The sequence below is a fragment of the Mizuhopecten yessoensis genome, unplaced genomic scaffold, assembly GCF_002113885.1.
Source record: "Mizuhopecten yessoensis strain PY_sf001 unplaced genomic scaffold, ASM211388v2 scaffold11133, whole genome shotgun sequence".
Lineage (NCBI taxonomy): Eukaryota > Metazoa > Mollusca > Bivalvia > Pectinida > Pectinidae > Mizuhopecten > Mizuhopecten yessoensis.
In genome coordinates, this window is record NW_018408896.1 from 1,974,055 (window position 1) to 2,046,143 (window position 72,089).

Below are 72,089 nucleotides of genomic sequence, written 5' to 3' on the forward strand. Positions count from 1 at the left end.
TACGCGAATGTAGCCCTGGTCTCTATTGACATTTATTAGTAATATCTTTGGATTACAATGGGCTGCATGCTATCACTGCATTTTAGTTCATATCTGAACCCTTCTATTAGTCTTGATCCCTATGCCCTACCGATGCAAGCACCAAAACTTGGTTGAATTCTGCTAAGCTTTTGGAAGATGCAAAACCGATGGACAATGAATACACCACTACTTTGTATCAGGCGAGCTGAATAAAAAAAGGTGAAGGACAAAGCTGAATCGCCCACCATGACATTAACTAAGCTGTTTCTTACATGTAAATATTTTACATGTAAATGAAATGGCAGTTTTAAGAGACTTAAGGTTTTGGTTTATTTATAACATATGGAACTATCAGCAGACAAATATATATCATATTTCCTGTAATACTACATAAACAATCAAAACAAGTTTCATTTGATTTTTTTTTTTTAATATTTATTCAATATTTACACAGATAAAAGTATGATAAATTCTGGACACAAAGCTAACAGATTTGATACGAACACTCAAATCAACTCTAATAGGGACATTACAGAATGGTTAAGATGGAGATGAATGATAAACATTGAAAACTTTTTCTTTACACAATATACTTAAAAATATTTAATATTTTCATCTTATTAACAACAATTATACAAAAACACTTGACAACAAGCAGTAATTACATGAAATATTATTTCACATAAACGTAATGTGCACACATGTCCCTAATATCCTCTTAGATAAAGTTTTCTCTCCAACTGTTTACATGTCTAGGCTAGTTAAACAAGCAGGGGAAAATGTCACCAGCCAGATCAGGATTAGAACCCAGGACTTTTCAAAGGCCTGAGACGGATGTTTTAATGAGCTGTTTGGTCCTCCTTCACAGATTAAGTCCAGTCAGTTATAATACATTATGTAAGTAAATTCTATGTAAAGTAACCTGCTTGGAACTGACTAAATAATGCCTCACCAAAGTGATATGACATTTAAATAAAGCTGACATCAGAATTTAGGACAGCTCAAAGCAAAAAAAGTGTTGTTTTACAGATATCTATGTTAAATCCTCCCACATGAGGACAAATAATTTATAACTCTGTACCTTCTAAAAGAAGAGACACCTGTACATTAAACCTTCCTTCTAGATGGTGTATGATACTGAAGATCACATAAAAGTGTCAAACTGGAGGGACATCACACTTTAACTTGTGTTTTGGTGCAAGTTAGGTGCATCCTCCCCACCCAATCCCTCATCCATAGCTTTCTAGAAAACTTCCTAATACTTCTACTGGCCTAAATCACCATCTTTACAAAGATCACCCAATACAGCAGTAGCTATTAACGCATTTAATTGTGAATCAAGATTTATTTTCAGCAGACCTTCTCGGAGACCACTTCACATCCCTCCCAAATAATATTATAATACATTTCAGCATGTATTTGTACCAAATTAAGATGCTCGCATTAAAAAAGGGTTGCATTGTTGCAAGATTATTGGTCCTTCCCTATTGTGTTATCAGTTCTTTATAACTATATCATACTTGTCAGATGTGTTGTCCTTAACACACAAGATGTAGCCATGACGTTCATACGATGAATGACAACAATGAAAAAGGGAAAAACATCCTATAATTTACTCTCTCAAACTGCATCCTTCTCTCTCACTACGGGGTTAACTGTGTACGTCTCTCTCTCTCTGTGTATGTATCGCCCATTTGTGTATGAATCAACCCCCCCCCCTTCTCTCTCTCTCTGTATGCCCCCCTCTCTCTCTGCAATCCTACCAATACATACTATAAATGATTTTATGATTAATGAGATGGCAACCTTAATAATTGTCAATTAAAAAATGTACACCAAACATGATCTGAACTTCCCTTTTTAAAATAGCACATTACATATTCCTAGACTTTCATAAAGCTTTTTATCTTTTAACACCAGTAAGATGTTTAAACCAAACATTAACAATCTATAATATTGACTTTAAACATAAACATTGTCCATCACAATGTATCAATAGTATTTATCTTTTTAGAAAATATCCATGATCGAACACTATTGAACGAGTATCGCACATGTACCTCAGCATTCAATTTCTTAACAGCATAAATTAAACATTTGAACTTTTTTTGTGTGCATAATTGAATAAACTAGTCAAATTTCCTTGTACGACATTAGACTGTCATGGTTCCAAGATTTTGTTTGTGATGTTGCGTAATTATGTCAAGTGCTGCAATAAGTACGAGTTACATGGCATTTCTACCTTAAGATGTAGATGTTACTGCCGATGTCACCCTGAACAAACAGATGCCTCCCTGGGCCAGCTGAAACAGATGCCACTCTGGGCCAGCTGATGTCACCTGAACAAACAGATGCCACTCTGGGCCAGCTGATGTCACCTGAACAAACAGATGCCACTCTGGGCCAGCTGATGTCACCTGAACACAGATACCACATTTAACTCTAACAAACAAATGCTGCCTTTTGTAGAGAAGTTCCTGGTAGGTACCACACAGTTGTTATTGCTGAATGTGTTTCCAGACCAGGATGCCTGAAGGAGTTGCTTGTCCATCTAGACCTACACTCTCTCCTCATCCATGTGTGGTGTCATCTTCTACGAAGTCCTCGGCCTCCTCACGGCTCACACACTCAATATGACTCACCTGCAAAACAAAAACATACATATATATCAGAATAGGAAAGCGTTAGCTTGTCACAACTCAAACGCTTATTTAAATATCATGTGTTCCCTGAATAGTACATACACCTCAGCCTGCCATCAATGGTAACTGAATCTTAGGCCACAAGCATGTCCATCTATCAATCCATCTATTGTATAACATGAAATTTTGTGATAACTTTCAAACTTGTTTGGCATGCTGGTACATTTGCAGACAAGTTATTTCAGTATTTACTGTACTATGTTTCTACTGCGACCATGAAAACCACAAGTAAATTCACAGTGAAAGTTTGGTGTACCACTGATTGGTTAGTCCAAATATCTAGAAATTAACTCACTCAAAACAAACATTTAATTTTATTTTCTTAATTCATTTTTATGAGAAAAACAACCAAAATTAATAAACAATCATAATTTAAGGATCATTTTATCTCAATAAATGCTCATTTTCATCCTTTCACAACCTTTTTGTTAAATTTAAGGGCTTCTAGGCCATTTTCATCAATTTTAGGGCTTTACAACGCCTGTGTGAACTTTATAATAGACATTTTCTCAGTTTTGAAAGAATCTTTTCACGAGGAAGTGAAACAACTGTACTCAATATCAACTTCCTTTTACATTTGACATCTATTGTTGTTTGTAATTGATCTGACCAGAGGTGCACATCGTTAAAAGTAATTTCACTGACCTTGTTTCTGAACTTGACACCATAGAATTTGTCGGCATGCTGAAGGAGTTCTGGCCGGAACGTAGTGGTGATAAACTGAGCATCCCCAGCCAGTTCATGGATCATATCTGTCAGCAGAGTAACAGGGTCATAAGTTTATATATACAGCAAAACAAACAAATACATAAACCCACAAACCTCATTTGTATCTATGGCCAGGAATATTATCAGAATTACGACAAAACCCACCAATCTTTCTGCATTCATGTCTGTACGCAATTTCAACAAAATGCATTTATCCTTTTTTTCAAATTACTTTTCATTGCCTTCGTTATTTGCATAATCATTCTTTTATATTTTTTATCACTGTAACAATTTTTATATCAGTTGAACAAACCAACAGCTCTAAGGCTATCAAATGATCAAATCTGGAGTTACAGAGCAAAACATTCATGCAAGCAATACTTGAGGTTGAAAACCCTGATTAAGGCCCCTTCCACTATGTTGCTAGGAGATAAAAGCAGCTCTCAGTAATGTCTTGAATTGAACAAATCAATAGTAGAGGATTCAGTATTTTTTTCCCCATTGGTTCCATAAAATTTCAAAAAGAGGGGAACTCCATTTGATTAATTATGAAACAATGTAGGATCAACACTATGTACCTGCTACAGCTTTCCTGTGCTGTGCGTCTAATGCTTGATCGATCTCGTCAAATAGGTAGAAGGGGGCGGGGTCACATTTCTGAATGGCGAATATAAGTGTGAGTGCCACTAGTGACTTTTGTCCTCCAGACAGCTGTAACATGTCCTTCATCTCTGCCCTGTTTCCTGTGAACGATACCTACAACACAAAGTCCAGCACTCAGTTAACATACCATACTAAAGCTGCTGGTCCTTTTCTGGCCTTGGTCAGTTTAGGTACTTCAACACAACACCTATGTTCTATAATTCCCCAGATATCGGTACTTCAACACAACACCTATGTTCTATAATTCCCCAGATATCGGTACTTCAACGGGGGTACAGTCGTTTCGGTACACGGTAGTTTCGGTACTTTTTGTAAGTTGTTTCGGTACTTCCAACAATTTTTTCGGAACTTCGTTCTTCAGTTAATAAATATTTCTCATTTGTCATTCGTTTATTAGTTAATAAATATTATTTATTGTTGGTTGTTTATTTAACGTTTGCTTTTGTAGTTGTTTAAACAATCAAGTCATTGTTTTCGAACTTCAGACGTGATCCCGCAACATACGCGATGGTTGTTTATTTAACGTTTGCTTTTTTAATTGAGCAGCTGAGTAGATCGGAGTAGCTCTTTAGGAGAGAAACTCAACGTTGAGGGAATTCACCAACTTGTCATAAAAATGGCAGTTCCGCTATCAAATTTATCAAAAAACTCATGTCTTCGGATGATACATGTATTCAGTGTGACGGCGTTGTTCTGATCTGATACAAACACGTGTATTATAGCACAAGTTTGACTTAGAGTTACTTCCTTTGAAGGTATACAGCACGCAAAAAGTGGTGACGTTGACTAAAACTTGGTACCAAAGTGTGTTTTCCATAAGTACCGAAACAACTTTCAAAAGTACCGAAACGACTCTCAGAAGTACCGAAATGACCGGGTACCTAAACGACCAGGTACCTAAATGACCTGAATTCCTTCAACGCAACACCTATGTTCTATAATTCCCCAGATATCGGTACTTCAACGCAACACCTATGTTCTATAATTCCCGAGATATCGGTACTTCAACGCAACACCTATGTTCTCTAATTCCCCAGATATCGGTACTTCAACGCAACACCTATGTTCTATAATTCCCCGGTATCGGTACGTATGTTCTATAATTTCCCAGATATCGGTACTTCAACACAACACCTGTTCTATAATTCCCCAGATATCTGTACTTCAACAAAACACCTATGTTCTATAATTCCCAAGGTGTTGATATCTTTGTCAAACCTATCCTTTTATTCCTCGGGCTTGAGACATTTCCTATCTGTATTCGTAATTTCCTAATGCTTTGGATGCCTTAGCTCACTGTTACTCATAGTTCCCTTTTCTAGATGTTGTGGCTCAGCTGTGTTCATATTCTGTTTTCAGATTCTTCAGCTGTGACACTCGTAGCCTGTAATTGCCCAGGTTTTAGACACATTGACTACACATGTTTACCATTCCCACATTTATTTGATACATTTGCCCACCCTTGTTTGTAATTATCCTCGTATGTTACCTTGATGCCAACACCTGTAAACTGTTCTACCAATGGAACATCTGCTTGTGGGGAATCATCATCTTCACCCTGACAAAAAGTCCACAATCATGTAAAATTTGTTGTCAAGTCTTTGAAAACTTCCATTTATAAATCAATGTTCATACTGCAATTTTAAAGCAAGACTAGAATGGTTCCTATGTATTAGTAAAGATTCTCATACATTACTGGTACATTATTCATCTAGTTGTACAGATTTCATGTATGTCCTCTGTTGTTTTTTAATTCTCCAAACTGGACCTAAGCAACAAATTTGTCACAATACAAAACCTATTTAAGATTTGATTTTAAATCGATGGCGCAAGGAGTAAACCATGAATGCACCATTATTACCAAATGACTCTCTGTCAGCGAGAGTTACTGCCCTAACCATACATGTCTATATTACAGCTTACATGATTTAATATAGTAACTGCCTGTGAAAGTCACAGAAATTTGTCAAGCGACAAAACTCTGTAAAATGATAAATGACATATGATCAGTTGTATACATACATTCTGTTCATGGTCGCCTTTCTTCATCACCAGCACAGCATGTCCCTGAGGAGCAAGTTTCTTGAATATCTCACTGAAATACTTGGAAACCTGCAAAGTATCCAAAATACACGCTGAAACTTTCCCCATTGATGAGAATATATTTTGCAAGTTTGTTGTTGGTGAATTTTGTGATCCTTATCAAAAGTACCTAATTATTATATAACACGTCTTGAAGCATGTCACATTACAATCAAGTTAATGCTTCCCCCCCCCCCCCCCCCCCCATGTAAACTTACACTTCCTTCTTTATGATAGAAAATATTTCAGAACAACATCATTATCAAGTAAACTTATTAAGTAAGGAGTCATAACTTGACTTGTCATTTTCATTTCAAAATATATCAAAGTAACACATCAGTCTATGCAACTCTTTATTGTATACTAGAGCTTACACTGTCAGGATATTTTACCTACCTGTTTGAATGTCAACTGAATGGCTTCATACTTCCTGTGGTCCAATGCATTCATCAGATCTAAGATGGACTGAAAACAAAATTATCAGCTTTAACTTTAAAAATGAAGAAAGTGCTAGACATATTTTAAAACATTTTAAACTAAACACATATGAAGTTTGATGTTTGGATAACAATTAGAATTGCAGCTGTGACATTTTTTTTTACACAAAAACAAGGTAGGAAAGAAAACTTATTGAGGGTATTTAATAAAGTTATTATTCAATATTTATTTGTACTGACAAAATATTTTGCCAAGTTCATGGTCATATGCAAATGTTGTTATTCAATGGAGGTTCTGGTATCAAAAGAGGAGGGAATGTCAGCATTGCTTACCTCATGGCCTCTGTCTAGTTCATCTTTCCTTTTTATCAGCTTCTCTTTCTGGTCGGAGAAGTTTACAAACTGGTCCAGGGCTTTCTTGTTGACATGACTATATTTCTTCAGTTCATGATTACACTGTTCTAGTTTTTTAAATAACTGAAAAACAAATATTCATCATTAGAATAGTAATCAATTTTCTGAGAGAAAATCAGATACTAACCTGTAAAATTTAAAATTATTCATCTTATTAAAAAATCTTCCAAACTAATATTACACAATACAGTGGAGTCAATAGAGATTAGTTTGGAAGTTTAACTTTAAATGAGCAATTCATTTGCACACACACACACTTAAATATATATGCATCATTTTATGCATGTTTAAGAAGGCTTTTTATATGAACCACATTTTTATATTTGAGACCAAGTAGTAAAATCATTGTACCCTGTTCATACCTGTTTTAAACTTAAATTCTGGTACTTTTCAAAAGCATCACTAGGTAATGATCCAAGTTCTCGAATTTTCCGCATGCATTCATCTTTCTGTGGACAAAAAAAAGGAAATAAATATATTGGAGAACATTTCAAACTGATTCAAAGGAAACAAAGCAACCTAAATATGTAGATATATGCCGATAAATGACTAAAAGGCTGAGGTCATATTTATATTTAGATATACTTCTTTTCAGCAGTATCTCCCTAGGCACGACCTTAATACGACCTTCAGTATCTCCCTAGGCACCTGTCTTTTACGACCTTCAGCATCTCCTAGGCACCCGTCTTAATATGACCTTCAGTATCTCCCTAGGCACCCGTCTTAATACGACCTTCAGCATCCCCCTAGGCACCTGTCTTAATACGACCTTCAGTATCTCCCTAGGCACCCATCTTAATACGACCTTCAGTATCTCCCTTGGCACCTGTCTTAATAAGACCTTCAGCATCTCCCTAGGCAGCCGTCTTAATACGACCTTCTGTATCCCCCTAGGCACCCGTCTTAATATGACCTTCAGTATCTCCCTAGGCACCCGTCTTAATACGACCTTCAGCATCTCCCTAGGCACCTGTCTTAATACGACCTTCAGCATCTCCCTAGGCACCCATCTTAATACGACCTTCATTATCTCCCTAGGCACCAGTCTTAATAAGACCTTCAGTATCGCCCTAGGCACCCGTCTTAATATGACCTTCAGTATCTCCCTAGGCATCCGTCTTAATACGACCTTCAGTATCTCCCTAGGCACCCATCTGAATACGACCTTCAGTATCTCCCTAGGCACCCGTCTGAATACGACCTTCAGTATCTCCCTAGGCACCTGTCTTAATACGACCTTCAGTATCTCCCTAAGCACCCGTCTTAATATGACCTTAGCTGTTGTGCAGATGTTAAACCACACACAATAATGTTTTACTAAAAAAGCCGTTACCAAACAAGCTTCAGATACTGAGCCACAGTACAAGCCTATTGTCTGTGATTTGCTATCCCCGATAACATGGGAACAAACACACATTGTACAGTACCTATTATTGTAGTCTTTACCTATATATCTTTATCATAAAATACATACAAGCTTTCCATCTATCAACATTTACTGTACAATACCTATACCGACTCATTGTAGCATACCTATACTAGGGATGAAACGGCACACGGTTTAGTACGCATTGTTAGTGTTCATTACTGTTGTATAAAGTATATTTAAAGGAGTACTAGAGGCACATCAAGCAATTAAATATTTATATTTATATCAGCAACTGTTGCTGTAAAATTCTTTTGTTCTGAAACCAAAGTACAGTGTGCCAAACCGGGAGAAAATTACCACAGTAATACACTGCAGTAGAGAGTTTCACTCCTCTATACCCACTTTTACAGCAGTATGTCAATGTTCTGTGTTTATAGTTGTCCGTTGTGATATATCCAAACTTACCTTTTTCAATAACAAAGATTGCTTGTTCGTCATCTTTTCCAGCTCTTTTGCATCATCACTGATTTTGTCATTATTATCTTTTTCCTGCCCCTGGTAAAACAAGGTTAACAATATGTCATACATATTATATCAATTAACAACCCAGAGTTAAAGGTAGCAAAATGGATCTGGTCGGTTCATTACCTCATAAATCTGTGCTCAGAACATCACTGTCCACGGCAGTTTGCTCAAGAATCAATGTCACTATCTTTTTCAGATTTTACAGGAAGAATTATTTGTATAAAAATATGAAAACATGGCAAACATTAAAAGAGTGCCTTGCATGCATAATTTATATTTTATATTTTGTCATGCATGATGTACAAAACAAAAGCACCTTGAACTTAACCTAAACCATGCTTTTTGAATCATATGAATGGAAAGTTCTTTTTCCTCAATGACCTCATCATGAAGGAATAGTAATTTAACACCAAACAAGTCTTATGAATTATGAACAGTAGGAAATGCATTAAGCCTTTATTTCTTTAAATACCTAACATATGGTTGACTCTAATATTTCAAATAAATTATGCTTAACTAACCTTCCAATATTCCAAATTGTTCTGTAAATTCTTTTGCTCTTTATTCATCTTATCTAGTTGGTCATCCAGTTCTGAAACAAATCAATTAAATAAATACTAGAATACAGACATGGTTTTTCCAAACCCCCAATCTAACAAACTGTTCAAAATGGTGGTTTGGTGGTGCAGGGATAGCTTTAGCTCCTTTCACTAAGATGGCCATTGGTCGACTCCCCAATCACACATGAAAGGTAAAAGATATCTGCCAGACTAACTTGGTTTCCCCCTTTTAATTTCCTACTGAAATGAACAAAATATACCCAATTGTGTTATTTCACTATATAAACTATAATAAACTTAACCCCCTCCCGAAGGGAAAAACGGATGGCCCGGGAGTAATGAAATTTACAATTTCAATAAAGCCCCTGATGATCTTTCCATCTATGCAGAGAAATTGACTGTAGTACCTCAGAGTCTGGAGAAGAAGATTTTTGAAATATTGGTTAACTTTCCCTGTGGGGCCTCGCCCTGGCCCCTTGGGTTGGAGTAGGTCTTCCAATTTTACAATTTTGTAGCCTCATCTACCAAGGATGATTCTGACAAAGTTTGAAAAAAATCCATCCACTGGTTCTTGAGAAGAAGTTGAGAATGTAAAAAGTTTATGCAAGACGACGGACGGAAAACGATCAGAATAGGTCACTTGAGCAGAGCTCAGGTGACCTAAAAAGACATAACTTTTTCTTTTGAATTTTTAAAAAGTTTCTATTTCATAGATGGTTTAATTTCCATATTCAAAACATTAAGTAGTACTAGTACCAATCTTACCAAACAAACGTAAAATCATCATTAATTTAATTAATCAAAAAATACATTTCGCTGCATTATGACTTAACAATATACAGATGTCATCAAATCAAGTTCTGTACATTTTGTAACGAACATTTTCTATACAAAGAACAGTACCTTTGGATTGCTTTTTGAGATACACAATCCTATCATCAGCAGTGGCAAGGTCTGAATTGAAGGTTTCAAGTCTGGCCCGCCGTTCTTCTTCCGATACTTCCTGTAACTCGTGGATTATCCGGTCTCGTTTTTTCATTAGATTGTTGTGGAGGAGATTCTCTAGTTTGTTCTTCTCACCTTCTAGCTGTTGATGGTAATGAAAAATAATAACGTGAATTGTACAAGCTGTTTCTCCAGTATATTATAGCCCTGCCCATCATAAAATAAAAAGAAAATTTACTTTACCCTATATTCAAGGGATATTTTAGATATAAATATATGAAGGGGCAAAGGAAATTAAGATTTATAATATATGAATGTGGGGAACTAACGTAGTTGTATAGAAGACCAAAGGAGGGAGGGATTGTGGTTCGGAAGAGGGAGGGGGTACTAGGGCTGAAACTATACGCCTACCTCACGATACAATATGTGTTGCAGTACAGCATTCACGGTTCGGTACGTTTCGATATGATACAACACTTTTAAATGAAGAAAAAGAAATAACAATTGTAAAATACAAACACAATCTTATAAAAGATGCTTTTTTTTTTACACTAATGGACAATATTTTACAAAAATAATCAAGATAATATCTTCTTCCCGAATGGAGTGAACTTGCAGTAGAGTGTTAAAAGTGCTTAATTTTTTTTACAATTTAAAAAAATAAAATCTTATAAAACATTTAGAATCATAGCTCTAGATCATCCATGTTCTACTTGTCACCCTGTATGTGTAACTAGGTTCCAACATGTAAAGCATGTTTTGAAACCCGGCATTCTCAACTACCTAAAACGGACTCATATAGACAGCAATGAATCCGCCCTTTGCTGTTTTGATTGAAAACATCAGGAAGACGCATCTGACTGTTACTTAATAGTTATAATTTCCGGGGTTTGTTGTTCCTGATAACTTTTTCTGTGATGCCAGTGATGACAATATCGATGCCTTCATCTCGAAAAAAAAGGTCAAGCTTCCTCTTTAGAAGGGTAGCCATATTTGGTGTGTTGCCTGTTTTTGCCTAAGCGAAATCCGAAGTATCCCCAGACAGGGGACCGGAATGATGCCGGACATTTCAACGTAACGGAGTCCTCAGAGTTCCTCTCCATGTTTGTTAGGACAACAGTTATTGGACAATGCAACCACCTGTTGACGACAACTACCAATCAGAACCAGCGTTATATTAGGGAGCGTTGTATAAAAGCTGTGCTGGCAGAACCGTACCAACTGTGTACTGTGGGACCACTCAAAATTTTGTCTGTGGCCTTATACAACCTAAGACAATCCTCTGTGAGTTCTCTGTTTAAGAATATTGAAAGAACTTGTGGTACCTAAAGAATGCAAAAATAACTGATCTGATAATAAAGAAAAAGTACTGAACAGTGTATAAAGCAGCTATTGAACAGATTTGAAATATCTCTATTCAATCTTCCAATGCTGCATAATTTACCATACGTGTACACGTCATAGAAGCATGCCTTATAACAATTACATGGCATTTGACCCAGAAACAAAGCTATTTTGAGTGTCCACTGTATATTTGTTAAGCAATAAAACAGTGTACTGTAAGTATAGTATTATTCCATAGAAAATTTTGTACTGGTCCATCAGGCAAGTAGACATTTTAACTTGCCCGCAGACCAAATTGACTTGCCACAGGCCATCGGACCAGGAATTCTACCTGCCCCGACAAAACCTCAAATTTGAAATGAAGTGGTGGCCTTACAACTCAATTCAGTCCTAGACATTCCTTACCCGTATACGCTCTGTAAGGGCCTCTTTGTTCTGCTGGGTTAGCTGTTTGATCTGATCATTGAGGTAGTCCACCTCGCGCTGGTCCTCCACACTCAGCTGAGACAGAAGATCTGAGCCTAGCTCTTCATTGAGGGAGGCTGCTGAGCCCTGCATTGCCTCCAAACTCGTCTGTAAACTGGCTACACTCTTTTCCTGTGGACCAAAGGCACATCTTTGTTTGTTAACCTTACACGGTACACAGCAGTCTTTACAATATTGACTCTAACCTTACACATTATAGAATTCTTAACCCCTTCTCAGCTACTTCATATCTTAATCAAGTAAGTAATAAATTTGACGTCTCGCACTGACCTGACTTTCAATAACCAATCTTATTACATGGAACACTGATTATCAACTACACAAGAAGCAATCATTTGTTGCATAACTTTGGATTTTTTCGATATCCCAACAGCAAATTGAATCCATTTTCACAAATTTTCCAATTTGACCACCTTATATAATGAGCGTCCTTCCTAATAACAAATCATATACCAACCTTGGGGGACCTGGATCTCTCAATGGATTGCAATTCTTCTGTCATTAACCTTAGATCTGCTCTCATCTTGTCAAATGTGTCTCTGCAAGTTGAAAGTACAGTATGTATCTTGCTATCAAAAACTCACAATTTGAACAGCTGAATAGATTTGGAAGACATTAAGAGCATATATCACTATCTAAGGACTGTATCGCTATTTGTGATGTTAGTCCCGTCTTATTGTCGCACTATCACTGTCTTCTCTAACTGATCATTATGGTAGTTGATTCAGAAAGCATAGTTCAACTTTGGAGTGAACTCTGTGCTTCTTCTTTAAATGTTAAATCTGCTATAAGGCCCATTTTTCAAGACACGATGTTTAAGTCTTAATATTTTTAGTTGGCATACAGTTAAAAGGAAACAACGATGGTCTGCATACTTGTTTTTGCTGTTTTTTGTTTCCGTTTTCTGCATCTCACTAACAAGGTTGTTGATCTTCGCTTCCAGGACCTCCAGTTTGGACTTGTGAGATGCATATTCCTTTTCCTGTGTATCAAGTTTCTGTTGTAATTCAAGCTTGCTCTTCTGCAGATCAAGTCTAGATCGCCTTGTGTCATAGAAACCACCAGTTAGAGCACCTCTTCGACTCACCTGGTCACCTTGGGAAACAAAAGACATTGTTGAAAGTATAACAGAATATAGGGATAACCAAACAGAAATTTGATAACTCTTGTTATTCCTTAGAAAATTATCAGATGCAGACAACCAAACAGAATTATCTCTTAAGTCTTGATTTTTAATAATGCACCTGAACGAAGCTTTTGAAATGATTAACCTAACATCACTGCCAATTCTTTCTTCATTACTCAACAAAATAGCATGTACATATTTCATATCTAAAAATTTAACCTGGAAGATAAAATACATAAAGCATAAACAATGCATTTTGCAGTGGTTTGATTTTAATATATTTTGAATTAAGGAAAGTTTCTGGATATTTTCTAACCAAGAGAAATTCTGCAAGACATGAATGCCCCGGCTCATTAACCTTTGTATAAAGTTTCATCAAAATTTGACTTTCATCATACAATTTGATTGAAATCTGTTAAGGAAATGAAGTTTGCTAGAGTGATGTCAAACAGTTGGTTGTCAAGATTCTATAATTAGTATCAGTGACCTTAGTCTTGACCTTAGAACCCTGAATTATGACATCTTTTTTAGCTTTCTTATACTTGACCTTGGTATTATGCTAGATATTATGCTAGAGTGATGACAGTAAATTGGGGTGGGACAGAGGGACATGGTTAACACTGTACATCCCTCCTTAAAATGATGGGAGCAAACAAAATAAAGAAAACCACTTTTAATTCCAGTAGCTATAACTTACCATCCAGAGTTATACAATCCAGATTCTGTGTGCGAGCTATCTGGGTTGCAGTCTCAATGTTCCGACAAATCAGGGTTTTACCAAAGACATGTTTTATTGCACGAGCAAATTGCTGATCATAATTGAGCTTGCTGATCATTGGGATGGCATCCTGTGTGGAAAAATGTTTTCATGAACAAGTCGTCTGTGTTATTAAATGTACATTCTTATGTTGACAGGTTTATGACCTCAGTAAGAAATTCTAACATCATGATCAGAGCTGCTAATGTTTAAGTTTACCAGTGATAGACAATACACTAACTAGTCATGATTTTATGTGCTGATTTGATGTTGTCCTCAAATGCTTAAAGGGTAATTCACATGAGGAGACATTTTTTCAAAAATATAAGCAAAGTTTACCACAGAAATCCACTACCATTTTCAAAACACAAATCACTATCTTATATAAACTAACGACCAACAGTAATTTCATGTAGATATCCAAGCTTCATTAAATAAAGAGGTAAACTGAAGTACCTACTGGGATGGGAGAAAGACTGAATATAACTTGTTTGGAAGCATATTCAAGACATTGCCTATAATCCCTTTAACGTTTAGTTACACACATCAGTACTCACACTTATGTTGGGGTAGGGGGTGTCACGGGCATCCAGTCTGTTGAGTGGCATAAAGGTTACCTCTCCTGGTAGCCGGAGCCGGTTCATCTCGGCCAAAATCTTTGTGCCAGTTCTGTCCGTGTCAACTATGTGATGAAATAATCTGAAGAGATAAAATCAGCAGAAATAAGTATGTAACCATTAAATGGTAGAACTTTCATGCATGACTGATTTTATATAAAGTCAACAAAGTACAGGGTATTTTTACTAACAGTGACAGGGACGGGTGGCTATCTGCGACTTCAGGATAAAGATAATATGGTGTTATTCACATAGGCTCACTGCCAAATACCACCTATTGCCAAAAAGAAAAGGGAAAAACAATGTGTTTCTGACAGTACATCTCCTCCCCCATTCATGACCTTGACCTTAAACTTATTAAACCCCTATTGCATATCCACATATATATAACAATGTATAACAGTGTTTTTGTTACCTAAATTTTACAACAGCCTGTTCCTTAATGAATTGGGGAAAATATAGCATAATTTGTATTTGAATTAGGAAAATAGTCCTAGGTTTTTGGTCCTTTTGGGAAAATATCCACCAAGGGAAACAGCCTGTATTTGGCAGTAAAACTGTGCAAAAAAATGACTATAAGTGTACCAATATGGGAAAAATCAGAAATTCTGGATTCTGTTGACAATCTCCAGAAATGAATATGTGGATGGACAGACAGAAGGGTACTGTGATTACTATAGAGCAAAGCATCTCTGTTGGGCACCCTGGTTATTTCTACTAGAACTGTGCCAACAATCACCATGTACTATCAACAATGTACTATCTATCACTTCTACTAGAACTGTGCCAACAATCACCATGTACTATCAACCATGTACTATCTATCACTTTTGGCAATATTTTTTGTATAATACAACTTAGATGCAAGGACCTTTTTTGTAAAAGTGTAAATGAAGTCCAAGGCAGGAAATTTGAAATGTTCAAGGGTTTTTATATAAAATGTTTTTCAAAATGGCTATAGATGTAATATAGTCTCCAACATTCTTAATATCATAATTGTTTTTAGTATTTGTTTTGTGCTACTTCAGTCAGTTTACCTGCTGCCCGCCGTGACCTCCACACACGTGAAGAAAGCTTTTTCACAGTCCAGGTTCTCGATCATTATACCCAGGTAGCCATCACACACCTCAGGAAATTTCCGCTGGTCTCGGAAAGATTGTATCACTTTTTGGACACTATCTATTCCATTCAAAATTGCCTGGTAAAATTATCAAAAGAATTGTGTTTCAAGGTTTATTTAATATCCTGCATCTGTTCCAGGATATTTTTAGATATCTCAAAGTGACGTGGACCATTTTATATAATAAAAATTTTACTCTTCTTTAATTATCAAGTACATTTTTTTTAAAATCCAGTCAGTATTTCTTTGCTTTGAACAATCAGTTTTAAAAATAATTGGCCAGGAATCCTAGGCAAAGGTATCAAAAGAGTTAGCTGATAATCTGTATATAGCATCAAGATACTAAACATTTAATTTTCACATCTTACAAATAGTTTGAATATGTAATTATTTACTAGAACAGTAAATCCTTCCAGACTTTGTATAATAATTAATTTTACAGTATACATGTGACACTATACATTCTGCACTCAAGATTAGAAATATTCTAAAATCATGCTTCAAGTCATTTTAAACATTTTTTTTGGCCTCCTGTGTTTTTGCAACAAGCAAAAATGTATTAAATTCATTTACTTGGTCAATATACTCTGAAACGACCAGGTGATTTTATAAGAGCAATTGAAATATCAAACTAGCACTTCCAAAGGTCATATTAAACAAATGCTTTAAGTGGTTCTCACTTTGCCCGTCATTGAACGTAGAGCCTGTTCTTTTTTACTGAGCTCCTCACGGATACCGACCAACTCCTGCTGCATGATGTTTTCCTGTCTCCACATAGCACTGGAGGAAAAGAAACAGTAAGTAACGAGCATAATGTTAACTCCTGATACACCTAGCGACATTTTCTTCTGATACTAAGACTCCAGGGCTCTAATAATATGGCAGGTGGACACTTAGATGTAAGAGCAAACAATTCAAATATCAAAATTTACTTGAAGCAAAAGTACAATTTCCATGTAAAATTCCTCATAATCAAAAGGTGAAATTCTGTAAAATCCCAACAACAATGTTCTGTAATAAACTGCGACAGACTTTGTCATGCATTACCATGGTATTTCATGTCCTTAAATGATCTTAGCTGTTGACAGGACGTTTAGCCATGTACAGCCAACAACCGTGGTATATCTTTCATGATTAGAATACCTACTTTCTATCATTGTGGATGGTTTCCTTCTCTTTCTTCATGTCTGATGAACTTCTCTGGTTCTGGTCTATGATATCCTTGTTCTGGTCAGTCTTGCTACCTATGTCCTGAAATTAATTATCAATGCATTTTCCATGGGTTTTAACTTTCACAATTCAGTTTTTAAAATTCAAATGTCCTTAAATGACCATAGATGTTCATAGGATATAAACACACACATACCAAACCAATCCTTTTAATCACACAATTTTTAACAAAAAGAAAACTGATCCAATGCAATATTCCTTATTGATATTTTTGGATCATCTATTTTTTTTTATGACGATACAGTGTAACCCACTTATTATGATATCGGTTATTATGATATATCGCTTATTATGATATTTTCCCATACACCGATTTTTTCCTTCTTTAACTAAGCAAATTATGATATGGTCAAAGGTGGGACCCCGCTCTGCTTATTATGATATTTTTTTCTGCCGTGAATGGATTTTATAAGGTAAAACACTCAGGTAAGTTGTCAGTGTGAAACACCTGGACTATTAAGCAATAGGTCCGGCTAACTGTACATTGCCAGAGGTGATCACCTGTCCACTCCAGGTAAATTTTTCACACCTCTCTTCACCCAAGTCAGCGGAAAACAATAGATCGACCATCGCTTGCTGGTGATACATTTAAATCTTAACAAAACATGTGGTGCAGTTAATTACTATCGAAAATACACAGTAGGACTGTGTGTCAAATCAAAATGATTAGGCCTACCAACATTTTCCAACAATCTGATAAGAAAACGAGCATGCCTTTCACAAACATTCACGGTTACCTAGTGTTGTTCCGATTAATCGATTTAGTCGACGTCTGGTTGTTTGTTTCTGAAAATTGATTAATCGATCCTTGTTTTCAATGAACGATTACAGTTTGACTAATTTAAGTATTAACAAAAAATGAACTCGTATAGTTAGTGTTATTACCACCGACAGCGAGTTGTTCGTTCTTTGGCAAAACAATTTGACCCAATGTCCCACACAACGACGACGCTGATCATGATTGGCTAGCTGGTCCACCTGACAACCAATCAGAACTTGCGTTTCAATAGAAATGCTGCATGGCTCAGTCAATGCGTGACAATATGGCAAACCGTGACATTCCGGAGATTCAACTCTATGATCATCCGGGGGCTGCTGATTTAAACGTTTGGAAGGTATTGTTCCTCCTTTAGCTGGATAAAACGCTTTGTCGAAAGTGTGGGCTATCTTACAAATAAATGTTAAGTTTGACGGGGTGTCATCAGGTGAATGCCAATCCATCACAGCATTTCTGAATACGAGATGCAGCTGTCACAGCATATGGACATTGCAAACATCATCAATTTCATTTCCAAATCCATGTTTTTCAATAATTATAAGGTTCTGTCAACAAACATATTGTTTTTGTATGAATGTTGTGCATTTAATTAGCGAAATTCTCTAATGTCGGGTTTCACTCACTTTTGGTTCAGACAACATAACAAGAATTCCACGAAAGTGGATGTATCGCCTGTACAGGAAGCTGGGAGATTGTGCTTAGCACTGCATGTAGTTAGAGTTTGAAAGGCCCAAGGAAACTCAAGTTATCGAACGAAAACAGATTTTCTATTTATAGTAAAAGTGACCTTGACCTTTGACCTTCGGACCTGAAAAGCAATTCCAAGCAAGCACTTTTGGTAAGGAAGCACTGCATGAAGTTTGAGTTTGGTCGGCCCAAGGAAACTCAAGTTATCGCACAATATTTTTTTTCTATTTATAGTAACAGTGACCTTGACCTTTGACCTTCGGACCTGAAAAGCAATCCCAAGCAAGCACTGCATGAAGTTTGAGTTTGATCGGCCCAAGGAAACTCAAGTTATCGCACGAAAACCTCTGTGCGGACGCCGACGCCGACACCGACAAATCAATACCTATGTGTCGCCAGCTTTTCGCAGGCAGGTGATACAAAAATGATCAAAATTAGCTTGATTGGTTATTATGATTATCGGCTATTATGATATTTTTCTCTGGCAAATAGAATATCCTAATAAGCGGGTTCCACTGTATTACCATTTCACTGGAATAAGTAATTGTTTTCGCATTAAGGCTCAAAAATGCAAATACTTGTTATAAACAGGTTTTTGTTTTTTGAAATCTTTAACTAAATTTAGTTATTTCATAAGTATTATTTTCATCATGTAGTATGAATCATTGAAGATTTAGAGACTCCCTATTAATATACTAACTTTTAGATATCATACCTGTTTATTGACTTAGAAATGATCTACATACCTGTATGTTGACTTTTAAATGTTCAGCTCTTTTTGTATCATTAGTCAAATCTTCTCGCAATCTTCGAATCTGAAATTTGAGTAAATAAAACATTTTAACAAAATTAATAAATATTACACAAGATTTGTCAATGTGACCAACATTTCAACATTGATTTTTTTTATTATACTTTTTTGAAAAATATGACCAATGTTTTAGCAAACTTTTTGTTCAAAGATGATTCAGCAGCCATAGTATGATGGTTTTACATTACTCCAACAATGTTAGAGGTTTTACACGGCGAAAAACTTTTGACAGGCGCCGCGTAACCTCTAAAATTTCATGTCAAAGACATAAATAATGAGTTTTTCCTCATTCGAAGCAAAGCAGACAGCATTTGCCATGATTTTTCCGGTTAATACAAAAATGGATTACATGTAATGTTTCACAAGCGGAATACAAACAAACTCCGTATCATTTCGTTACGTTTGAAATCCCCCCGGATATTTTGTATTAATCTAGAAGCCATGTTTTAAATGTAGGTCAGAGATGTGCTACAATGACATGGACATGTATTTTGAGTGTTCTATTCCGTAATATACTATATATTTGTGTCTGTGACATATATATGAGATCTGTATTATATAACCCGTGAGTTTTTCAAGCCGATTTTGTTCCGCCCGGATTTCGGGCGGAAACTGCATCAAAGAATTAGTGCTTCGGAAATGAGAGGTCGCAGTCGGCAAAATCATATCCGATTGAAAAAAGGCCGACCAGCGGCCTCTCATGTTATGGGAGTAGGTTTTACATCTGTTTTTAGGAATTGAAACAAACAATATTAGGATTAAACTGCCAGTAATTTTTTATATGCTATTTCCAACTTTTATAATTCCTCTCCATGTCAAATTGACTTGTATGGCTTCTGAAGTTTTACTGAACTCAAGTTAATCACTCTAATCAGCCATCTTGCTGCCTAGAATGTATGTGAATTAAATATTTCCATTGATTGTATCCACCTGTTCCTCCTTGTCTTTAATTGCTCTGTTCAGTGACTTGAGCTCCTTCTTTATCCAATTGTCTCGTTCATCCCTCGACGTGAATTGGTTTCCTCGCCCCTGCTTAGCATAAAGTTCTTTCCGCCTCTGTTCAGCCAAAGATAGCCTGTGAAATTAAGAAGCAATTTAAATTTAAAACAAACCTTATATCTTGCTGCTGTTTTTTTTTTCTAAGCACAGCAATTCACTCAAAAGTATATGCCGATTTGCAATGAGTGTGAACCGTGTATGAAGATATCTTGTGGACGATTACTAGTGTGACTTTTAATTAGAGATGCAAAAAGTACTCATTATTGATTAATAACAATTTAATCACTGTCATCATATGACCCTGGCCGTTTGCAAGGACTTTAAAATCCCCAAACAAACAAAAGAACCATCATGAAACAAGTAAATTTCCACCAGAATTCACTCCTACAGTGGAAAAGTTAAGCAATAACATGATAAGATGAGACAGGAATGTGTCAGACTCACTGCTGAGTGCAGTTCTCTTCCCGACTCTGCTGAGCCTCATACTGGGGGGTTATGGCTTCCAAGGAAGCCTGTGTTTTAGCAATTCTTTCATTCACTTTCTTCTGCTCCTCTTCTGTTTTTTTCTGTCCAAAGAAAGTTCAAATGTATTTTTCCGTTTTCTCTAAAGCAATTTTTCCTGATTTCAAATTTACCAACATAATTGATCAAGATACATTTTTATCAAATTTACTGTTGAAAAAGGAATAAAGACTTAACCCTCTATAAATTTATTCAATTTTAGAATTTGTAATGGAAAGTTCAGATCCAGAAAATGTATAGATGGATATTGGAAAAGTAACATGTCCATTTGTTATTATTTTTGTACCATGCTTTGTATGACAAGCAAAATTTGAGAAATAAAGTTGTCATAAAAATATAGAGCAACAATTAAACAAGGCGATTGATATAAATGTGTGATTTAATGAGGCGAAAAACCATTTGTTTTTTTAGTAACATCTCATAACTTACCCTGGCTTTTTTGTCACCTTCTAGATCATCTAGGATATCCTTAATATTCAGCTCAAACTTTGCTTTCCTCTTGGTCAGATCTTGATTTTCTGATGCAATTTGTTCTTTTTCATCTAAAATGGTCTGCATCCTTGTCTTCAGTTCTCGAAGATCTTTATTGATAGCCTGTATAACGGGCATCATTATCAGAACAGAAAATACTCAATACCACTTTGAACTCAAATGTTTTTTTGTGTTTTATTTTGTCAGGAAATTCATATTTATGTATAAATAAGTAGACTTTGCCGAAAACAAGCTGGTTGATGATGTCTGTAGGCCTTCCATTCAGTTTTAGTATGTAATTTGCTAAGCAACGACACTATGATATTTCAATTTGGTACTTTTTATCTTACCCACCAATTATACAAAATTGAGTCCCCTTGACCCAAGGATGTTCCAGACTAAATATGGATAAAATCCCTTAATCCTGATGGTCGGAAAAGGATTTTAAGAGTTTTACCTCTATTTTTCCTATTGTGCCCCACCCTTCTGCCCCCTGGGAGACCACACCCACTGCTTATACAAAATAGAGTTCCCTTGGCCCAAGGATGCTCCAGACTAAATTAGGATAAAATCCTTTAATTCCTATGGTAGAAGAAGGATTTTAAAGGTTTTACCTCTATTTCCCCTATTGGGCCCCACCTCTCTGCCTCCAGGGGGGTCAGACACACCGTTTATACAAAATTTGTTCCCCTTCACCCCCCAAGAGTGCTTCATACCAAATTTTGAAAAAAATCCTGTCATTCCTACTGAAGAAGGATTTTCAAGAATTTGCTGTTTCCCTTATTTGGCCCCTCCCTTCTGCCCCCAGGGGGGCCACACTCGCTGTTTAAACGGAATTTAGTCGCTTTTGCCTAAGGATGCTCCAGACTAAATTAGGATAATATCCCTTAATCCCTATGGTAGAAGAAGGGTTATAAAGGTTTTACCTATGTTTCTCATATTTGGCCCCGCCCCTCAGGCCCCTGGGAGGCCAGACCCACGATTTATAAAAAAATTGGTGCTTCAGACCAAATATGGAACAAATCCTTATATTCCTACAGAAAAAGAAGGATTTTAAAGAATTTGCTATGTTTCCCCTATTTGGCCCCACCCCTGAGGCCCCTGGGGGGCCAGACCCACGGTTTATACAAAATTGGTTCCCCTTCACCCAAGGATGCTTCAGACCAAATTTGGAACAAATACTTATATTCCTACAGAAGAATAAGGATTTTAAAGAATTTGCTATATTTCCCCTATTGGGCCCGCCCCTCAGCCCCACACCCATCATTTATACAAAATTTGTTCCCCTTCCCACAAGGATGCTTCTGACCAAGTTTGGTCAAATTTGCTCAGTCGTTCATGACTAGTAGCGTTTTAAAGGAAAAGTTGATGGACGGACGCTGCGGTATGGCATAAAAAACTGCTGCAAAAGTTGCCTAGCATACAGTACAGCTAATTAAAATAATCTACTTCAAACTTCTCAGCTTGTCTACATTAATGACTAAGGTTTCTAAAAATACATTCTTGTCTGAACTATAGTGCAAGGTGGTATTAAATTACCACAACACAAATTTAAATAATGATGCATTCATTGCCACTTTTTTTGTTATTCAAGAAATAGTTAAATATTCTTCTTGCCTATCCTGGATTTTTTAACACTTCAAAAAACATTTTTTATCCACATCCTTACCTTCACTTTGTCGTTGGCATTTTGCTGGGAGTCACGTAATTTTTGTGTCTGTACACCACTTGTTTCTCGTTTATCTTGAAGCTAGAATAATAAATTTCCTATATAATTTCACCTTATTAAATAAAAGTGTTGGCTGTCCTTCATTAGGAGTACTTATTATTCCTGTATAATTGCACATCAAAGAACCTCACATTCTCAACCGTAAACAACATGTGATTGATACATACCATTAGTAAATGACCTTGACCTTTGACTTACCACTCCTAAAATTTCAAGGGTTCTTATCTTCTCCAGTTCAACCCATAAAGCTATTTATTTTCCAATTCATTTTAAATCTCGAATATGGATCGAGGAGTTCATGCACGAGAAGCTTCATAAATATCCCTAAAGCTGTTTCTGTGGTACATCAGTATTAATCGTTATATGCAAATTCGAAGATGGCTATCTGGTGGATATTTTGCTTTTCTGAACCATCTCATTTATATTCATATAAACTAGTCTTATTCAAATTAATTTCTACCCAAGAATATCTGTACCAGAAATGATTAAAGTGGACTAATTAACCGAAAGGAGACCACAGACAAAAATTGAAAAAATGATGGAGGGATGAAAAAGTGGATCACAGTCCGAAGACTCAATTTAACCATTCCTTCACTGGTTGGTACTTAATGAAGTTGTTTGTCAAAACAATCAAACAATTTTCCTCATTGACAAAATAGAAAGATCTAGAATATTTTTACATGTCTATGAACAAATTCTTACATCATCCAGCTTTTTTCTTGTATCCCTCAACTCATGGTCATGTATGGTGTATTCCAGGGACCTGCAAAACCATACAATTCGTTCAAACATTGTGAAATACTAAAAACCTGTCTGCATATATATATATATATAATGTATCAAGCTTCGTTTCAGTAGCTCAATGACGTTTAGAAAATCAACTTCAGACAAAAACACCAAAGTACTCATAATTCCAGAAATATTTTTTTAAAGTTTGATTTAAAAACTTCACTACATATATAAAGATATATATAAATACTTTAACACTGAAGCAATATGACAATGCAAAAGTAATCCAAGAGGAAACTGAAATTTGTCCTGGTAAAAGTCATCCACTATCAGTAACGTTCTCACAGAAACAGTGAAAAGCTTCAGCTATAGGAGCTACAAGGTTGGAAAAAAAGACTGATTACTCAGATATCAGTAGGAAAATTAACAGGAAAGCAAAGAAAACAATTGCATATTGAAAGAACCATCCACATAGAAGCTAATGTTTGTGGATCTGTTATCACAGATGTTATTAAACTTAACATGAACCTGGTCTCAGTTGTTAAAATAAACCTCAAATTTGAAAAAGAATGCACAAACTCTATGTCAAAGAAATCTTAGAAATTCTAAAAATCTCAAAGAGTTGTGACTTATTTCACAGAAAAAAACCTAATCCTTCTAAAACCATAACACTGATTGCATCAACCCCCCATGATAAATAAATGATTGGGTTTGGGCTGTGTTGTCACCTCCTCATTTTGTCCCATTTTTGGTATTCTTTCAGTTCTTCCTTCTCTTCCTCAAGGGTTGCCAATCTTTCCTCAATATACTTCAGCAGATCGTTAATTTTCTCTCTCTTTCCCTCTGTATAAAAACGGAACTTCATAAAATATTTCATTTTCATGTTTTCAGCGTACAAATATCCATCATATGATGAATTTCATACATGGCACAATTATTATGTATGAATGAAACAAAAATTTGTTATGATTTACGAGACTGTACAGGTAGCAGAATACAGTAGAAATGGCCCGACTCTGATAAACAAGGCACATGTCGAGGAAATGTAAACACAGCGGATTTACCCTGCACAACACATGTATACATGTATATATATTTGTAAACTGCATTACATTTACAATACATATAAAGCACTGAGAAGTGTATAAACCTCTTTTTTCTATGTATGTCACTTGTGTGAAAACCATGGTTACCACATCAAAAATTACCAAAAAATGCCAAAAAATGCTATTTTTAACCCAAAATTTGACCCCCGCAAGTAGTAATTTTTTTCCTAAGCTCTGTCTGAAATTAAAGATTACCTACCTGGTTGCAGAATTATCTGGGTCCCAGTAAAATTGTAAAACTTGATTTTTTGCAATTTTGCGTCGTGTGCTGTTGTCAAAATTTTACCTCCTGTAAAGCTAGCTTTTCATGTGTACGCACCCTTTCGTATCATGGCCAAAATTTTATTCTCGAACCAAAGAAATCTTCTTTCTTTTTTACAAATGTGAAGCTCACATAGCCCACTTCATCATGCTTATACCAATTTAAGTACAGTTTTATTTTTATAATTTTTTTACATATCATTATACAGGGGTAAGCCATTTAACAAAAATATCACCCATGGCCACAACCCTCTACTGTACACTGCTACCACAGTGCTTGATGAAAGAGCCATAGTAGGAAGTGTTTTTTCTACTTGAAAGGATTTATTATATATGAAATTGTATATGTTTGAATATGGTACTTACCTGATTCTCGAAGAATGACTTTACTCTCCTCTTTCCTTTCATCATAAACCTTAGTACCTGCCACTTCACGTAAAAGCTTTAATCGTTGAGAATCGGGAGCTGTTGCCATTTGGTTTATCTACAAAAGTTCAACAGATTTTGGTCACATACCCACATTTGGATCTACTCATTGAATTCTGACAAATAGAATACTCTGTATATGCATTTTCCTTAAATATCTGGCAAGAACAACATACATCCAAATTATATCATGACCATAAATTCATTTGTGAATTGCTTTCGGCCTTTGTTATAGCTGACGTCCTAGGATGAAAGTGTTTGTCTTGAATGAGTTGAATGTATTATTGTAATTATGCTGCTAAGGTAAAATATTGTACACTGTAGGCTACTGGCACTTTCCTCATGTTATTACCCCCATGTTAACTGGTAATAACATTTGACATATCCTCCGATACAGACTCCTGAGTTTCAAGCATTATCACTGACCAAGACAACATTAGAAGAGAAAAAATATCATGAATTTAATTTTCTGATTTGTATATATTTCAGCTATTGGTTTTGAAAAGAATTTAACCTGAAATCTACTATTGAAATAAGTCACATTTATCAATATCCTTAAATGAAAGGGGATAAAATATCTACAAAATGAAAGTTCTCTCCTTATACACACCTTTCCTTGTTTCACAATGTAGTAAGGATTACTACGGGAAAACCCAGCACTTTCTAGGAGATTCATAACATCACCTTTACTGAAATAAGAAATGTTCAGTACATTTAAAGCAGTAATTATATCATAAAATTTAAATGAAATTATATCATAAAATTTGAATGAAATTATATTGCACATTTTACCGAAATTTATGTACTTTGAAACAACTTTAAAAGAATCAATTCTATCAGTGATTTAACTTTAAAATCATTTTCAAATTCATTGATAATATTGATTATTAAAGTTTTTTTTTTTTAATTTTGAGAGCTATTATTTATCAGAACATAAAAAAGCATTCAATTTTTGTTGTAATTATTATCCACATGTTTATAGATGTTTTTATTATTTTTTCATATCATTCCAGACAAGTGTTTGGCCAGGAGTGCATCATGCGTCCACCTATAAAAACTGATATTGACTTTCGTTGAAGGACTGGGTGTTTCTAAAAATAGAATTATGACGTGTCTCCAAACAAGGCATCGTCCCATTTCCGAAGCTTGTTTTTTTTCTCTTCAAATTGCTTACATTACTGTTTTTTAAAATAATAAAACATTTGTAGTCTTTAACTTTGGACAATACCTGGATTTAATGACTTGAAAAAAGAAATATTGACCTCGGACTGCGTCCTCAGTCAATATATCTTTTCTCGAGTCGATAAATCCAGGTATCGACCTCAGCCAACGGCTATAATTGAATAATATTATAGAATGTAATCTCAGATCTTTTCAAAAGATGGAAAATTATATAAAATAGGGAAATCAATTGACAGTTATGTTTTTTTCAATCTAATTAAAATTATATCTTCACATCGCTCCCGTTTACTGATATGTCGCGTTGAAGATCTAACAACATTCCGTAGAGGGTCATGTTCAGGCGACCTTTGAATTAACCAATCAGATGAGAGCTTACGCATTTCTGTAAGTGATGATGTAATGATTTCGGAACACACTTGCTATGATAAAAGACCGAGAGGTGTCAAATGAGCATCGAAAATGGCGGCGCCCATGACACCACGCCGTGTCTATCTACAAGACAACGTTTGTACAATTTGTGGATTTTGCTTTGAAATAAGAGAGACTTCCTCTTCTGGTGATGTTGTCGTTTAAAAGTTTAACAACCTGAAACTAAAATTAACCAATGACAGGCTTCGCAATATTCAAACTATCACTGGACCAGACGAAAAAGTGGATTTTGGGCTACGAGGTGTCTGCATTAAATGCTACAGGTCCTGCTTTCTGATTGGTTTAAAGAAAGAGTTATGTCGCATTTTGATTGGCTTGTTATAAATACGATAATGCATTCATGTTGACCTCTGATGTGACCCTCTACAGGATGTTGTTAGATCTTCAACGCGACATATCAGTAAACGGGAGCAATGTGAAGATATAATTTTAATTAGATTGTGGTTTTAATGCTTAACTGCGGTACTTACGTGACCATCTTCTTGTCAAGAAAATACTGATCTTTCTTAGACCCGATGACACGTCGTAGTACAACTTCATCCTTTTCAATCTGTCAAGAAAATGTATTAAATGAATTATTTATTGATCAAAATGATACTTATTAAACTAAATGTTTGATATGTACATCATTCAAAATTGTACTTCCCACAAAAAATTATATGTGGAAATAAAATGAATTTGAAGTTCCTCAACCTGTCTATCATACACATGTACTGTATTGTAGTAAAGGGTACTACCCACTACATCAGTTATAAAAGTGTAGAAGAGGTTTTCTGACTTGGAGTGCTCTCCCTTTAATATAGAGGATGAAGCAACCAACGGAAGTTTTTCTGGCTTGGCGTAACTTACCCTGTCCAAGTTCATTGATTTTTCATGTGTTTTGAGCCTATAAATTGGACACTCATTTCATAATGTTGTGCATCTATACTTTAAGTATGGCACCTTTGGTAAAGTGTAGACTTTGCAATGTCAAGATCAAGAATTCAACCAGTGCAATTTTTTCTATATAGATCTATTTTCAAACATTTGAATTTAAAAAAACCATTCCGTAAATTCACCATGATATGTGGTTTATATGGAACAATACTTTTGAAAAAGACTTGAAACAATTATTTTACAATCGTGACAATGGAAACAATATAGTTTAACTTGTTGGTATGATTATCCTTTATCTTAAGTATAACCGAAACATAAGTATAAACAGAGATAACAGATTCTAGTCTCTAGCTGGTCGCTAACAATAGGCCAAGTGAAAATAATGTGCCATGACATATTAAGCTTACTCTGCCTTTTTTTCAGCTGAGCTTATAATTAGGCCTAGTTTTTCATAAGCCAGATACACTTACAGGTATTCGGTTGTCACTGTTGTCAAAAATTATTTCCACAAAAGCAGAGATGACCCGAGGACCAGTACCCTCATGCAGCAATGCCTGTCTCTGCTCAGGTCTCAGGTGACTAAACTCATCTGACAGTACAAACTGGATGGCTGAAATAGAGAAAATGTAGTTCTACTTTCTAACAGAATTAAAATTATGTCAACAGAATAATAAATATGATCAATCATTCATTAATACTGCATTCCTTAATTATGTTATTGTTTTTGCTCCTAAGAAATTGGTTAAGATAAAAAAATATCATGAATGGATAAAAGTACATTTATTGTGGTTAAAACTTACCATAAAAGAAGTTACTTTTCCCTGATCCATTTCTGCCAACTGTTACAAAAAAATCAAAATGCATTTTAAAAAGTTTAATAAATTAAAATTTTACCAGAAGCTTTAAGCACGATACAGATTCGGCATAATCTCATTTTTTTTTTTTTTTACCTGAAATGAATTGAATCATCATGTAACATGATAGCTCATTTAAAAGAAAAAATATCTACATATTATAAAATTAAAAGATAATCTTAAAATAATTGTAAAACATCTGAAAATTGTCATTTTATAAATGAATTACATAATGCATTTACATTTGCAGTTTTTCAGCATATCATGAAATGACGAATATTTACAAGTAAGTTAACAACTATATCATTCATGTTTACACAATGCCTGATAGTAAATGTTTTTGAACATAAAATCACAAAAAAATATTTACAAATGTTTCAAAAAACATATACAGTAAAATCCAAACATGTTTGGTTACATACCACATATTTATAAATATATGAGGATGGTTTTGTTGTGTGTAAAAATATAAATACCGATGACATTGTGCTTAGGACTGAAAGGTTCCACCACAGTCTGGTCCCTGTAACTTCTGAAACCTTGAATAATAACCTGAAAAATAAAATATTGTCTATCACAAAATCCAACCTGTGACCAACTGTATTCACAAATAAAAGAATAGATAGAAGATGTAGAATAATCATAGCAATGTGAACTTTCTTTTACATTTACACCTTTTTTCAATTTGTTTCATGTTGATTAACCATATCAATATGTATACTGGCCCAAATACCTGTAGTGTGGGAATCATTTGAGATTTTAGAAGTCAATAATTAGGTGTTAACAGGTTGGGCACAATGGCACAGATTGGGAATAATCCTGCATTTGGGTAACAGTTATCAATTTGAGTAACAATTTTATTAATGAGATGGGGAATTAAGTGAAATTAAAACATGAAGTTCTTTTAAACACCTGGAGCAAAAAAGGGCGTCACTCTTTCAACATGATCCAATAAAAAATACAATGAGGAACAATTGTGCACAAAAATGTTAATTCAGTTGTCTAAATCTTTGTGAAAATGACAAATTGTATCACCTCCATTGCTTATAGTGTGTTGTAGAGTAGCTATAAATAGCACACAGAAAAAATCATGCTCAACTGTCACATTTGCACCGGATATCCCATTGACTACACACTGAAGTCAATGGAGAGCAAAGTCAGTGATATGTTTTGTCATTTTTACAAAATGTTAGACATCAGAATTGAAACTTTTTGTGAACAAATGTATTTTATTGTGTTATATATTTGATTTAGGTGAAAGCATAACAGCCTTTTTTTATGCAAGTATTTATAAACTTTTTATCTTTTTATTTCACTTAATTCCCAATCTCAGTAATAAAATTGTAACTACAAATTGGTAACTGTTACCCAAATGCAGGATTATTACCCATATGCGCTGTTGTGCCCAACCTGTTCAAGTACATTATGAAATCTTCCAAGCTGTTGTTGCAGTCCCTTACGCCTGTCAAACTCAAATTTGTAATTTATAGACCAAAGCCACCATGATGCAAACTAAAAAAAACCAACTAATCACTGTATATAACCCCTTTTTGCACGCCTCTGTGATAGGACCCCCGAGAGCATCATCAATACATTGATGGAGCCCCTGCACCCTAAAGAAGAAACAGTACCGGCAAGAGTTTGTTGTCATATATGTACTGTAGGCCTGTAGGTCTTGCATTAGAACTGAAATATATCTTGAGGAATCTTATATGTAAATTATTTCCTAATGAGGATCATGCATGACAAACATATAATGATAAACATTTTTCAATCTACCAACATAATATTTTAAGCAAGCTTAAGTTAAGGAACCTAAATATCGACGTGATTGAGCTTACAATATATAGCTTTACACCTAAAAGGGTATTCGATTAAAATTTTAACAAATCTTATTGGACAAAATATTGAACAATTGGATGAGACAACAGGCTTAGCCTATACTGCAGTATAAGTCTTCTCCTATCCGCTATAATGCATGACAAACATATAATGATAAACATTTTTCAATCTACCAACATAATATTTTAAGCAAGCTTAAGTTAAGGAACCTAAATATCGACGTGATTGAGCTTACAATATATAGCTTTACACCTAAAAGGGTATTCGATTAAAATTTTAACAAATCTTATTGGACAAAATATTGAACAATTGGATGAGACAACAGGCTTAGCCTATACTGCAGTATAAGTCTTCTCCTATCCGCTATAGATGGACAAAGATGTAGGTTATTGAAAGGGTATTCAATCAAAGTCGTTCAACACAAGGTTTTTCATTTTGATCAAACGAAAACAGTCATAGGTAAATATATAGAGAAGGCATGCATGTTTTCTGGAATACTGTTTTTGTTTATGAGATCAGCGTCCCTATCTCATATTTCAGAAATAGTAAATCTAAACGCATATATGTCTGATGCGTTCATAGATTTACTACGATTCAATGGATCACTTCAAATCATACAAAATTGCACAAATGCATCAACATCTTTGTTCTTACCTGTTTGATATACATTATCAGTTTTTGGTTAATAAAGTATCATATCGACGCACTCTGCAAGAAAACAGAAAAGAAAGGACGAAGTTTTTGTTTACAAATTGCAAATGGCGGCAAATAGATTAGGTCGCTTATATAGCTATAAATCAAAAATAAACAAAAAGTGACGTTCATAAAAGTCTATTATCAATACATTAGCTATCACAACTTTTAATTTTATAAAATACAAATTATCACTTGACCAAATATATATGGAATATCTGAAATTAGAATAGTAATTTTATTTGTTGTAAGCGAGTCTCTATACAAATGGGCGGGAACACATTCAAGAGGCCTACCGACAGGGGCAAGATAGCATACATTTACGCATATATAATATATCTTGAATGCCAAGTAGGACAAATTAAATGGCAATCTATTTTTAAGTTAAGGTAATTAATCCACAAGCGATCTTCATATTGGAAAAAAAATCATATGTAGTCAGAGCCATTTAAAGCCAGTAGATCTAACATACGTCTCTGATTATGTAAAATTGTCTTATAATGGTCATTGTCCACTTCCTTTACAGTCTTCGGAAATATTTAGAAAATAGAGAAGGTGTCGAAGTCGGGTTTGTATAGCTTAGTTTTTATTTAAACATATTGTATTGCCTTTTTACATAGCAATGGAATTTGGCACAAGTTTTACAACTTATATCAAGTCCTTTCCCTGTACAATAATATTTTTTGCAACAAGACAGTAAATTTAAGAAAATATATATCAGACCACGTTGTTGTTCCTTCTCCATGCGAACAGACAAGATATACTATTCGCTGTTCACATTTTTTTCCCTGATCAATGTTCATCACTTCCCGTGTATAGCTTATGTATCAAATACTGTTTAATTTGCATCACATTGTATATATACATATATACATGTATCAGTGGTCAACGATGAGGTGGTCATGTACATTCTACGTACCATCGACTAACGCTAGCTGAAGGGCTTATTGTTTTCAAAATATTTTAGCTATATCCTGTTATATTTCTGATATTTTTTTTTTATGTAATGTAATTGTCTTATGTTTTTTTCTGTGTCTCGATAAAGGAGCGGATTGCTTCGTAAATCTGACAGCATCATATTGTCCACACTGTTTGAATTAGTAAGAATTAGTTCCTTGCCCCATGTATATACCTGTATGTATATCAAATTATATAAATGTTTTACTCATGTGTCAAATAAAGGTGTTTAAATATAGTGTGTATAACACACGAATCAAACGATTTTGAAAGGGAGGAGTGTAAAAGGAGTCAAGTTTCCAGGTTTTTTTAAAAGTGTAAGTTAGCATGCTGATATAATTAAGTCTATAATGGAATTTTAAGTTTTTGTCCACCTTTCTTGTGTATTTAGCATTCTTGCCCAATAGACACAGTCAAAGTAACTGAAAAGTAATTATAATATGATGAAAAAGCACTGCCCACCGTAAGCTAGCGAGGTGATTTTTTTTTTTCTTTTCCCTAAAAAAGTTTGGTCCCAATTCGCTTACAATCTTTTGATAAAACTTTGAAAAATACATATTAATTGATCAATACGTACCCCAGAAAGAAAGAGAAATGTAGAAGCTCTGTGCTTTGAAAATATCTTGAATATATTTTAATATCTTATCTCTGACCTTTTGTTATTTTAGTAGTGTCTGAAACCAAACATAAAGAATTAGTAATTCATATTTTTCTCCTCAAAATTATCTTAAATCAAGTTCCTGACCGTAAGATTGCTAAAAATCAAAATTAAAATGATAAAATTTGTCCGCCAGAGAAAGTGAAACTGAAAGTTTGTTCTCAAAATCTCAGGAAATGGTACAAAACGCAATCTTGATTCATAGGATCCACCCGGGCGCTGTTGACGACAAATACACCTGGAACAAAAATGTCTGCTCATGTGTCATATAGTGGGAGTTGTCCCCCTTTGGAATCTACCTTCATGTTTTATACTACAACTATTTAATTTCACTGCTGCTTGTGTTATTTAATTTGATGTACTTCAGTAATATACTTATTATATAATTGATATTTATTTTAGATTTGAGCTCCATTATTTAAAAGATCATTACTTTTTTACAATATCATAATTATAGCTCTTGTTTCTATTTATGACTTCATTGTCTCTTTTAATTCACACTATATTAGTGTATATCCTGTAAATTTTTACACTTTGCTACATTAGCATATATGTACATTACACTAGTATAGTGTCTTAACTTGTCTTTCGTAACACTTGTGTGACTTTCAAGTGTGATATCATATGCTCTACTGTATAATTTTAGCATATCTAATTTGAATTGTTGTCCTGTTTTTTTTAGTTATTCATAAGTACTGTGATCCTTGTTAAATTTTATATATGTTTTGTCGCAAGAATAGCACTACAGTGCTAATGTTATTATGTTACATGTATATGCGACGTTAAATAAAGCATCTTGAATCTTGAATCTTGAATCTTGAAAGTACTTTCAAAGGTCTATTTACATCGCGGGCACCATGGCGTCAGTCAGTAGCGTAGCTTACTTAGACTCGAGTCTATACAAATAATGTCAAGTGTTTATTTTTTAGTCAGTGTATACGTGTTTTCATTAAAATTAAAGATTTTACTATATCCATGATTTTTTCTATAGGTTTTGTACAAATTACGATTTTACAAAAAATATATACAACTTTAAAAAAAAATAATGGCAATGCCTCAACGATGAACAAGTTTATGGTCCGGAAAATTCGAATTTTTGAAAGTTCAAAAACCGAGTCAGAGGATCCTCCTCGCAGTGAAAATGTCTTATCTTCCGAGGCTACTCAAAGTAAGCGTCATTTTTTTTTTAAATTTTCATTCCCCGCTCTAACCAGATTTGTCATGCATATGATCTGATATCAACCGGAGGTAGGCTTGCAGATTATGACAAGATGACAATTCTCATTGTACGATGGGACGACAGCCATATACACTGAAAGTACTTAGTTTTAAAGTAATTGAAAAGATTATTTTAGTCCGTCTTTAACTCAGTGACTTAAAGGGGCATCACGGTGAAGTAACTTTATTTTTTGTCTTTTTTCAAATACTACATAAACATATCAAGTGAGACTCCTTATGGAAAATAACGATCGGATTTGGCTGAAATAGATTCATAAAAATGATTAAATCTAAGAAAATCATCGGTATTTCTACCTGTCTGACCAACGTTTTGTTCAGGGATTTCCCTCTACTAGCACATGCGCATAGCACACCATTTCTTTGTAAACAAAATGACTGGCCGTGTGAAGTAAGCGAAAGAAAAGTGTTGTACCGTGTCAGCTACGAAACGAAAAGTTGCCAAATGGTCAAAAGATAGCGCAAGGAGTACGTTACGGAATCATTATTGCAGGTGGGCAGTATTCAAAGGAGAAAATAACTGCCGTAGCAGTTAGTACGGTGCATGTATTCTTCCGGATAGCCGGTTAAGCTGAAATGGAATCGACAGAAATGCTAGCGCTGTTTATGTTATGAATAAATATCTAAAACTATTAAGCTCGCTAGTATCTTTGTCTGAGTTTGAACACAGATGAACTTAGTTTAATATGTTAATGGGCATGTATTGGAGAGAGTTTACTTTGTGTTTCTATAATTATACAGTGGTTTATGCGAAAGGAAGGGATAAGTGACTGGTTAGTTTGATTTTTCCATGAGGCCCTCCAAGGGATAACTGTTGTGATGTCCCTTGGTGTAGGGAAGGTGTTTAGCCGCGTACCATCTGTACCGGCCACATTCCGGTACTAAATTTAATATATATTTAAATATATCTACTTTATGTTTATGCCTATTATCATTGTTGACATTAAATTGCAAATGTATGACGGGAGAAGGCTGTGATAAATTGTGAAAATTATTGGCAACAAATTTATGTTTAAAGCTAAATAAATTTAAATTCTGAATATTGGCAAGTGTGCAATTAACTTCAATGATTAATAATTACTGTTCAATAAGTTTGAATACGGACTTAAAAATCATATAACTTGGTTTCATAGTGCGGTAAGACGTTGCAGTTGCCTGACGGCCTCTCTCTGGGTGCCCCTTTGGAAACCGTCTCATCTCGCTCGCACCACTTGTGTTTACTGCCTAGTCAGGTGACGTTATCGGCGCTATTTTTAGCAGGGCTTTCCCGAACAATTCAAGTGGTCAAACTGGACATTTGGAACGGACTATGAATATGGGGATAGCGAGGTAACATTAGTGGAAGAACATACAATACATACATTCATTAAAAAAAAAAACGCCTTTTCACGTGATGTCCGTTTAACTAGCAGCTACATATAATTGACCCTAAGGGCAAAACGAAATTATAGCCGCCTGCAACCCGAAAGGAAAACAAAACATCACGCTTCTGTATTGCAATCTTTCCGAATACCCATTAATGAAAAGGACACGGACCTGCTTCGTTTGTATTTGATTCAGAGATTAACAAGAATCCTTATAAATAACGTTTTATCGCGGGCTCATCTTGTTGCTCTGCCAAGTCATTACACAAACGTCTTATACAACTCTTGGTAGCATTTCAATTGTGTTACATTTCTACACCCGGTACGCGGAATAAATAGAATGTGGATTTTGAAAAATTCAAAGATCCGTTGATCTAACTTGAACATCGTCTTCTCAAAAACGTTTTCTCTATAAAAATACCTTTTGACTTTCCTACCCTTTGCACTATCATTTCTCATACGAAACAGAAGGAACACCTTCGTTCTCGTATTATGAGAGCTTTCTTTATAAAACAGAGTAGCGAACTGCGATATAAATGTGTGATTGTAAATTGTTTTGAAGCGTTTTTTTGTGAAAAAACAACAAAGGCTAAAATAAATATAAAGAGGATGAAATTGTGAGAACGACCGAGTTCCTATTTGACAGTATTCTTTGTTGAGTTAGGTGACAAGATTTTCTATCAGTGAGCGGACACCGAGATATATAAAAAATATACTGTCTTTAAATAACAAGAAATGTATTGATCACATCGATCTTATGTTCCCTTCCGAGCTTGAAATTAAGGAACCTACAGGCTCTCCAACCTCAACCGCTCTCCTTGATCATTACTCATCGAAATGGACCTCATACATCTACGCTGTACGATAAGCAGACCGATTTTGATTATCTGACCATGTACCTGCTTCCCCATGTTGCAGTTGATTCGATCGGTATTCAAAAGCTTGATTCAAATAGCATGGGATTTTACCTAGATTGAAATGCCGCGTGTCATCGATGACGCAGAGGACGCTTATCCTTCCTGAACACCTGGTCTTATTCTCCTTGTATTATTTTGCCCTAGATTTATTGATTTTGAATTCACACTGTGATTCTGTTGGTACATCGTAATTATCTCTTTTTTAAGAACCAACCTCATAACAATAAAACATTAAATTTACTTTATAGATTTTTAGGATAACAGTTCGTGTTTGTTCTACTTTTAAATTATTTTAAAATATTGTCAGTGGAAACAAGTTGCTATGATCCTCACATTTAGATCCTAACCACTCAATCATAATTAGATATTGGTATATAATTTCGCATTATTTGTACATTTCATTTTCATATTTTATTTCATAGCAATGGGCAACAAGAATTCCATCAAGATGTTTTGTTGGCTGACATAAGAAATGATGGAATACTCGGAATCGACTTTCTGAACGCCCATCAATGTGACATCAGCATGAGTAAAAAGTGAATCAATATGAATGGGGAAAAGATCCACTGTTTCATTAAAGATGAAACAAACAGAGCATCATGTTGTAGAATAGCTGTGGCAGAAAGTGTTACGATTCCTCCTGAAACAGAAGTGATAGAGCCGGGTAAAGTTGTAGATTTGATCAGTGATACCGTAGAGCTGTGTGAACCGTATCAACCTTTTGTTAAGAAAAGCGGACTTTTGGTAGCAAGTTCTATGCTTGATGTTAATAGAGGTAAACTTCATATACGTGTTGCTTACCTAAGTAAGGTGCCTTAAACTATCTTTAAACATACAGTGGCCGCTACTTATGAATCGGTTAATATACCCGAAGTGATAAAGGTGGGAAAAGTCCGAACTAGTAAACCAAATAACCAACACGCAGAAATACTCTCTCACATAAAAGATATGTTTGAGGAAACAACTCGTAATCTTTCGGCAAAACAGAGACTTAAACTAAAAGAACTGTTACTGTAGCACACAACACTGTTCCCTCAGTCGCCTGACGATATTGGTTGCACTTATTTGGTAGAGCATACGCTCGACACAGGGCAAGCTTAACCAATCCGACAGCAGCCTTATCGCATTCCACTAACAAAACGTCTTTGTGTAGAGTCTGAGATTAAAGACATGGCAAATAATGGAATTATAGAACCATCGTATAGCCCATGGAGTAGTCCCATCATTATGGTGAACAAACTGGACGGCTGCGTAAGGTTCTGTTGCGATTTCCGGAAGCTCAATGAGTGTACTATAAAAGACAATCAACCCCTTCCAAGAATAGATGTTACCTTAGATGCACTATCAGGTTCAGCTTGGTTTAGCCGCTAAATCTGAAGTCTGGATTCTGGCATGTAGGAGTTGCAGAAAAAGACTGCAGAAAACGGCCTTTTCTATACAAGGCAGTGGACTTTGGCAATTTACAGTTATGGTATTCGGCCTTTGTAACGCGCCCGCAACGTTTGAGAGACTGATGGAAAGAGTTCTATCTGGTCTGACTTGGAACATTTGTTTAGTTTACCTAGATGATATAATTGTGTTTTCAAAGACATTTGACGAACACATAGAACGTCTTGACCAATTACTCATTGGATAAAACAGGCAAATCTAAAGTTATCCCAAAAGAAGTGTTCATTTCTCAAAGAAACTGTGTCATTTCTTGGACATACTGTAAGTGGAGAAGGTGTTTCCGCAAACCCTAGTAAAATTGAAGTTGTCAACAATTGGCCCACACCAATAAACGTCAACGGAAGTTAGAGGATTCCTTGACCTGTGTTCTTATTACTGAAAATGTGTACAAGGGTTTTCAACCACAGCAAAACCCTTGCACAAACTGACCGAGAAAGGTGAAAAATTCGCTTGGTCAAACGAATGTGAAGGAGCCTTCAGAAAGCTACAACATTCACTTACCAGCGCACCAATTCTGTCATACCCAACTACAGAAGACATGTTTATACTTGACACTGATGCAAATAATGTTGGAATGGGTTCGGTACCTTCACAAGTGCAAGACGGACAGGGGAAGGAAATATACCATAGTAAGTGTTTCTAAAAAGCAGAACGAAGGTATTGTGTTACCAGGCGAGAACTGTTAGCTGTTGTTGGTTCAATAAAGAACTTTCACCACTATTTGTATGGACGTCACTTTTTAGTTCGAAGTGATCACGAAGCCCTAAGACGGCTCATGAACTTCAAAAAGCCAGAAGCACAAATGGTGCGATGGCCTGAAACTCCAGCTACATATGACTATGAAATCCAGCACCGAGCGGGCAGAGTCCATTCAAATGCTGATGCAATGTCTAGGAGACCATGCGTCTCTGATAGTTGTTCTTACTGCGCATGAGCAGAAATACGATACCTTGATGGAATAGCAAATAAAGACCAGCATAGTTCCAAGGACGCAAGTGTCACTATGACCCCTACGGTGGTCGATACTTGCAGGAACGCCGGCCAAGTGGTTTTCATTTTTATGAAGTTCTTGAGGAGGCAACTAATCAACGGACTTTAGTTAAAGATTCTATCAGTGAAGGTGACTACACTTTTGATGCCCTCAGGGACGATGGAACCAGTTACGTAAAGTCCTTGCTTGTGAGATTGATTCAATCGAGAATGATACCATTGATAAATATTGTGAGAGTCTTACAAAAGACAGTTTAGAGAAAGAGAGCGAAACTGTTTTATCGGTCGTGGTCCAGAAGAAACAAGTGGTATAGGCCTACGGACGGGCTCTGCTGTCCGCACTTGCAGAGTCTTGAGTAGCAATAGCCAGAAAGAAAATGCGAGGACACTAGAGATAGCGGGGATAGATAGAAGTTATATAAAGACACAAACAGTAGACCCCAACATTGGACTTTAAAGAGTTTGGAAGGTGGAAAATAATTCTAGTGTATGGTCTCGAGTAACTAGTCACTCTGTAGAACATAAATATTACTGGAATCGCCTAGATTCCTTAATATTGGTGGACGATATATTGTATAGAAAGTGGGAAAGTGACAACAGCCATACATGTAAGAAATCAATAAGCACATATTATTGATAACAAAGTAGTGGAGCGATTTATATCGGGGTTCAGTGTTCCTATGGTAGCAGTGTACAGTAGCGTACGATGGCCATGAATAACCCCTGTAATATAACAAGTATCAAAAAAAAAAAAAAAAATCAGCACTAAAATTGGCATATACATGATGAAGTGGACTATTTGGGCTTCATAATTTTGTAGTCTATTTTTGTACTCAGCACATGTGTAAATATTGTGAATAATCCACCGGTATGACCTATGCTAAAACGTGAGTATTTCTGTTACCGAGTAGGCGGTATTTAATTTCAGACGGGTTTTAAGAAAACAATTACTACTTGCGGGGGTCAAATTTTGGGTTAATTATTTTTGTGTGTGCATATTTTGGTGCTTTTTGATGTGGTAACCATGGTTTTTACAAGTCCCAAATCTGGGTAAAACAGTTTTTGAAAAATATTTCAGTCTTCTCAACAAAATGAAATCAAAATGTAGTTTATAAATATGTATATATATGTAGCTGTGTTGTGCAGGTTGAATTCACTATCCATGTTTATCTGAGACATGCCCTTTACTTTTAGGATCAAGCCATTTCTACTGTACACATAGAACTTTATTTTTTCTGAAAAAATCCTTTCTATGCTTGATTGAGCTTCACTTTCATTCATTATTGCTTAAAACTACATAAAAAACTTTTAAAAAGTTATATATATAGGTCACCTGTGGGATGTATAGGGGGGGGGGGGGGGGGGAAACCCCCCCTTTTCAAAGGCACTTCACAATACATCACATATGTGTCAATTGTGTAATTGGTAAAGTTGATACCAAACAACAAATAATTAACAGGCTATCTCCTGATGCATTCAGACTAGATTTCAGTCTGTTTCACTCACATTGGAAATGGGTAAAATATCTGTTTTCATTCTAATTACACTAATTTATATGGGGTTTTTCATACTTGATACAGCATACAGATTAAATTAGCGAAGTCAATAATGTCAATACATTTTATTACCATAATTACAGCTGAAGAAAATAATTCTTTTTCAAGTGAAATATGTTAAACGAACAATTTCTGCTGTCACTGTCAATTCTAAGCGAGGAAAGTAAACAACGGTTGCTATGGTGTCATTTGTCTGATGTTTCAGAATATCTGACATTTTTGTGCTGTTCATCGGTTACGGGACGTGTGTCTGTTGCTAGTTTGTTGTTGTGATGGGTTTCCTGGTATTCATTTTGATATCAGTGAGCCTTGATGATGTCATAGATGCCCATTGATGACGTCATATTTATGATGATGACACTACAGTAACTATGACGTCATCACACAAGACAGAATCATCATAGTATCACTGTACTGTTTTGTTTTTCACATGCACATGATCTTAAAGCATCATATTTCACCCAAAATGAAACTTTATTCTTGAAAACTACCAACCTACTTAAGTTTTCATTTTTCAGATAACCTCCCTTTCTTGGTAGTTTGAGAGTAGAATTGGTAAAAAATCACCTGTCAGGAGAATTTATATTACTCGGTCACTATTAAAGTGAGAAAGGAAACGGATACATCGTTTTGATCATTGTGTCATTTTCCAGACATTTAAAAGGTTTTAATTAAATTTTGGGTAAAGTGATAAATAAGGTAGCAGTGTACAGTAGCGTACGATGTGAAATTTTTATACAATGAATAACCCCTGTAATTTAGCATGTATCAAAATAAAATAAAAAAATCAGTACTAAAATTGGCATATACATGATAAAGTGGACTATGTGGGCTTCATAATTGCACAAAAGAGTAAACACGATCTCAAAGCGTACCAAAACTCCTATTCTGCGAGAGACCTGGTATAGCTTTATTCACCCCAGTGTAAACTACAAAATAGCCTCAAGCTTTCCCTCACATGGGTCGGTCCCTTCGTCGTGAAAAAGAAAAACAATGAGGAGATATATCAAATTCAGTTGAACTCGAAGTCGAAACCTAAGGTAGTATAACATCGTAGTTGGAAACCGTATCATGGAAGTCACACAGCCTGTGCAAAATAAGGAAATAGAAATTAGGCAATGCATATATGTGAAACAACCCAATATTTGAAGCTTTACTAAAAAATGCTTTGTTTTACCTTACAGTACACTTGTGACATCTGTCTGAACGTTAAGTTCAGTAGGATGTGCAGGGCAGTCCGCCATGTGCATGAGAAGCATTCCAACTTCTCCTACCAGTGTTTGAAATGCCTATCCCTCTTTAGTAGAAGAAAACTATCAGTCCAAGTGGGGAAAGAGCTGAGGCTGTCGAACAAGCGTTCCGCCTTTGGAAGGCAACTGAACAGGGCAAGTTGATTCAAGCAATGGAACAACCAATCCAAAAGAAAACAAAAATGTTGGAAAAGTGACGGCAAATGAGGCAATAATAGAGGAATTCCGTGTTCCGGAGACGGTGATGCTCCCACTCAAGGAGTGGCATATGATCTGAGTGATATCTCAGACATTGAACTGGAGGACATACCAAATATTGAACTGGATACCAACTCTCCTCCTATGAAGACTGTGACAAGAGTAAGTCTGTTTGCTCCAGTTCCTCATCATCCATTTCCACTTCGAGCGAGGATTCAGTGGAAGATATCTCTTTAGCAACTCCGGCTAGACGTATAGTCGGATGTCGGGGAAAGGACAATAAAAGCAAGAGAGCCTACGACGGTACAGGAAACGATGGACCAGGCTACGACGGTACAGGAAACGATGGGCCAGGCTACGAAGGTACATAAAACGATGGACCAGGCTTCGACGGAAGAGGAAACACTTTAACTGGAAGCATTAGACCATATACAGGAGGACCAGTCTTAAAAGGAAACATCCACGCCTTATGCAGGTAAAAACGGGAACAGAGGATAGTGCTTAACATTGGAGGTCGGTTGTTTGAAACTTGTAGGAAGACCCTTCTGCTTGATTTAAACTCCCTATTCTCGGATGTGGACTTTATGCCTTATGAGAAGCAAGTGAACTTTATTAACAGGGATGCCTCTCACTTTAAATTTGTTCTTAATAATCTTAAGAAATCGGGTCTTATGCGACCTGAAGACACTTCCTTCTGACTCACGCTTTTTGTATGAACTGTATTATGAAGCCAGATTCTACAAGCTGGAAGGGCTTCAGAAAGCCATCACAATGAAACTCAGTCAGCCAAACATCATTGGGCCAGGATTTCCGAAGGACAACCAACTGTGTTAACTTTCGGGAAGCTGTGTTTTTGCGGGACGCTAGTTCATCAACTAGATACATATGAGATATGTGTAAAAATGTTACGCGAATTTTATAATTATTTCGTGTGGTACGCGAGTGAATCCAAGGGTTTCGTACTTCCAGGGACTACAGAAGAAACTTTATATTATCATGTAACATCAAATTGTGGTTATTTACTGAAGTATTGAGGAGGGGTTTAGAATAAGATGCCATTTAACAAATATTTGCTAAATATTGTCCGAGGATAAGTAGACAGTGGATCAATTCGAAATCTAAATATGTTCCTTCCTTCATTTTAAAAACCACACTTAACAACCATTTGGACACAAATTCTAGCAAGAACGGGCAATGTAATAACCCTACCTATTATAATCTTTGATTCATTACACTTTAAGAAGTACACATTATTGACGGTTTACAAATGTAGAAAGTTAAGACAATCTTGTAAGTTTATTTGTAACGAATATCATCGCTATATGAATGAAGAACTTTTGTTTGAATATTGTATCAGTTTAGGAAGAATTTATGATGTGGTTGAAATTAATATACTATATGTTGATTGGGTATTGGCATATAACGACAAGTTAACAATCGCGATCTTGAAATATTACAGTGATCAGTCTCATACTCAAGGTCTATTCTCGCTTCGGTTTCTATAATAATTGTACACGAATATCAAGACTATATTTCCCAAAAAGAAGATTATTTTCTGTCATTAATGGGCCATACCTTTTATCCTGATGCGTTTCCAATTGATCATAATCGAATATTGTAAACTGTTAGACGGCTGTCATCTGCTTTATACAACGCCATATTTGTTTTGATTCGGAACTCAAATCTGGTGAGCTTAAATAAAAAATTCGTGACCAGTTTCATAAATTTCATATGAGGTGAAAACGAGTGTAAGATCCTTTTTATCACTTAATCAAGATTTGTGGCATTTATTCGTGTAAAACGGTAATTTTGACTCCAGTACGTATGTTTGTGATGCCATGTACTTGCCCTAGGCGTGACGTCACAATTGAAACAATTGAAGCTTATAACCAATCACAGTGCTGATAGGTCATATAACGTGGGTTAATATTCACTGGATAACACAGTACATTATGTGATAAAACTTGCTATGGTTTGTTATTGTTGTGAAATAAGTAATGATTGATTAAATATAAAGTGTTACTCCTTGAAGCCTAATGCGTTTTACTGTAAAATGTAAAATCCGATAATTGTCCGTGATAGAATAGTTCTAGTGCAACTCTTGTACTGTTGTATACTTTATTAATGTATTACTTGTACTGTTAAATGTTTATATTTATCTGGCATAGAATAGATTCAGGCAGCTCATGTCAGAATGATTTATGTCTTCTATGTTACTATCTAGAATTATACCATGATCTTATCAGAAGGTTTTTCGTAGACACAGTTCTAGAGCAAATGTATAATGTTAATATATAGATAATATAATCTAGTTAATTCTCATATCCGTAATTCATAGAAATAGATAGCTATGGTAGAGTGCTGGGTACCCATAGTGTTTAATACTTGTTGTTTGTTAATTTTCTTATCTGTCCATCGATGAAGCTGTAGCGGTTCGTCTAGTGTCATGTTCGTTCAATAGTTTAGAATGTTAATTTGCATGTCCGACGTAGAAAAAAGCTCCAGAACTAATGATATCATGTTGTGAAACATTAAGGCGTCTGTGTCAATACGTGTGATAGACTATGCTAGCGGTTTTTCTAGTTCCCGAGATCTTTTGCTGTTATCACAATGATATATTTTAAATAGTGGCACGGTTATAATATACACACGGTTATGATATACACACTTTAATCAGTATTTAATTCGAATTTAACCAGTACTCCTCTAACTTTTGAAAGTTATGAAATTAAGGTGATTTATTCACCAGTAATTTCAACAGTAGTTTAACAAATTGGACTTCCAACGTTTGGCATCTAGCATCACCGATGCGTCCTAGAAGGACAGGCTGTATCAATTGATTTAGGTGCGATCGCATGTGTGGTCTTACGCTCATATTTGCATTGAGCTATTGCTATTTTATTTACTACTTTTCTACAGTACCATATCTTTCTGTCGTAGAACAAATAAAAGGTTACATTCTTTAATACACTTACATAACAATTTTTTCCATATCATAAAGATATCCTCTATATTATAAAAATATCTTTTCTATTAAAGAAGAAATCTGATATGTAATAATGGTATTTAAACCTGAGGAAATATGTGATGTGTTATGTTAGATACCAGTATCTCGTGAAGGATAAAAATATATTTTATTGAAGAGATATTTTAAACAATTTTCTTTATAAGAGATTTTCAATATCATATCTGTATATGTTAAAGAATATCTTATATATTGTATGAGATACATAATTTCTTTACAGGATATTATATTGTTATCTATGTCACATTATAAAAGAACTTGAATCACTGATTCCACTCTAAACTGGACAATGGTCATTTACTGCCTTTGTCATCATTTGTGATTCTGGACAGATATTTGAAACAATCACATCATCTCAGTATATTTAACCTGGATTTACAGGTATGATAAGCATAGAAAAGGCGCTTTACAGCATAATTTAATGTCACAATTTGAAAGCTAGATTTGACCGACATCTTTTCCGAATAAAAAAATGACATTCAAAATTATTTTGTTCTTGTTCCTTCAGTGTAACATATTTATTGTAAAAAAAGGACAAAAAAACAACAACCTTATAAATTTGTTTTTTTTCTTTCATAATAGTGTATAAAGTACATCTTAAATTGAATAACAATTTAATATCAGATACGATATATGGGTGGATTTAAGTGTGCCAAGTAAAAGGATGAAATGTGATATGAATGAAGGTGAAAATTGTGTTTTTAAACAACCTTTATCAAAAATAATTATGCTGAATGTAAACAGTCTTTGGCTTTGTCTAGAAAATAGGTAGTTTTTCCTTCGTAGATACTCAAATAGCCGAATTGGACACCGTATGGTTAAGAGTGAAACTTACGTGGACTCGATTTTGACGTGAAAATAACTAGAATGTGCTGAACATTTACGCCAGACATGTTCCAGATAAAAAAAAAAACCTGCGTTCATACATAATACTTGGCATTAATTTGGCAAATCAAGTCGTCACATAAGCAGGAATCTACCGAAAACGGTTTTGTGTGACGAAATTTATGTGGAATTTTTTCTTGGTTCACTTCACGTTCTGTGTAAACCTTAATAATCGTAATTCAATCGCGCATCTTTTACCGTTTCCGGTGTGAGCTTATCTGGTAGGTTGAAAGAAAGTATTAGTTGCCAAAACCCATTCTAAAATGTCCCCATACCTTATTATTTCTGCGAAAAAAATAATAAAATAATTTGGCAATGCTTTGAGTTTGAAAAGCTCACGCAAACTAAAGCATCTTGGAATCACACAAAATCCCGATTTTCTGTTAAGGCGATGAATCGAGGGATGAATCCGCCACCAGAGACGTAAAATATATGTCTCTGCCGCCACAAATAATTTCGATACGGTGTACGATCGTTCAGGAGAGGAAAATCCACATGTATTCATACTTCATACAAGTTACAAATACATTTTGTTTCTTATCCTAAAGAAAGTTAAAAAAATCCCATTCAATGCTTAAATAAACTGTAATTTGTGTGTCAATGTCCGTCTTTTAAGGATCCCCGACCCTCCACCTAAAAATGTCATGAGGCATTTTTTTTTATTTTTTTTCTACGGCATCGCTATTGCATTACCAAATAATTTCTGAACAATAACCCATACCTTGCGGTAGTCTCTTCAGATTCTTTTGGATATGAAATTTCGATTTAAAAAAACAACAATATTTCAGTGGAACAAAATGAAACAAAATACATTTTATTTGATGCAACAATGGTTTATTAGAAATATAACACATACAAAATAATAATGTCATTATTGATGAACAAAATACAAAAAAACAAGTAATTTTCTTACAATAATACTAAAACAAACTAAAATGCCCGTTACATGAATCAATAAAATTCCAAGTGCCAATGAGTAGTATAGACTGAACCTTTTGAATCCGTTATGCAAGGATGACGTAATAGATTGGATGATGTAAGCTTAATGTCACATGTAATGACGATGTATTGCTAGGTTTCATAACGATTGGGTGATGCAACCTTAGGGTTACGTATACTCTGGAAGTTCCTACTTCAGGTGACTTACTAGATCCTTAGGGGATTACGTAGTTTAACCATGCGTGTATTATACACTCAAACGGGACAATGTGTGTATATCATAAACAAAACTAGTTTGGAATATGTATCCTTAAGGTATGTAACTTTACCCTATGATGCGATTTCAAACCGACTTCATGTTTTGGATCCCTAAGGGTCACGTACAATCAGGAATGACCGATATATGTTATACCCAATTGAGTTAACATGTTAGCGTATAGGCTATAAATACCGAATCTTATCGCACATTGAATTACAACGCTTACAACAGCAGCACTTTAGATATACATCGTCTTTTTCAAACAATTCGACAAAATGTCACCAAAGTTTAACTAACAACCGCACACCGCGAGATGCTCGGATGATAAGATGATGCCGGATGAAACAAATTTTAAAGAAATGGACGAATGAGTTGAGACAGAAAAAACCGCGGAAGGCGCGCAACAGAACGAAGAAGAGGGAGGAGAGGAAATGTTAATACACATACAAAGCGACCCCGAGGAAGAAATATATAACATTTCTATCTCCAAATCCTAGTTGCCTATCCCTTTGATATAAATCATGATAAAAACTGTCTAAAGTTGATCACTATCTTGTATTAATGTGTCAAGATGCGTTTCTGTGAGACATGTTATATCATTTTCAGAAACTTATTGTCTATTATATCTAATCTTTTTCTTATTGATCTCACATTAAGATGAGAAATTTGAAGATTTTGCAGAGGACCAGGATTAAGTTCAATATCATTACACAACAGTAGAAGAATTTTAAATACTAAATTATAAGACACATTTTTTTCTCAATAAAGGTTAGATTATAAATAAAGAGTATATTAGGAAAAGGGTTTGGATGTATTATGTAAAATTTGACTTCCCTGTATGCAATATTGTGTCGTTCTGTTTATGAGGAATGGGGAATTAGATCTGATACTTATACTGATAATTTTCTTACTGATTACTCGGTTGTGTTTCTTAGCCATGTCTGTTTTCACAATTGTAAACGAGTTTTGTAAAAGCTTGATTTGATACATCACTTCGTGTGGCATGGTACCTTTGTTTTAATGTTTATATCAGATATGAATTGTATTTAAAAATCCACAGAAAAATAGTATGTCGGTCTTTTTTGATTTTTTCTGAATAATCTGATAGTTACACCGTTTCTGAAGGGTTGTGTTTTGGATCTTTTAAGAGTCAGAAGTATACAATCTGAAGAAATTACCAAATCTTAAACTCAGAGGTGTACTGTATGATGGAATTTGTCTGTCACTGTGAATTCGCCATATCGTAGGAAGCCGAAAAATGCTACGGTGCATACTGTTTCTAACAGTAAGTGGTCTCATCCACGCGTTCTCAGGTGGGCACATATCCTCTCTAGAATTTTAAATGTTATTGGATGTCGCGGTTTGGTTTTCCTCACTTGTAGTCGCTTTACTCCATTTAGGATGGCATGAAGGCAGGGCATCTCCTGTGAATTTGGGTAGTGGATGTTGTTCTGAATGCACATGAATCAAATTCCACACAGGTAGAGTTTAATTGTGGTATATGCGATTTGACTATTAAAGCAGTATGCCACAAACTGAATCAGTGGTCCCTCAGACACAGGTAAGCTGGGTAAGTACACTATAGCTAAAAGGCCAACATATAACAGAAATTGTATATACTTATTAACACCTGATTCATATGTCCTCCTAGTAGTGGGGTCTATGGAAGCGGACCACAACTCCTGAATCACTGGTTCGAATTCCACATTACGGAAGTTGGTAGGGGTACCTTGCACGGGAAATGGGCTACGTAGGGTGCCAGTCGTCGGAATCGGGCTATCTGCAATCGAGACAGAGAATCAGCAATAGTGTTAAGATGACCCGGGACATGTTTAGACAACACAGTAAAGGTAAATGTACAGGCACACAAGGTTAGTCGTCGGACTAACGGCATGATGTGAGGAGACTTGGACCTTCCTTTACTTAGAATATCCACAGTCGCACTCCGATGTATGACGTGTTATTATGCAACAGCAAAAAAATAAAAAAAATGTCAATAAATAAATACAATAATATACGAATAAATAAAAACAAACAAATATGTGTTACATCGTCATTCAAATCATTGTCTCTGATAATATATTGCTCTTCTTGGCTTTTTCCATGATCCGTTTTCTAACGTCGACAAGGTTTTGTTGGTGAAGCCGAGGCTTAGTTACTGGATCTTAAGGTGTTATTGTCGGTGTGTGTATGTCGTACTAAGCGGTGTTGAGTCTTCCACTTTTATGTGCCTGGTCGGTCTTAATTACACCTAATACCCACATATTCCATATTCAAGGATTATAAAATTGTCTGCAGCAGTCATTTATCAAAAGGTCAATAAACCTGTCATAATCAATTGCATACAACAACTTGGAAACCATCTCTTTGTCACAGATATTGTTAGGTTTTCCCCTAATTTACAACTTTTGACATTTTTCAAAAGCTGCATTCTACTTTGGCATAGCATATATACCTATATTTCCTGACCTTAACGCCGACCAGCATGAAGCAATCGTTTTGTAGGTGCAAAAAGCGTATACGCTCATAATGGAGAAATTTATTCATACCATTTCAGAAAGGGTAAAATATACTTATACTATTATCATGATCGAATGACATTATTATTAGCTAAGCATGTCATTGCACAGATGGTGGCGCCAAAAAAATAGCTACCTGACGCAAGGTAGCTAACTCTTGTCGTTGTACTTATGTTTTTGCTGATCTGCTGAATAATACTCTATTCATTAAATCGTTCATCACTTATAAAAAAACCACAATTGACCGTAATGATGGCTAAAACACTTCTGAAATCATCAATATTTTAAGGGCAACTTCAATGAAAATGACATGTATGTATATGATAATTTTGGAAACATATATTTCATATTATTTTTCAAAAGAATTTGCCCGAAGGACGAGTGTTTCTAAAAAAAAAAAGAAAATTGCATGCCCTCTTATAACAAGCATTATACAGATGTTGTGTTTAATTATGTGACTTTCCATAGAAATACATGTGCATGTGTTAAATTATTGTCAAGACTTGAATAAAGTACATATTATTTAATACTTCATATCAAAGTGTTTGTTCGATTTCTTCAAATGAAAAAGAATGAAGAAGTATAATTGTATTCGAATAGTTACTTTCAAAGTGTAGTTCCTGATAAAAACAAAGATATTTCTACACATATCAACAATATTGGGATAATAAAAGAAATCAACTAAGTAAAAGAATGCAAAATAAAAATAAAACTTCCGACATACTATTTTTCTGTGGATTTTTAGATAACAATTAACTATAACGACAATAATACCTTACCTGACACGGACATACTTCACTGTAATTAACATGTTATCTAATTTACTATATGTCTGTAAATTTCTTAGTTATCCATATATCTGATATAAACATTAAAACAAAGGTGCCCTGCCACACGAAGTGATTTATCAAATCAAGCTATTACAAAACTCGTTTACAATTGTGAAAACAGACATGGCTAAGAAACACAACCGAGCAATCAGTAAGAAATTTATCAGTATAAGTATCAGATCTAATTCCCCATTCCTCATAAACAGAACGACACAATATTGCATACAGGGAAGTCAAATTTTATATAATACATCCAAACCCTTTTCCTAATATACTCTATATTTATATTCTAACCTTTATTGAGAAAAATGTGTCTTTTAATTTAGTATTTAAAATTCTTCTACTGTTCTGTAATGATATTGAACTTAATCCTGGTCCTCTACAAAATCTTCTCATCTTAATGTGAGATCAATAAGAAAAAGATTAGATATAATAGACAATGAAAATGATATAATATGTCTCACAGAAACGCATCTTGACACATTAATACAAGATAGTGATCAACTTTAGACAGTTTTTATCATGATTTCTATCAAAGGGATAGGCAACTGGGATTTGGAGAGAAAAAATGTTATATATTTCTTCCTCGGAGTCGCTTTGTATGTGTATGAACATTTCCTCTCCTCCCTCTTCTTCGTTCTGTTGCGCGCCTTCCGCGGTTTTTTCTGTCTCAATTCATTCGTCCATTTCTTTAAAATTTGTTTCATCCGGCATCATCTTATCATCCGAGCATCTCGCGGTGTGCGGTTGTAAGTTAAACTTTGGTGACATTTTGTCGAATTGTTTGAAAAAGACGATGTATATCTAAAGTGCTGCTGTTGTAAGCGTTGTAATTCAATGTGCGATAAGATTCGGTATTTATAGCCTATACGCTAACATGTTAACTCAATTGGGTATAACATATATCGGTCATTCCTGATTGTACGTGACCCTTAGGGATCCAAAACATGATGTCGGTGTGTCAATTTGCGGCAAGGGCAGCCGCAGCTCTTAAAGATAACAACACTAAGGTAGACTGGGCCATCAATGATAGCAGCATGTTAGCCATGATAATGGGCAACACCAGGGTAAATTCCTGTCAACTGTCCAACATGACATCACACACTACCTCTTCTGTCCACAACAACGCCATATGAAGCACAGTAACAGTGGTTATGGACGTCCTCAACAGGGTCCGAGTAAGGAACTAGACAAAGTGGGTCGTCAGAGAATAAAAGTGAATGGGAAAGAAGTGTGTAACAATTTTAACACAGGGAAATGCCCTCGAGGAGACTCGTCCTATTTTTTCCCATGTAGGAATGCATCCAGTAGGAGTAAGGGACAACGTTCCGAACAAGGAGCCCCGCAACAATGACTAGAGAACACGGTTAATACACCAGTGAACATTGACATTTGTCGATTATTTGTGTCATGGTTTGTCAGCAGGCTTTGTGATACACTTGTATCACATACATTACTCACCTACACACCACAGAATCTAAGAACCTTCTATTGGCTACTACACAACCAGAAGTTGTAGACATGCTAAAACATAATGAAGTGAGGAAGGGATTTTTGGAAGGACCTTTTCAACAATTATCGTTCGAGCAATACAGAGTGAGCCCTATAGGGGTCTTATTTGGGAAATATTCCTGGAAAGCTCGACTTATTGTAGACTTATCTGCGCCTCATGAAGATGACCAGCATCCAAATGTTAATGACTTAACAGACAAAGATTCGTGCTCTCTTACATATGTTCGTGAAGATGATGCAATCCAGAAATTACAAACATTGGGAAAAGGGACTACTATGTGTAAAACAGACATTTCGGACGCCTTTAATATCATACCAGTGGCACATGTTATGCATCAAGTGGAAAGGCAGCTATTATTTCTATAACAAACACAAGACAAGTGAACCAAAAACGGTGATGGAATACCTAGGTATAGTGCTTGACTCTGAAAATATGGAGGCCAGGTTACATGCAGATAAACTGGATAGAGTTATTAGTTCACTACAGTCATTTCAACAACGACACTCGTGCACTAAGAGAGAACTGCTCCAACTATCTATAGCCTTTCACGAACTATACCCGATTGTTGTTGCAGCCTTAATTTAGGGCCACTTGTGGGTGGGCCAACGTATCGTATACATATGTGACAACGCTGCCACCGTGGCTATTCTAAGTAAAGGAAGGTCCAAGTCTCCTCACATCATGCCGTTAGTCCGACGACTAACCTTGTGTGCCTGTACATTTACCTTTACTGTGTAAATGGAGTAAAGCGACTACAAGTGAGGAAAAACAAACCGCGACATCCAATAATATTTAAAATTCTAGAGAGGATATGTGCCCACTTGAGAACGCGAATTCACAGTGACAGACAAATTCCATCATACAGTACACCTCTGTGTTTAAGATTTGGTAATTTCTTCAGATTGTGTACTTCTGACACTTAAAAGATCCAAAACAGACCCCTTCAGAAACGGTGTAACTATCAGATTATTCAGAACCAACCACCCCATATGTCCATTCACCATCTGCTGCAAATATAAGAACCATAGACTTCGTGGAAATCCACTTTTTGTGAATCATGAAGGACGTGTATTATCTAGATCAATGTTCATTGCCATGCTTAAACACACCTTGGAGTGTATAGACATTGACTCCAGAACCTACAATGGACATTCCTTCAGAATCGGTGCAGCAACTTCAGCTGCTTCGGTTCACATGGAAGATCACATGATCAGATGGTCTTCGGACGCATTCTGTCGTTATATAAAGACACCGATATCAACTGTTAGAGATGCTCAGAGATCTCTTATTGTTTCATAATATAAGCATGGATGCATAGATCAGTGATTGAGTATAACCTTCAGACAAGTCCTAACATCACTTTCAATCGAACAAGTTCACATAGAACACATTGTTGATCTTCGAATGGAGTGTCCCATATATAGATACAAGTCAGTAACGAGTTCCATAATCACTGATGGATATATCCATATTTACATCTTGCTTTATAACTATATAATGTATACATTTTGGGTCAACTCATTCTATTCCCTACGGTCACCCACTCGAGTTTTTGGCATATTTTATTTATTTATTATTTTTCAAATTGGAATCAAACAATTAATAATTAAACTCCCCAAAATTTCTACTTCATATCCATATTTAGATAATCCAATCCTATACCCCAGCTTGTGGCAGCACCGCTTCATTGAGGATACGGTACTGATGCAGTCTCTCTAGCTCTCCTTTTCCGGCTCTCGATAGCTCCGCTACACCGAGTTGATGATGTCTAGCTATATAGATTGTCCATATATATGGGCATACCCTTTTTCCGGCTCTTGTAGCTATACACACACATACTACACCGAGTTGAGGGGTATGGATTCAATAAGTCTCTTCCGACTTTTGTAGCAATGCCTAACACTATTTACTCGTATGGTCTAGAATCCGCTCGCCTTCACCGAGTTGAGGCCATTGAATTTACCCATTTCTACATACATGACCTTTGTTCCTCCTGATCATATGTACACTACTTCAACCATACACCATATATGCGATGCAGTAACTACTATCTGCACATTTCACGATTACATACACTTAGAGGAACAAAGGACATGTATACATGTAATAGTATGTATATTGTAATGTAGGTTTGTTTACAACTGAGTTTGCACCTTACGCCAAAGTATATGTTATTGGTTACTTGATTATAAGATGAATCTGTGTTGATGTATAAGCAATAAATATGTTGTATATATATGTATATCACTCTCATAGTTTTTTGTTCAACATAAAATGTAATATAAAAAATGAACTTGAAATATAGGCCTAATGGGCATATACATGCAATAACAAATATATAATATAATCCTGACTATTGTGATGTATAAAATACTTCCCAGGCCAAAATGTTTTTCCTGTTGGGTATTGCACAAACGTAGCCTAGTACCGCATTCCTTACCACCTTTCTGGTACAGGTATTCAGATAACATCGCGAGTTCAACCACTCATCTACCCAGCGATCAGGTTAAAAAGTTATTAACGTATTCGTGATCACTAGTACTGGAGGGATCCTCATCGGACGTCGGTGTCGGCTCATCAGTAAAATTGTCAGTAGGCTTAGTAGGGGCCTCAGTAGCCAGCGTTTCTTCAATGTGTGAAAGAGTGTCACTTTGTTTCGTCGCATAGTCGTGGTCTAGCAGTTGATATGTTACATCGTTGTTATTATTATTGTCAGTTAATGCGTTTAGTTTACATTTAAAACGGCCGATTTGACGTCGGGCTTGCATGTCAGCCATTACTGCCACGACGTTGTTTACATCGTTACGACAATTTTTTTTGCCCACACTTTCGTGATTGGAGATTTACAACGCAAGGGACACAACTCTGTAGTCGAAACGTTATTCAAACGAAATATATTCAAGGGAAGATAACAACATTGTCGAAATGGTAATCAGGGGCAGGGGATTCTAACACTGAAAAACGACAGTGGAATTCTTTAGTGTTTTGCTCTGGCTGGGACGGGGATCCTTAATCTTATAAACTCAGCGAGAAACGAGAAAATGAAAACAAAATTTTCTACGAGTCTAACATGATCGAAAGACTGGCCTAATTTACAATATTATTTAGAGCTAACACATACTGGCAAGTCTACTCTGAACTAATCCTGAAAAGAGATGAAAATAACCGTTCGCAAACTGGAATATATCTGGCCCGCCGGGATGAGTACCAATTAGTCCGCTAAAACTGACCATAATCGCACGCTCAAAAATTCCGATCGGTCGCCTGTTTATGGTCACCTATCAACTGCTCTATAAAAAACGGGATTGTCGTCGAAATCTGACGACAGCGATTGTGACCGTTTTACATGTTGGCCAAACTGTCATGTCTGTACTCGATACATTATGGACGGTACATCGTTTTATAGACGTTTTGACAGTTACCCGTCCGCCATCTTGGATATGGGTAAAAAGCGTCAAGTCAGAGGTCAAGTGGTTAAAAGTTGTGTACGATTACATGGGCAACGCACGGAACCGATTCATTTAAACAATATTTCTTTCCGCTTAGAAGGTATGGCATCTAGTTTTGAAAACTCTATTACTTGCCTACGTTATCAATAGACGTTCTCAGTAATATTTAATACGATTTCACTGTTTATTTAAGCAGTTGGTCTCAAGTAGGCCTGTCATATCAATTTCCATGCGAGTGTACGTAGGTTTCAGCTGTCGTTCAGTTCGATCACGGAATTAGATTAGAGCCGTGGTTCGATGTCTCGCTGTTTTTTTGTGCAAGAAAACGGTCATATTTTTGTGTACAATGAAGAACAATTATTTCTGTTTCTTATAATATCACTTTTTTTCACAATGAGCAAACGTACACATAATTTGTCATAACTGTTAAGATATTTAATTATGGGATGTTGGTACTCCAACAATGTTAGAGGTTTTACACGGCGACAAACTTTTGACAGGCGCCGCGTAACCTCTAACTGCCCATAGCTGATTTTCCCGATGCTGACGATCAAATTTTCAAAGTTCGGATTTAGAAAAAGTATAATGTGTTTACATACATTTAAACGTTCAGCAGGGTCCAATAAATGTCCCTTTCCATAAATCCATGATTAAATGAGAAGAATTTGGTGTCAAAGACATAAAATATAAGTTTTTCCTCTTTCAAAGTGAAGCAGACAACATTTGCCGTGCTTTTCCGGTTAATACACAAATGGAATATATGTGATGTTTAACAAGCGGAATACAAACAAACTCCATATCGTTTTTTGAGTGTTCTATTCCTTAATATACTATATATTTGTGTGCATACATATGGGATCTGTATTACATGAACCGTGAGTAGACATCGTTGTCATGAACTGTGAACCACTTAAATGAGTTTTTCAAGCCAATTTTGGTCCGCCCGGATTTCGGGCGGAAACTAAATCAAAGAATTGGTGCTCCGGAAATGAGAGGTCGCAGTCGGCAAAATCATATCCGATAGAAAAAAGGCCGACCAGCGGCCTCTCATGTTAAAGGAGAAGGGATTTTGGGTGCGAGTCAATTGTGAACTGAGTGCAATGGGTATCTTGCAAAAGTCATGTATGTAAATTGAAACTTTTGTTTCGCCAGCTGTCTTTGTCATTTATGCCTTTTTATTTTATTAACCCACACATGTACATCTAATGTTTGTGGCAGGTATGTATAATATAATAACACTAGACACCTGTTTTGATTTCAATCAAGCAGGTTTGTACTAAATAATTTTTCTAAACTTTGACCAAATTTGAAAACTGATTATATAAATATATAGTTTGCTAAACAACAGTGTGAAAAAGGTTGGCTAGAGTTTCCTAAGATCCCAACACTCAGACTTTTGACAGATTGATGTACATGTGTTGTGCAGACATAGATCTGTCTGTCAAAATTACGAAAGTCTGGTTCTTAGACCAGAGGAACTTTGGGACATAAATTCAAATTACATTTTTCAAATTCACATTGAAGTTAATGTGATTATCAAACAATATTTTCTTGAACTTTAAATTTAGTAACAGCACAAGTTTCTAAATGATGGAAACCTAAAACATTACAGTTAATACTATGGGGCATTGCATTGGCCACAAACTAATTTTCGTAAGAAATATTCTGGTGTATAACAGGAGGTCTTTAGACGAGGATGATGACGCCAAAGTGAAAACTAGCATGTGTGTATGTGCATGTGAATATGTACTATTAATGACATACAAAAATTTAAATTTATATATTATGTAAAATCTCTGAAAAATAAACAATTACTAAAGAATGCCTTTAAAAAGTTGGATCTAATAGACAATTTGTCTTGGATGAAGAAAATTCCTTTCTTTCTCAGGACAGCCATTGGTGAATTAATCTTTCATTCACATCTTGATTTGTGATTAATATTATTTGCGTGAAATACAAATGAATGAATGAAGTGACATCACTTCGAAGCTGCCACTGTTCTTTGAAAATTGTTAATGGCATCTACCGTGAATGTGAAAAGCAATTTAATTTGTGCATTTATGCACTGCTAAAACAAAGTAGGAATAAAATTGATAGTCATAATTATGTGTTATGTATAATTACACTTCAGGTCTAGGACAGTGCACGTTATAAAGCAGTTTACCCATATTTATTCTAAATTCATAAATTTAATGTTATCTTTACCATTAGATGTTTCTGGGGTTAGTTATATCACCATTGAAACAAAATCAAATACTGAAAAATCATTGTATGTTTCTAAATAATCATCAAAAATATATTTTCCTACATATGTTTTGACTTGTTTTTATTTTGAGATATGACAAGTTATTCAGATAAAATTTATTTAACAATGCCATTTTGTTCTTTGCCATACAAAATAAATGCAGTGAAATATTATTTCTGAGAATAACTCGCCATATCCTGTATGAAATGAAATTCCATCAGAGGAAAACATTGCCAGATATGATATCAGTTAAATCTATTTGATGGTGTGAAATATGGTGTAACTCTTGGAAAATTGCTGATATTTTTGTCATAATCATTTTCAATCCCCATGAAAGAGGTAGACCAAGTGTGAACTGCTGCAATCAAAGGATTCCCTTTGCTGAATGTCTTCTAACTGACCCGTGAAATAAGCTGCAACAAGTAAATTTCAAATTCGCACACATAACAACTGGAGGACCATCAAGTTCCCTTCAGAGCAAGTATTGAAATTAAGTTGAATTATCTAAAAAAAAAAAAAAAATTGAAAGAAAATCAAATGTGAAAATGACATGACTGTAAATAAGACAACAATATATATTTATTTAGTACTACTGGTATAAAAGCAAATAGGGAAATCTCTACTTTGTTTGAATATGTCTCCGGCTAAATTACAACATCAAATAAATAAAAGATTTGATAAATATATGATTAAAGCCCATGTGTAATTGTGTGATCTGTAATATTTTACATTAACACGAGTCAATCTCATTAAGTTGTCAGGTTAAATGCAGGAAACACCAAGCCAATTAAAGTTACAATTGCAAAAGAAGTGCATTACACTGAAATCATATTTGTGACATAATTTGTGTATAATTCAAATACATGTCCTAGGACATGACGATGTAGGGGACACATGGATTCGCCCATCTTTAAAGGAGCAGTAGCCTGTAGGGAGTCATCTTTCTGCATATTATGGATTCAGTATAAAATATAACAATTACAAATGGTAGTATGTATATATATATATTATAGTTAATAAATGATTTTTCTATTATTGTCCTACTATCTACCACCCATATCTTAAATATTTTATTAAAGAAATTAGAATACTTGGAAACTGGTTATCTATAGGAAAAAACTTATAAGGCATTATCCTGTTGTCTTATCCCTTTGTTAAAGGGGCTTGTCGGGGAAACAAATACAAAATAAATGGGTCTAAATGCGTTCTCTGGCCTCCAAAAGTTATACCACGGCAATATGATGGTCGAGTTTTGCTTGCAATGTACAGTTTTGACCACTGAAATATCGGGGAAGCCCCGCGTAAATTTAGCACGTGGTTGTTTCGAAAAAGGCAGTGAAGATAACAACAGCACGCCGTCATGTGCCATGTCGGACTCAACTAGCGGACAAGGCAGCAATACTTTACGTAAATAATTGTTTTCAAATATCATGTATGATGCAAGTGTAGTATTCCTAACTATATGTTGTTGTATATAACGGTATTGATACCTCGTGCCTGTCATGACTTTTGCATGCATCTTTTTCTTTCGCCGTGATGTTTACATTTGACCTTGTTGATGATGCGCGTGCGGTAAAATTACATCACTGATCTGGGTCAATTGAGAGTTTTAGACTGTCAGGTGACGATTTAGGATTTCTTTAATATAATTATAATTTTTACTCTTAGGGAGTTAATTTCAGCAAAATTTGAATCGGTATATTTCATAAGAAGGTATTTTAAACATGTGTATGCCATTTTAGTAAATAGGACATTTTTTCCCCGACCAGCCCCTTTAATGTACTGTTATATTTCTTCTGTAATACTTGTAATTAGCTTTGTTTGTATTGACAATAAAATATATTGAAATAAAATAAAGGGTTCAGTACTTTGCAAATAGATATGGTTAACACCTCATATGCTAGTACTAATATCAAAACCCGGCCTCCTCTGCTCCGGCCGGCGCAAAATATAAAAAAAAAATCTCTCGTCGTCAGAATGCTCGTTTTGTCATCCGCAATAGAACTGCTCGCTCTTGGGCTGTATCTGTTGTAGTCGTTCAACAACGCTGCAAGTATCGATAGGTAAGTTTTTGAAAAAAATAGAAAAAGAAGTGGGTCTGATTATATAAAATGCATTGATGTATTCCGCAATTTTCGTTCTCGAGCCATCCGTAGTTCTGGCCTACCAGGCTAAGGGTCATGCTTGTAGATTTAGAATGACCGTCTTTAGATGGAATAGTAGGTAGGTTAGTTGTTTGCATCTGTTCCCCATAATGATGAACATTGTTATAGGCAAATACGTCCTTAAACTGTCATGATTCAACAGCGCTAAATCGCCACGAGTGATAGCACCGCCATATTGTTTACAAAGTTTAACCACTTGACCTCTGACCCAAGGTGGCGGCGTGAACAGTCAAAACGTCTATTCAATAGATATTGAGGTGCTTTCGACCACAGGTGCTTGGGTTCTGGAATATATGTGATATATCATCGCACCCCTCTATATATCGCACCCCCTAACACTAATAAATCATATGATTTATAAGACTGCTCACATCGAGAGCCATCTTGCCTTCAACAATATAGGGCGCACTGGCCAATCAAATTTACTCTCGGTTAATTTGATCAAACGTAAACATCGGTTAGGCAGTGATCGTTTAGCAGACATAAACTAAGCTAGCACGTTGGATTTATATATTGTTATCCCATTACTTAGTAATATCAAATTAACTTTGATATTTCTAGCACTTCTCAAATATATATTTACGAAAACAACTCGATCGCGAGGAAAAGGAAAACTGGTACACGTGTTTTTGTTGTCAAAAAGTCGAATTGCCGTAAGCAATTATGATTGGCCAATACATATTGATGTGCGCAAGATGGCTGTCAATGTGAGCAGTCGAAAGCACTTCAATTGATTAAAACGATGTAGCGTTCATAATGTATCGAGTACGGACATGACATCTAGTCAAGTGAGTGAGAAATGAATCAAGTGAAATATTTTCTCTAACAAACATGTAAAACGCTCACAGTCGCTGTCGTCAGATTTCGACGACAATCCCTGTGTTTATAGCTGACCATAAACAGGCGACCGATCAGAATTTTTGAGCCTGCGATTATGGTCAGTTTTAGCAGACTAAGCATCAATGTGAATTGCTCGTCAATATTGATAAGTTGGCGAACAAACAACTCGTGCATTAGGCAATTTGTTAAAAAAAATCACATTTAGATCTATGTTAAATAATTCCTAGGAAATGTCTTTTGAACGTTTTATATGAATCCACGGGTGTGGATTGTGTGAATCAGAGAATAAAATTTCTGTATAGGAATAGTAGCTGTTTGTCTTTTGAATCCAGGAAGACCTTGTGCTCTGCGCTTATTCTATGCCACTTTGACTATGCAAGTGCTAGTTGGTATGAAGGACTGTCAAAAAAACTAAAAAGAAATTACAAGTGGCACAAAACAAGGTGACAAGATTTATATTAAATGTACATAATAGACACAGTTTGTCATACCAAGGTTTTAGTTGTGTAAACATGCTTGATATCAATACAAGGGCAAGACAACTTAGACTGAACCATATGCTCAATATCTTCCATGGAAAAGCTTCTCAATATATGTATCAATTTTTTAACAGGAATCGTTGTCCGTATAGTACTCGCTCAAATCTATGTAATTTTGGTGTTCCTAATGTAAAAAGTTCTGAACCAAAGATTGGAATTCACTTCCTGAAAACATCAAAAGTGATGATAATAAGTTCACTTTTAAATACAAGGTGAAGAGTCATTTACAGAAACTTATGAAAGGAAAACAAGAAAGTAAATAAGTGTACTTTTAATATAATTCTATGTTTTAGATCATTAAATATTTTACTGCATGTTTCACATTAAAATAGAAAAAAGTATTATGTGTACTTTTAAACTGACAATCATGCTTTAATGGAATAGCAGTTTATTTTATGAATGATGTCCACAAATGTATCAAATAATGTATAACAACAATACTCAATTTTAAAATTGCACTTAAGTTTCTTTTAAAGGACCCCAATGGAAATAAGCTTTTAGCTTTTTGGGTTATCCTAGTTAAAAGGCTGCAATTTCGGTAAAAAATATAATCTATTGATCTCATATATTAACTAGTGCTCAATGTTGTTATTTAAAGTAAAAGTACTGTCGCAAAAATTAATGTTGTACTGTACTCTACTCTGTGATATTTATGTATTGTAATATGCCTATATTTTAACTGAATAAATATTATTATTATTAAGAAATAATAAAGTATGTACACATACAGATAAAAACATTATAATTGTGTTTGTGTTTTCATTGATAGTTAACCCTCAAGCTCCTCAGTTTCAAATACCTTTGCAATAGTGTTTTCTACTTCAGTGTTTAATTTGATTTAATTATTTAGAGAAAAGAATTAATTAAAAAACTTATTGAATAGCATTCGAAAAAATAGGTACAATATTAACTAATAATAATTTAGATATGGGAGGAGGGTATTTGATGTTTTAACAGAGTACACTGTACCTCGGAGTAACCCGGAGTGACTCAATTAAAACAACAATTAACGGGATTGGTCAGAGGGTGTGATAAATTGGACGAATGAATAGCAAAATCTTCACATATCATTTGAATTTGAATGATACTTTCAACCTTGAGACCAGCATCGACGAAATGTTTAGAGTGCGACAGTGTGATCCGACCTGCACAGCATGCAGTTAGCACTGCAGTGCGATGACTGTAATAGATGGCAGCATAGAACGTGTGGTACCGGTAAGTGTCACATAAATACCCAATTGATACATTACCGTGCATGGTAAGATAGAATGATTTTATATAAATAATAAGAAGACATTATCTTACTGTTGTATAATTGTTTTTTTTTTTAATTTAGTAATCGTCAAATTAATCATTACGTTGATTGTATTTTTTTGTGGTATTTCTTTATACTTAATAATTGATATGTTCATATATATATACGTTCCGTTATACTTATCTATTTATTGAAATATGCATCAATGTTTATATCTTTATTCGTCCCGTTATACTTATCTTATAATTATAATGGTCATATATATATATATACGTCCCGTTATACTTATCTATTTATTGAAATATACACTAATGTTCAACAAAATCAATGTTCATATATATATACGTCCCGTTTTACTTATATTATAATTATTATGGTCATATAGATATACGTCACTAAACACAAATAACAATTATCTTATTGGAAATAAATTGAATGCTAACTTAATTTAAAATCCAATCAAATTGTATATCGCGATTTAAAAAGTAGGGCCGTTTCAAATGGAGCCGTTTTTACAGTAGGGCCGTTTAGGTCGGTGGAATAGGTCGAACATGGGGACAAAATTACTATGTTATCAAACTCTTCTAATTTCAATCATCAATGTCTCTTGTATGATAGAAAAAAAGTACTGAAAGATTCCCTTTAGGGAAACAAATTGAGACCATTATTAAATTTGGCTTATTTTTCTCCTTTTCTCGCCAAAAATGAAGAAGGAGAATATATCGGTTAGATGAAAGAATATTCAGATTTTTGATATTTTCTTTGATATAAGAGTGCTGTAAATATGTTAATTTATTACACATAACTCTATATCCTACTTTGACAAAATTAATTGGATCTGGTATTAGCATCATATTTCAAAATCCAAGATGGCTGACAATATCCGGATAAAACCAAAAAAAAACCCAACATGGTACGAGCCCACTTTGGCCTGGTGCAGGTATATTATGATAATATAATATATTGTAATTATACAATATATAGAGAATAATACATGCCTTTTTTCATATCACACCCATTAAGCCTATAAAGCCGAGACTGTAATATCAGCCCAAGGGCCGAAGGCCCGACGGCTGATATTGGACGAGGGTTGATACTGGGTGTGATATAGAAAAAGACGTGTTTTATTCTGGTTATTACATACTTACTAATAAAAACTTATATTTATGATCTATTTTTCTTTAAAAATATTGAAAAAGGAAAAAAATCCAAAAGGGGTGTGATACGGGTTTTGCGGGCTGATACAGGTTTTGGGGTGTGATACGGCGGGGGCTGATACGGTTTTTTGGGTGTGATACGGCGATGGCTGATATGGGTTAGAGCAATTGTGTCGTATCGCATTCACAAAAAAACCCGTATTTATTAGTAAGTATGTAAAAAATTATAATAATAAACTTACAGAGGATACAGTTAGTAGCAGCAAGCATGCAATCCCCATGAACAGGATGGTGAAATAATACTTTCTCCAGAGTAGCTCCTAAGCCCTGTACGCACTTTTCAAAAAAAAAAAGGGTCTCTAATATAAATCTTTCGTCTTTGTCATATACTGATGCCTTCATTTCTGTCTTTTCAGGACTTGCTATACAATAATGATTGGTCAGCACGTCCAAGATTGTGATTTCCCTCATGTGCCTGGTGGTCTGCATGAGGGATGTTGTGTGATTTGCCGTGATGCTTTGGGGATGACAAACAAAAGGTTTACAAGAAAGGACTTGATACTCTTATTCGTGTCAGTAGTCTGCAAGGGGACAATGATTTGCATGAATATTTACTTAAAAGTCAGTCTTCACCTATCGGAAATGTGTTTGTGCATAACTTCAAACGATGCAGAACTAATTATATACTAGGGAACCCGAGGGTGACATGAGAAGGACTAACAGCACAGATAGTGAGAATGCCAGCTCAACAGCCAAACGTTTTTGGCGAAAGAGTTGAAAAATAGGCCAAATTTAAAAATGGCCTCAATTTTTTTCCCCAAAGGGAATCTTTCAGGACTTTTTTTTCTATCATACGTGGGACATTGATGAGTTGAAATCAGAAGAGTTTGATAACATAGTAATTTTTCCCCAAAATCACCCTGAAACGGACCTATTTCAGCTATTTCATTGGCTCTGAATAATCTGAAGATAATCAATGAACTATTCTGAGATCAAAGCTGGTACGATTCACTGTTTTGCTGTCGTGTGATTCATATTTATCTTTTATTAGAGCATTATTTGGAGGTAAGCAGGATTCGGTAACAGAACCAGTATCATCCACGCGGCAGGGAATTTGATTCTGCCATGAGAAATTCAAAAGATGCAAAGAATAAACTATATGTGATACCGAAAGCGGGTCCATTGGAATTTGCAGATGATTGTAAAACTAGCTGTAAAATTAATATCAGACGATATTATAATGTTTATACGTATGTGTTTAATATCATGCATAACATCACATCTCCCGCATCCTCTGAAATTCCAAGAGTTTGGCTAACTTACGTTCTTTGCACTCTTGGAATACTAGCTTTTTATGAAAAAATTGAAACCACACGGTAAGCTATTTCAGTGATTTCAGGTAAAGATAACTTGTATAATCGCTAGGCTGTCCTTTTAAGATTTCAAAGGAGCGACAACCGACTTTTAAACTAGTAAGTAGCTCTATACCGCTACCGCGCAATTCTGTTGGTGTACATCGAAGGATCCATCTAGTCTTATTGTCTCGTCCACAAGGTACAGAGCCTTCCATTTTGTCATGCCAGATTGCAGGGGCGGATAACGTAAGTGACCTCAACCACTGGCATTTCGAGGTTGATCTCTCTGTGGCAGTGATATTTCTAGTGATAATGACATACTTTTTAGTTTTTGAGTTGTAAAATTTCATTAATTTCCCGTCGTAGAAATAGGGATACAGTGCTACTCTTAAACTGTTATATGGTCTTTGTATTTATCACCAGGTATAATCAAATCATCCATGGATCGTTGTGGAAATATCATTTGTTTGTTTTTTTATGTTCATCAACTTGAAATACAAGTAAATTTAACAAAAATTTAGACCTAAAAAAGAAATATTCGATTTCACGTACTTTTTTATGTTTCGGAAGGCTTCATGCATTGAAAAAGATATATATACTTCTTGATTAGCCGCCATCAAAGTATGATTTATTGTGTTCTTATGAGCAAATTCCTGTCGTTCCAAGAGGCGTCCAGGTACAACCGACTCCCGTACATGTAGCTGCGTCTGAGAAAGTTGTACATTCGTATTTGCATGTGCCTGTATCCCACGTGCATTGTGTGTTCTGTGGCACTGCCTGGCAAGTAGCTTGCGAAGTGAATGAACCACAGCAAAACACGCCGAGTGTAGTAGCCGTAGGCAGGCTGGGGCAGACCTCCTCGGTATTAGTCGTCGTGGACGTCCTGAATAGCAACAGCACCAAAACTACATAGAGAAACAAAAAGTGGTTTTCTTAAAATCATATCTCTATTATTAGCAAAATAACATCTTTCGATTAAATTACTTGATATCTTAATCTTGTTATTAATGAGAAAATATCAATAAAATTGAGGCGAACATAGATAATTTAGATAATATAAAAATGTTTAAATGAACGAAAAAACTCAATATCATACAAGGACGTAGTTATGCGATACATCTCCCAATAAATACACACAAAATAAACACCAAAAAACCAACGGGTGAATAAAAAAAATAACATCAATATATACATGTTCGTGTATTATGGTAAAATATATAAATGGTCGAGAAAATATTAGAAAATGATATATGATCGAAGTTGATTGTATCTATTCTACCAAATGTAATTGCATTTTTTCTGTCTGCTCTAGCGTCTATAAGACAACGTGATCTAGACCAGCAAAGTCTGCAAACATTTTTCACGTGATACTTAGTTTTCATTTGATTATCAACCCGGTGTCACAGCACTCCCACTGTGATGTGTATGTATGCAGAAATGGCTATCTTTGGAGATGACAAACATTTTCTACATTGTAGTTTTATTTCTATTGTTTCGTGATGATGACCTGTTTTTAGCTTCACTCATTCAAAGCTGAGTAGTAAACAAACATGTTTATAATTAAGTCCCGCAAATAAAGTTTGGGAACATATTGTTTTTGCTCCGTTTCTTCTTCTTCTTCTTCTTCTTCTTCTTCTTCTTCTTCTTTTTATTATTTTATTTCCTCCACTTTCTCGAAAACCGTAGGGCGGAATTCAACGAAACTTTACATGAGTGTTCGTGTATGACAGGCGATGCGGTGCGCAAGTGTATTTTCGATTTTCGATCGGCCATCTCACTGGTCAGCCGGACGCCGGCCTCTGATTGGTCGAAATTTAGACATTGTCCGATTTTGATGAAATTTGGTGCATATGTGTAGTATGGTACTACCAAAATAATTGCAGTGTTTATTTTGTGATTAAACAAAATGGCCGCGATTTCCTGACCTCTGAATGGTTGAAATTTAAATATTGTCGGATTTCGATCAAATTTGGTATGTAGGTCAATCATGAGACAATGATCATTTCCGTAAGTTAGATTTCACATTTCAACAAAATGGCCGCCGTTTTTTTCCTCCGATTGGTCAAAATTTAAATACTGTCCCATTTGGATGAAATTTGGTGCATGGGTGTAGTATGGCACTACGAATACAACTACGGTGTTTGGTTTGTGATTATGTTTTTTGATTAAACAAAATGGCCGCCATTTCCTGATGAGGGAGGAGTGCGCATGCGCGCAGGACCAGGTCGTTTCGATTCTAGGAGGAAAATTATGACCAAAATTTCTAATTTATGTACCATCTAAAGATGTGCCTCTGCGCTTAAAGTACTTACAATGGTTTATAACTTGTTAAATCGTGCAATAACAGATTCAGGATCTCGATCGCCGCAAATACCAACTTTTTTATCAAATTATCTTCGTGGAATCAACATTCCCGCCATATTGGAACTCTCCAGTTGGGAGTTACGGAAGGATGACAACAACAACAACTGAACAGTAGACTGCTGAAAGCTAGGTGAGGTAATATCATCAGCTGGACGCTGGTCCAATACAGTAAGTGTTGTCACTCTGACATTACTCAGAATTGCCGTAAACAACATGGCGCCCAGTGAATTTGTTATTCTCTTTATCATTATTCCATCGATGATCCTTTGTCGCCAATGGATGGATCCGAGCTCTCATGAATTTATCCAAAATAAAGCAGAACTAATACTAACGTGTAAAGTGAGTAACCTACATCAAGACCTGTGTACTAACACAACTGTACTAGGTTTATGCAAATTAACATCCAGAAACACCAGATCTTAACTTGTACATCATCCCCACACGTCTCAGCAAATATGATCGCGGTCGTGCTACATTTTAAACATACTATTGCTGTCAGGTGACATCCAGACTAACCCAGGACCTAGACAATCATCTGTTTATCCTTGTGGTCAATGTGAACACCCAGTTAACTGGAACCACAAAGCTGTATGCTGTGATGGTTGTGAGCTGTGGTACCATGCAGACTGCATGGAAGTCTCCTCATCAAAGTATGCAAATCTTGGAAAGTCCAGTGTTGCATGGGTCTGCTTTCGATGTGATCGTGTAAATGTAGATTCATTTACTTTCAACTCGTATGAACTTGAAGTATCAAACACCTACAGTGTTCTGGCAATAGACAACTCGATCAAGTCTTTAAATAGCTCATTCCTACCGAGTGTGTTCAGTAGCCTCAAGCCAACTCCTAATGTTTTAAACAACAAGCACAGTCTAAATAAAAGATCTGCCCACTTAACATCTCAAAGCCATTCAACGTCCGAGAGCAATTCCTTCATATCGAACTCAAGTGTGAGCTCCATACCACCATACAGAGACAGTACGAGTATCCCCAACACTGGGTCCCCAGTGTCCACCTCACATACAGACAGCTCTGCTTCACTTGGACACATCTTACCCCTAAAGCAGAACAACATGAGAACTCTCATTGTAAACTGTCAGAGTTTGAAGAACAAATCATCATACCTGAAGGCGGCGGCCAATTATATCAAACCTGATACCATAATTGGGACAGAATCATGGTTGGACTCGTCATCAAAGACAGTGAATTATTCCCCACTGGATACCAAACGTTTCAGAAAGACAGGAATCAGCACGGGAGTGGCGTCTTCATATCTGCCAGAGACCTCTACCCCGCAAACATCCTACCCACTACTGATACAAACTGTAAAATCCTTCTACCGTCAACCAAACTCACCTATAGACGTCTTTAGTGACCTTGACAAATCTCTGTCACTAAACGAGAACAGCAAAGAAAAGCACATAGTAATCGCCGGGGACTTTAATCTCCCAATTATCAACTGGTCTACAACATCTGTTATCAGTGGCATAAGCAATGTAGCATTTCATCAGGAATTTCTCGACGTCATGAACAACCACTCATTGACAATCACCCAGGACAAGCCGACACGAAATGGAAATGTTTTGGACTTGTACCTCACAAATAATCCCACACTTGTGAAGTACTCCCAGACCATTCCATGACATGGCAGAAGTGGATGGTGACATTAAACCAAGCCCAAGCCCAGGAAAGTCCAACTATATCGGAATGTCGACTGGCAAGAAATTAAGGATGCAGCAAAATTGGTCAGTGCTAGCATTATGCAAGACCCCAACGAGGACGTTAACAATCTCTGGCAAACTTTCACGGACGTTGTCAACAAAATTGTCAACGACCTTATACCATCTCGTCTAACATCTAGCAGACACAATCTCCCATGGCTAAAAAGGACACGATGCAGAGTTATTAGGAAAAAACACCGACTATACCGCAAAGCATGCAAAACAAAGAAAACAGAAGACTGGGCCAAGTACAAGCGGCATAATCATGAGACTCAGACACCCTTAAGGAAAGCAGAGTGGGACCATATCAACCACGTACTAGAGGCTAGCGTCGTAGAAAAGAACAGTAAGCCTTTTTGGACCTATATAAAATTAAAAAAACAAGATAACATCGGTGTTGCCCCAATCAAAGATGGCACAAGGCTACAAACTGACAGCGGATGTAACTCTGTGTTCACAAAGGATAAGAACGANCCCCCCCCCCCCCCCCCCCAAAGTGGCCCAGATGGAATACCTAACCGAGTTTTGAAAGAGTGTTGTAGTGAACTAGCACCAGGCTTATCCGTCATATTCGACAAATCACTCCGCACTGGTTGCAAACCATCAGACTGGGAATAGGCTAACATCACGCCAATCTACGAAAAGGTTAACCGCCACTTTGCCAGCAGTTACCGTCCTGTCTCACTTACCTGCGTCTGTTCAAAACTTCTCGAACACGACATTTGTAAACACCTCCTCATGCACTTAGAAAATAACAACATTCTGACGGAAGTACAACACGGATTTCGAACAAAACATTCTTGTGAAACCCAACTCCTTGTCACAACCCAGGACCTTCTTTCCCGATTCGACAAAAAGAAACAAATTGACATGGCTATTTTAGACTTCAGTAAAGCCTTTGATACGGTACCGCACCGACACATTTTGTATAAACTTGACAACTATGGCATTCATCCCGACATCATTCGCTGGGTTTCATCATTCCTGCAGGACAGAACCCAACGCGTAGTAGTGGAGGGTGAACATTCAGCATCAGTGCAAGTTGAGTCCGGAGTCCCCCAAGGGACAGTACTCGGACCACTCCTCTTCCTCTGCCACATCAATGACTTTCCACTAGCAGTGAAATCCACCGTCAGGTTATTTGCAGACGACTGTCTCCTTTATAGGACGATAAGAACTGTCAAGGATCACTTAGACTTTCAAGAAGCTTTAAAATCATTGGAACGATGGGCATAAGCGTGGGACATGTCCTTTAACACCAGCAAATGTTACATCATAAGGATCCATTGCTCAAAATCCCCATCAGCCGTTCGCGACACTCTCGGTGATACCATACTAGAAGAGGTAACTGACAACCCATACCTCGGCATCATCTTCAGCAACACCATGAAATGGTCATCACAAATCACCAAACTTTCCAACCGTGCCAACTCCACACTGGGATTCCTTCGGAGAAATCTGAAGAAATGTCAGACGGATCTGAAATTGTGTGCGTTCAAGTCCCTCATTCGATCTGTATTGGAGTATAGTTCCACCATCTGGGACCCTCACACGGACAAGGACATATGTACCATAGAGAAAGTACAAAGGCGTGCAGCAAGATTCATTCTGTCAGATTACCAAAGAGAAAGCAGTGTAACATCCATGCTAAACAGACTAGAACTCGAACCACTGAAAGACAGACGTCGTGAACACAGACTAGTACTGTTGTTTAAGATCATCAATGGGCTAGTAGCCATCACAGCCAGCCGTACCAGCACACGACGAAACAACAGTCAGAAACTACAACAGATATCGTGCAACACTGAGAACTACAGACAACCCTTCTTCCCACGTACACTAACCGATTGGAACGCTCTAAAAGAATCCTCCATCAGCGCAACTACGGTCGACCAATACCGTAGTAGCCTCAAAAACTAACTTTTACTCCACTCCTCCTCCCCGGATGTGATTTTCAATTGATGATTTTTTTCCGGAACCTTTCAGATACAGATACAGATACCTCTTCTTGGTCGAAATTTAAATATTGTCCGATTTAGATCAAATTTGGTATGTAGGAGAATCATGATAAAACATATTATTGAATATTATAGAAAAACACATTTTTCCCCAAAAAAATCTTATTATTTCAAACAATGTTTTAAATGTAAAAAAATAGAATTAAATTAACTTGTGGCAGGATAGTTTTCCGGGTCTAGTTCCACGTTAATGGAATGTTTCCTTTCTACATAACAACGATCGCTCGGCCCCCATTTCCTGTCCTCTGATTGTCGAAATTTAAATATTGTTCAATTTTGATCAAATTTGATCACTCGGCCCCCTTTTTCTGGCCTCTGATTGGTCGAAATTTAAATATTGTCCAATTTTGATCAAATTTAGTTTGTAGGTGTATCATATGACAATGATCACTTCCGTTGCTTAGATTTCACATTTCAACAAAATGGCCGCCGTTTTTTTCCACTGATTGGTCAAAATTTAAATACTGTCAGATTTGGGTGAAATTTGGTGCATAGGTGTAGCAAGGCAATATGAATACAACTGCAGTGTTTTGTGATTAAACAAAATGGCTGCCAATTCCTGGCCTCTAATTGGTCGAAATTAATAAAAAAAAATAAAAAAAAATGAAAATTGGTATATAGCAACTACACTTAGGCTTCTGATTTGTCGCAATTGAGAAATTATTTGATTTCACTTAAATTTTGTACGTATATTGTAGTTGTATTAAGGCTTTGCGAACCTTTTGTGATGCATCTTTGCGACTATGGGGGCAGTTTGGGGGACATCTGTAATGGTCCCCAATTACAATTGGTACTTGTTATGAATTGGTTTCCTCAAATCAAGATGTAACAAATGTTTAAAGAACAAGAGACCTCCGAGGACAAATATTACTGGTATGAGGTCCCCCCCCCCCCCCCCGTAGTATTAATTTGTTTATATGTCCAATCAATTTTATCT

At 35.8% G+C, this 72,089-nt stretch overlaps 2 protein-coding genes across 3 annotated transcripts in view; both read right to left on the bottom strand.

The window, feature by feature from the left end:
- Positions 1-441: 441 nt before the first annotated feature.
- Positions 442-31,583, bottom strand: LOC110466402 (structural maintenance of chromosomes protein 3-like). Of its 2 annotated transcripts, XR_002464732.1 has the most exons (34): positions 31,463-31,583; positions 29,443-29,518; positions 28,913-28,951; positions 28,583-28,722; positions 27,707-27,786; positions 26,236-26,314; positions 25,566-25,683; positions 24,561-24,675; positions 23,806-23,866; positions 23,044-23,124; positions 21,333-21,497; positions 20,826-20,947; positions 20,313-20,457; positions 19,318-19,386; positions 17,024-17,127; positions 16,557-16,656; positions 15,794-15,954; positions 14,697-14,838; positions 14,080-14,230; positions 13,132-13,351; positions 12,714-12,795; positions 12,176-12,367; positions 10,385-10,568; positions 9,443-9,513; positions 8,862-8,951; positions 7,390-7,476; positions 6,947-7,090; positions 6,573-6,641; positions 6,117-6,206; positions 5,584-5,652; positions 4,010-4,187; positions 3,369-3,475; positions 2,439-2,663; positions 442-2,399 (listed from the first exon to the last, which is right to left on the bottom strand). XR_002464732.1 is itself a non-coding variant. In XM_021522854.1 (33 exons), exons 1-33 carry the CDS (start codon positions 31,475-31,477, stop codon positions 2,592-2,594), a joined length of 3,618 nt encoding a protein of 1,205 aa, XP_021378529.1. In that variant the 5' UTR covers positions 31,478-31,583; the 3' UTR covers positions 442-2,591. The 2 variants fall into 2 exon arrangements, 1 of the variants encoding a protein (XP_021378529.1); XM_021522854.1 differs by having other exon boundaries at positions 442-2,663.
- A 33,351-nt stretch (positions 31,584-64,934) lies between these two features.
- LOC110466396 overlaps positions 64,935-72,089 on the bottom strand; it is an 18,952-nt gene continuing 11,797 nt past the window's right edge. Inside the window, exon 4 of the mRNA XM_021522849.1 lies at positions 64,935-65,956. Coding sequence (XP_021378524.1) covers positions 65,691-65,956 — 266 coding nt within the window. The 3' untranslated portion in view covers positions 64,935-65,690. The remainder of the gene's footprint in view (positions 65,957-72,089) is intronic.

Bases quoted from the DNA above. Each gene is read 5' to 3' on its own strand.
- LOC110466402 (XM_021522854.1), bottom strand. The intron at 24,676-25,565 runs GTAAGTACCATA...GTTTTTATACAG, and splicing joins AGTCATTCTTCGAGAATCAG to AGGGAAAGAGAGAGAAAATT. The intron at 12,796-13,131 runs GTATGCAGACCA...TTCAACTTGCAG, and splicing joins ACAAAAAACAGCAAAAACAA to AGACACATTTGACAAGATGA.